The sequence below is a fragment of the Cervus canadensis genome, chromosome Y, assembly GCF_019320065.1.
Source record: "Cervus canadensis isolate Bull #8, Minnesota chromosome Y, ASM1932006v1, whole genome shotgun sequence".
Lineage (NCBI taxonomy): Eukaryota > Metazoa > Chordata > Mammalia > Artiodactyla > Cervidae > Cervus > Cervus canadensis.
In genome coordinates, this window is record NC_057420.1 from 4706876 (window position 1) to 4778964 (window position 72089).

The following is a 72089-nucleotide window of genomic DNA, read 5'->3' on the forward strand; positions in this document are numbered from 1 at the left end:
CGCACACTCCCTGCAAACATACGATTTCTCCTCGGTGTGTGGGCTCCTGTGTGATGACACCTGACTTCTTACTGAAACTTTGCCCACACTCCCCACAAACATGGGGCTTGTCCCATCTGTGTGTCTTCTGGAGTCTGATGAGATTGGACCTCACACAGAACCATCCCCAGACCGCCCAAAGACAGGGCTTCTCCCCTGTGTGTCCTCTGGGCTCTGAGAACTGACGTCTAAGTGAATCATTACGCACACTCCCTGCAAACAGGGTTTCTCCCTGGGGTGTGTCCTCTGCTGTGTGAAAACCTGCCTTCTGACTGAAACTTTGCACACACTCCCCACAAAAATGTGGCTTGTCCCCTCTCTGTGTCTTCTAGAGTCTGATGAGATTGGAACTCACACTGAACCGTCACCCAAACCCCCCACAGACAGGGCTTCTCCCATGTGTGTTCTCTGGCCTCTGAAAACTGAATTCTGACCGAATCTTCACCCACCCTCCCTACAAACGTAGGGCTTCTCCGCTGTGTGTCCTCTCGTCTCTGAGACCTGACTTCTACCTGAAGCTTCACCTACACTCCCTGCAAACATAGTGTTTCTCCCCGGGGTGTGTCCTTCGCTGTGTGAAGACACCTGCCTTCTGACTGAAACTTTGCTCACACTCCCCACAAACATGGGGCTTCTCCCCTGTCTGTGTCTTCTGGAGTCTGATGAGACTGCAGCTCACACTGAAGCTTCACCCACACACCCCAAAACAGGGTGCTCGCCTGTGTTTCCTCTGGCCTGTGAGACCTGCATTCCAACTGATGCTTCACCCACACTCCCTGCAAACATAGCCTTTCCCCTCTCTGTGTGTACTCTAGTGTGTGAGGACACCTGACTTCTGACTGAGACTTCGCCCACACTCTTCACAAACACAGGGCTTTTCCCCTAAGTCTGTCCTTTGTTATTGGATGAGATGGAACTTCTGACTGAAACTTTGCCCACTCTCTCCACAAACATAGGCCTTCTCCCCTGTGTGTGTCTTGCGTTGTCTGATGAGATAGGACTTCTCACTGGAAGTTTGCCCCCACTCCCCACAAACATGGGGCGTCTCCCGTGTGTGTCTTCTGGAGTCTAATGTGACTGCACCTCACACTGAAGCTTCACCCAGACCACTCACAAACAGGGCTTCGCCCCTGTGTGTCCTCTGGTCTCTAATGAGACCTGACTTCTAGCTGAAGCTTCACCCACACTCCCTACAAACATAGGGTTTCTCCCTGGTGTGTGTCCTCTGCTGTGTGAGGACACCTGGCTTCTGACTCAAACTTCGCCCGTTCTCTCCACGAACGTAGGGCTTCTCCCCTGCGTGCGGCTTCCCTGATCAGAGGGGAATTCTGACTGAGACTTTGCCCACACTCCCCACAAACATGGGGCTCCTCCCGTGTGTGTGTCTCCTGGACTCTGATGAGATTGGACGTCACACTGAAGCTTCACCCACACCCTCGACAGACAGGCCTTCTCCCCTGACTGTCGCTGGTCTCTAATGAGAACTGACTTCTAACTGAAGCTTCACCCACAGTCCCTGCAAACAGAGGCTTTCTCCACTCTGTGTGTACTCTGGTGTGTGACGACACCCGACTTCTGAGACATGACCCACCCTCTCCACAAACACAGGGCTTCGTAACTGTGTCTGTCGTCTGTTGTTTGATGAGATGGAACTGCTGACTGAACGTTTGGCTACACTCCCCACAAACATGGGGCTTGTCCCCTGTGTGCTTCTGGATTCTGAGGAGATTGGAACTCACACTGAACCGTCACCCACACCCCACAGCCCCCCGCTTCCGCCCCACCCCCCAGAAAGGGTTTCTCCCCTTTGTGTCCTCTGGCCTCTGAGAACCGATTTCTATCTGAATCTTCACCCAACACCCTACAAACGTAGGGCTCTCCCCCGTGTGTCCTGTGGTCTCTGAGACCTGACTTCTACCTGAAGCTTTGCCTACACTCCCTGCAAACACAGGGTTCTCCCCGGCGGGTGTACTCTGGTCTGTGATGACACCTGACTTCTACCTGAAGCTTCACCCACACTCCCTGCAAACATAGGGCTACTCCCCAGTGTGTCCTCTGATCTCTGAGAACTAACTTCTAACTGAAGCTTCACCCACACTCCCTGCAAACATAGCGTTTCTCCCCTCTGGGTATGCTCTAGTGTGTGAGCACACTTGACTTCTGACTGAGACTTTGCCCACACTCTCCACAAACATAGGGCTTATCCTCTAAGTCTGTCTTTTGTTACTTGATGAGATGGAACTTCTGACTGAAACATTGCCCACTCTCTACACAAACATAGGCCTTCTCCAACGTCTGTGTCTTGCATTGTCCGATGAGATGAGATTTCTCACTGAAACTTTGCGCACACCTTCCACAAACACAGTGCTTATCCCCTGTGTGCGTCTTGTGTTGTCTGGTGAGATGGGACTTCTCACTGAAACATGGGCATACTCCGCACAAACATGAGTTCTCCACCTGTGTGTCTCTTCTGGAGTCTGATGACTTTGGACTTCACACTGAAGCATCACCCACAACCCCCACAAACAGGGCGAATCCCCTGTGTGTCTTCTGGTCTCTAATAAGAACTGACTTCTAACTGAAGCTTCACCACATTCCCTGCAAACATAGGGCTCCTCCCCTGTGTGTCCACTGGTCTCTGAGAACTGACTTCTAACTGAAGCTTCACCCGCACTCCCTGCAAACACAGGGTTCTCCCCGTATGTGGCCTCTGGTATCTGATGACACCTGACTTCTACCTGAATCTTCACCCACACTTCCTGCAAACATAGGTTTTCTCCCCGGTGTGTGTCCTCTGGTATATGAAGACACCTGCCTTCGGACTGAAACTTTGCCCACACTCTGCAAAACATGGGAATTCTCCCGTGTGTGTGTCTTCTGGACTCTGATGAGATTGGAACTCACACTGAAGCTTCACCCACACTCCCCATAACAGGGCTTTCCGCTGTGTGTCCTCTTGTCTCTGAGAACTGACATCTAACTAAAGCTTCACCCACATTCCCTGCAAACATTGCGTTTCTCGCCCTCTGTGTGTACTCTGTTGTGTCAGGGCACCTGACTTCTGAGACTTCTCCCACACTCTCCACAAACACGGGAGTTTCCCCTGTGTGTGTCTTTTGGAATCTGATGAGATTGGACCTCACACCAAACATTCACCACATCCACCCAAAAAAAGGGCTTCTCCCTGTGTGTCTTCTGGTCTTTAATGAGAACTGACTTCTAATCGAAGCTTCACATCACTCCTGGAAAACATACGATTTCTCCCCTGTGTGTGTGCTCGTGTGTGTTGGCACCTGACTTCTTACTGAAACTTTGCCCACACTCCCCACAAACATGGGGCTTGTCCCATCTGTGTGTCTTCTGGAGTCTGATGAGATTGGACCTCACACAGAACCATCCCCAGACCGCCCAAAGACAGGGCTTCTCCCCTGTGTGTCCTCTGGGCTCTGAGAACTGACGTCTAAGTGAATCATTACGCACACTCCCTGCAAACATAGGGTTTCTCCCCGGGGTGTGTCCTCTGCTGTGTGAAAACCTGCCTTCTGACTGAAACTTTGCACACACTCCCCACAAAAATGTGGCTTGTCCCCTCTCTGTGTCTTCTAGAGTCTGATGAGATTGGAACTCACACTGAACCGTCACCCAAACCCCCCACAGACAGGGCTTCTCCCATGTGTGTTCTCTGGCCTCTGAAAACTGAATTCTGACCGAATCTTCACCCACCCTCCCTACAAACGTAGGGCTTCTCCGCTGTGTGTCCTCTCGTCTCTGAGACCTGACTTCTACCTGAAGCTTCACCCACACTCCCTGCAAACATAGTGTTTCTCCCCGGGGTGTGTCCTTCGCTGTGTGAAGACACCTGCCTTCTGACTGAAACTTTGCTCACACTCCCCACAAACATGGGGCTTCTCCCCTGTCTGTGTCTTCTGGAGTCTGATGAGACTGCAGCTCACACTGAAGCTTCACCCACACACCCCAAAACAGGGCGCTCGCCTGTGTTTCCTCTGGCCTGTGAGACCTGCATTCCAACTGATGCTTCACCCACACTCCCTGCAAACATAGCCTTTCCCCTCTCTGTGTGTACTCTAGTGTGTGAGGACACCTGACTTCTGACTGAGACTTCGCCCACACTCTTCACAAACACAGGGCTTTTCCCCTAAGTCTGTCCTTTGTTATTGGATGAGATGGAACTTCTGACTGAAACTTTGCCCACTCTCTCCACAAACATAGGCCTTCTCCCCTGTGTGTGTCTTGCGTTGTCTGATGAGATAGGACTTCTCACTGGAAGTTTGCCCCCACTCCCCACAAACATGGGGCGTCTCCCGTGTGTGTCTTCTGGAGTCTAATGTGACTGCACCTCACACTGAAGCTTCACCCAGACCACTCACAAACAAAAAGGGCTTCGCCCCTGTGTGTCCTCTGGTCTCTAATGAGACCTGACTTCTAGCTGAAGCTTCACCCACACTCCCTACAAACATAGGGTTTCTCCCTGGTGTGTGTCCTCTGCTGTGTGAGGACACCTGGCTTCTGACTCAAACTTCGCCCGTTCTCTCCACGAACGTAGGGCTTCTCCCCTGCGTGCGGCTTCCCTGATCAGAGGGGAATTCTGACTGAGACTTTGCCCACACTCCCCACAAACATGGGGCTCCTCCCGTGTGTGTGTCTCCTGGACTCTGATGAGATTGGACGTCACACTGAAGCTTCACCCACACCCTCGACAGACAGGCCTTCTCCCCTGACTGTCGCTGGTCTCTAATGAGAACTGACTTCTAACTGAAGCTTCACCCACAGTCCCTGCAAACAGAGGCTTTCTCCACTCTGTGTGTACTCTGGTGTGTGACGACACCTGACTTCTGAGACATGACCCACACTCTCCACAAACACAGGGCTTCGTCCCTGTGTCTGTCGTCTGTTGTTTGATGAGATGGAACTGCTGACTGAACGTTTGGCTACACTCCCCACAAACATGGGGCTTGTCCCCTGTGTGCTTCTGGATTCTGAGGAGATTGGAACTCACACTGAACCGTCACCCACACCCCACAGCCCTTCGCCCCCCACCCCCAGACAGGGCTTCTCCCCTTTGTGTCCTCTGGCCTCTGAGAACCGATTTCTATCTGAATCTTCACCCAACACCCTACAAACGTAGGGCTCTCCCCCGTGTGTCCTGTGGTCTCTGAGACCTGACTTCTACCTGAAGCTTTGCCTACACTCCCTGCAAACACAGGGTTCTCCCCGGCGGGTGTACTCTGGTCTGTGATGACACCTGACTTCTACCTGAAGCTTCACCCACACTCCCTGCAAACATAGGGCTACTCCCCAGTGTGTCCTCTGATCTCTGAGAACTAACTTCTAACTGAAGCTTCACCCACACTCCCTGCAAACATAGCGTTTCTCCCCTCTGGGTATGCTCTAGTGTGTGAGCACACTTGACTTCTGACTGAGACTTTGCCCACACTCTCCACAAACATAGGGCTTATCCTCTAAGTCTGTCTTTTGTTACTTGATGAGATGGAACTTCTGACTGAAACATTGCCCACTCTCTACACAAACATAGGCCTTCTCCAACGTCTGTGTCTTGCATTGTCCGATGAGATGAGATTTCTCACTGAAACTTTGCGCACACCTTCCACAAACACAGTGCTTATCCCCTGTGTGTGTCTTGTGTTGTCTGGTGAGATGGGACTTCTCACTGAAACATGGGCATACTCCGCACAAACATGAGTTCTCCACCTGTGTGTCTCTTCTGGAGTCTGATGACTTTGGACTTCACACTGAAGCATCACCCACAACCCCCACAAACAGGGCGAATCCCCTGTGTGTCTTCTGGTCTCTAATAAGAACTGACTTCTAACTGAAGCTTCACCCGCACTCCCTGCAAACATAGGGCTCCTCCCCTGTGTGTCCACTGGTCTCTGAGAACTGACTTCTAACTGAAGCTTCACCCGCACTCCCTGCAAACATAGGGCTCCTCCCCTGTGTGTCCACTGGTCTCTGAGAACTGACTTCTACCTGAATCTTCACCCGCACTCCCTGCAAACACAGGGTTTTCTCCCCGGTGTGTGTCCTCTGGTATATGAAGACACCTGCCTTCGGACTGAAACTTTGCCCACACTCTGCAAAACATGGGAATTCTCCCGTGTGTGTGTCTTCTGGACTCTGATGAGATTGGAACTCACACTGAAGCTTCACCCACACTCCCCATAACAGGGCTTTCCGCTGTGTGTCCTCTTGTCTCTGAGAACTGACATCTAACTAAAGCTTCACCCACATTCCCTGCAAACATTGCGTTTCTCGCCCTCTGTGTGTACTCTGTTGTGTCAGGGCACCTGACTTCTGAGACTTCTCCCACACTCTCCACAAACACGGGAGTTTCCCCTGTGTGTGTCTTTTGGAATCTGATGAGATTGGACCTCACACCAAACATTCACCACATCCACCCAAAAAAAGGGCTTCTCCCTGTGTGTCTTCTGGTCTTTAATGAGAACTGACTTCTAATCGAAGCTTCACATCACTCCTGGAAAACATACGATTTCTCCCCTGTGTGTGTGCTCGTGTGTGTTGGCACCTGACTTCTTACTGAAACTTTGCCCACACTCCCCACAAACATGGGGCTTGTCCCATCTGTGTGTCTTCTGGAGTCTGATGAGATTGGACCTCACACAGAACCATCCCCAGACCGCCCAAAGACAGGGCTTCTCCCCTGTGTGTCCACTGGGCTCTGAGAACTGACGTCTAAGTGAATCATTACGCACACTCCCTGCAAACATAGGGTTTCTCCCGGGGGTGTGTCCTCTGCTGTGTGAAAACCTGCCTTCTGACTGAAACTTTGCACACACTCCCCACAAAAATGTGGCTTGTCCCCTCTCTGTGTCTTCTAGAGTCTGATGAGATTGGAACTCACACTGAACCGTCACCCAAACCCCCCACAGACAGGGCTTCTCCCATGTGTGTTCTCTGGCCTCTGAAAACTGAATTCTGACCGAATCTTCACCCACCCTCCCTACAAACGTAGGGCTTCTCCGCTGTGTGTCCTCTCGTCTCTGAGACCTGACTTCTACCTGAAGCTTCACCCACACTCCCTGCAAACATAGTGTTTCTCCCCGGGGTGTGTCCTTCGCTGTGTGAAGACACCTGCCTTCTGACTGAAACTTTGCTCACACTCCCCACAAACATGGGGCTTCTCCCCTGTCTGTGTCTTCTGGAGTCTGATGAGACTGCAGCTCACACTGAAGCTTCACCCACACACCCCAAAACAGGGCGCTCGCCTGTGTTTCCTCTGGCCTGTGAGACCTGCATTCCAACTGATGCTTCACCCACACTCCCTGCAAACATAGCCTTTCCCCTCTCTGTGTGTACTCTAGTGTGTGAGGACACCTGACTGCTGACTGAGACTTCGCCCACACTCTTCACAAACACAGGGCTTTTCCCCTAAGTCTGTCCTTTGTTACTGGATGAGATGGAACTTCTGACTGAAACTTTGCCCACTCTCTCCACAAACATAGGCCTTCTCCCCTGTGTGTGTCTTGCGTTGTCTGATGAGATAGGACTTCTCACTGGAAGTTTGCCCCCACTCCCCACAAACATGGGGCGTCTCCCGTGTGTGTCTTCTGGAGTCTAATGTGACTGCACCTCACACTGAAGCTTCACCCAGACCACTCACAAACAGGGCTTCGCCCCTGTGTGTCCTCTGGTCTCTAATGAGACCTGACTTCTAGCTGAAGCTTCACCCACACTCCCTACAAACATAGGGTTTCTCCCTGGTGTGTGTCCTCTGCTGTGTGAGGACACCTGGCTTCTGACTCAAACTTCGCCCGTTCTCTCCATGAACGTAGGGCTTCTCCCCTGCGTGCGGCTTCCCTGATCAGAGGGGAATTCTGACTGAGACTTTGCCCACACTCCCCACAAACATGGGGCTCCTCCCGTGTGTGTGTCTCCTGGACTCTGATGAGATTGGACGTCACACTGAAGCTTCACCCACACCCTCGACAGACAGGCCTTCTCCCCTGACTGTCGCTGGTCTCTAATGAGAACTGACTTCTAACTGAAGCTTCACCCACAGTCCCTGCAAACAGAGGCTTTCTCCACTCTGTGTGTACTCTGGTGTGTGACGACACCCGACTTCTGAGACATGACCCACCCTCTCCACAAACACAGGGCTTCGTAACTGTGTCTGTCGTCTGTTGTTTGATGAGATGGAACTGCTGACTGAACGTTTGGCTACACTCCCCACAAACATGGGGCTTGTCCCCTGTGTGCTTCTGGATTCTGAGGAGATTGGAACTCACACTGAACCGTCACCCACACCCCACAGCCCCCCGCTTCCGCCCCACCCCCCAGAAAGGGTTTCTCCCCTTTGTGTCCTCTGGCCTCTGAGAACCGATTTCTATCTGAATCTTCACCCAACACCCTACAAACGTAGGGCTCTCCCCCGTGTGTCCTGTGGTCTCTGAGACCTGACTTCTACCTGAAGCTTTGCCTACACTCCCTGCAAACACAGGGTTCTCCCCGGCGGGTGTACTCTGGTCTGTGATGACACCTGACTTCTACCTGAAGCTTCACCCACACTCCCTGCAAACATAGGGCTACTCCCCAGTGTGTCCTCTGATCTCTGAGAACTAACTTCTAACTGAAGCTTCACCCACACTCCCTGCAAACATAGCGTTTCTCCCCTCTGGGTATGCTCTAGTGTGTGAGCACACTTGACTTCTGACTGAGACTTTGCCCACACTCTCCACAAACATAGGGCTTATCCTCTAAGTCTGTCTTTTGTTACTTGATGAGATGGAACTTCTGACTGAAACATTGCCCACTCTCTACACAAACATAGGCCTTCTCCAACGTCTGTGTCTTGCATTGTCCGATGAGATGAGATTTCTCACTGAAACTTTGCGCACACCTTCCACAAACACAGTGCTTATCCCCTGTGTGCGTCTTGTGTTGTCTGGTGAGATGGGACTTCTCACTGAAACATGGGCATACTCCGCACAAACATGAGTTCTCCACCTGTGTGTCTCTTCTGGAGTCTGATGACTTTGGACTTCACACTGAAGCATCACCCACAACCCCCACAAACAGGGCGAATCCCCTGTGTGTCTTCTGGTCTCTAATAAGAACTGACTTCTAACTGAAGCTTCACCACATTCCCTGCAAACATAGGGCTCCTCCCCTGTGTGTCCACTGGTCTCTGAGAACTGACTTCTAACTGAAGCTTCACCCGCACTCCCTGCAAACACAGGGTTCTCCCCGTATGTGGCCTCTGGTATCTGATGACACCTGACTTCTACCTGAATCTTCACCCACACTTCCTGCAAACATAGGTTTTCTCCCCGGTGTGTGTCCTCTGGTATATGAAGACACCTGCCTTCGGACTGAAACTTTGCCCACACTCTGCAAAACATGGGAATTCTCCCGTGTGTGTGTCTTCTGGACTCTGATGAGATTGGAACTCACACTGAAGCTTCACCCACACTCCCCATAACAGGGCTTTCCGCTGTGTGTCCTCTTGTCTCCGAGAACTGGCATCTAACTAAAGCTTCACCCACATTCCCTGCAAACATTGCGTTTCTCGCCCTCTGTGTGTACTCTGTTGTGTCAGGGCACCTGACTTCTGAGACTTCTCCCACACTCTCCACAAACACGGGAGTTTCCCCTGTGTGTGTCTTTTGGAATCTGATGAGATTGGACCTCACACCAAACATTCACCACATCCACCCAAAAAAGGGCTTCTCCCTGTGTGTCTTCTGGTCTTTAATGAGAACTGACTTCTAATCGAAGCTTCACATCACTCCTGGAAAACATACGATTTCTCCCCTGTGTGTGTGCTCGTGTGTGTTGGCACCTGACTTCTTACTGAAACTTTGCCCACACTCCCCACAAACATGGGGCTTGTCCCATCTGTGTGTCTTCTGGAGTCTGATGAGATTGGACCTCACACAGAACCATCCCCAGACCGCCCAAAGACAGGGCTTCTCCCCTGTGTGTCCTCTGGGCTCTGAGAACTGACGTCTAAGTGAATCATTACGCACACTCCCTGCAAACATAGGGTTTCTCCCCGGGGTGTGTCCTCTGCTGTGTGAAAACCTGCCTTCTGACTGAAACTTTGCACACACTCCCCACAAACATAGGGCTTCTCCCCTGTCTGTGTCTTCTGGAGTCTGATGAGACTGCAGCTCACACTGAAGCTTCACCCACACACCCCATACAGGGCGCTCGCCTGTGTTTCCTCTGGTCTGCGAGACCTGCATTCCAACTGATGCTTCACCCACACTCCCTGCAAACATAGCCTTTCTCCCCCTCTGTGTGTACTCTGTTGTGTGAGCACACCTGACTTCTGAGACTTCGCCCACCCTCTCCACACACACGGCGCTTCTCCCCTGTGTGTCTTCTTTCTCATGAGACTAGACCTCACACTGAAGCTTCACCCACACTCCCTACAAACATAGGGTTTCTGCCTGGTGTGTGTCCTCTGCTCTGTGAGGACACCTGGCTTATGACTGAAACTTCGCCCACTCTCTCCACAAACATAGGGTTTTTCCCTGCATGTGGCTTCCCTGATTAGAGGGGAATTCTGACTGAGACTTTGCCCACACTCCCCACAAACATGGGGCTTCTTCCGTGTGTGTGTCTCCTGGACTCTGATGAGATTGGACCTCACACTGAACCTTCACCCACACTCTCGACAGACAGGCCTTCTCACCTGACTCTCACTAGTCTCTAAAGAGAACTGACTTCTAACTGAAGCTTCACCCACAGTCCCTGCAAACATAGGGCTTCTTCCCTCTCTGTGTCGTCTGTTGTTTCCTGAGATGGAACTGCTGACTGAAAGTTTGGCTACACTCCCCACAAACATGGGGCTTGTCCCCTGTGTCTTCTGGAGTCTGATGAGATTGGAACTCACACTGGAACGTCACCCACACCCCACACCCACCCGCCCCCAGACACGGCTTCTCCCCTTTCTGTCCTCTGAGAACTGATTTCTATCTGAATCTTCACCCACACTCCCTACAAACGTAGGGCTCTCCCACGTGTGTCCTGTGGTCTCTGAGACCTGAATTCTACCTGAAGCTTTGCCCACACTCCCTGCAAACACAGGGTTCTCCCCGGTGGGTGTAGTCTGGTCTGTGATGACACCTGACTTCTACCTGAAGCTTCACCCACACTCCCTGCAAACATAGGGTTTCTCCCTGGTGTGTGTCCTCTGCTGTGTGAGGACACCTGGCTTCTGACTGAAACTTCGCCCACTCTCTCCACAAAAGTACGGCTTCTCCCCTGCGTGTGGCTTCCCTGATCAGAGGGGAATTCTGACTGAGACTTTGCCCACACTCCCCACAAACATGGGACCGCTCCCCTGTGTGTGTCTTCTGGAGTCTGATGAGATTGGAACTCACACTGAAGCTTCACCCACACACTCCACACACAGGCCTTCTCCCCTGACTGTCGCTGGTCTCTAATGAGAACTGACTTCTAACTAAAGCTTCACCCACAGTCCCTGCAAACAGAGGGTTTCGTTCTCCCCTCCCCTCTGTGTGTACTCTGGTGTGTGAGGACACCTGACTTCTGAGACTTGGCCCACACTCTCCACATACGGCTTCTTCCCTGTGTGTGTCGTCTGTTGTTTGTTGAGATGCAACTGCTGACTGAACCTTTGCCTACACTCCCCACACACATGGGGCTTGTCCCCTATGTGTCTTCTGGGGTCTGATGAGACTGGAACTCACACTGAACCGTCACCCACACCTCCCACAGACAGGGCTTCTCCCCTCTTTCCTCTGGCCTCTGAGAACTGATTTCTAACTGAATCTTCACCCACACTGCCTACAAACGTAGAGTCCTCCCTGTGGGTCCTCTCGTCTCTGAAACCTGATTTATACCTGAAACTTCACTCACACTCCCTGCAAACACATGGTTCTCCCTGGTGTGTGTACTCTGGTCTGTGATGACACCTGACTTCTACCTGAAGCTTCACCCACATTTCCTCAAACCTAGCGTTTCTCCCCAGTGTGTGTCCTCTGCTGTATGAGGATACCTGTCTTCTGACTGAAACGTTACCCACACTCCCCACAAACGAGGCTTCTCCCATGTGTGTGTCTTCTGGAGTCTGATGAGATTAGAACTCACACTGAAGCTTCACCCACACCCCCCACAAACAGGGGTTTCCCCTGTTTCCTCTGGTCTCTGAGAACTGACTTCCAACTGAAGCTTCACCCACACTCCCTTGTAAACACAGCGTTTCTCCCCCTGTGTGTACTTTGCTGTGTGAGGACACCTGACTTCTGAGACTTCGCCCACTCTCTCTCCACACATGCGGCTCCTCCCCTGTGTGTGTCTTCTTGAATCTGATGACTTTGGACCTCACACAGAAGCTTCACCCTCGCACCCCACCAACAGGGCTTCTCCTCTGTGTTTCCTCTGGTCTCTAATTACAACTGACTTCTAATTGATGCTTCACCCACACTCCCTGCAAACATATGCTTTCGACCCGGTGTATGTCCCCTGCTGCGTGACGACACCTGACTTCTGACTGAAACTTCGCCCACACTCTCCTCAAACATAGGGTTTCTCTCCTGTGTGTGTCTTCTGTTGTCTGATGAGATGGGACTTCTGACTGAAGCTTTGTCCACACTCTCTGCAAACATAGGGCTTCTCCCATGTGTGTGTCCTCCGGTTGTGATGAGAGTTTAACCTGTCCTTGGAGACTTACCCGCACTCTCCATACTTGACTCTTATAATCCCCGAGACCCCTGCCCCCATGAGTAATTTGCCTGTTTCTTCTGCATTCAGTTTCTGGCTTGTGCTGGGCTCTTATGTCTTTCTCTCATGCACCTCAGAACCCCCCATTTGTCTTTTGGGTGAGTAGGAAGAGGCCATTGAAATCCTCTTCAGCCTTATGCAAAATGTGGGGCCTTTCATCAAAGGATGGGGACTTTTCTTGCCCTCTCGTTGCTCCAGTTCATCACTCAGGCTATGTGGATCAGAATATCACAGCTGCTGATTTTGATTGCCCGGGCAGGGATCCTCTGGTTGGAGGTGGTCTCTTGCAGATGGTCTCAGGAGGATCTGAGAGGAATTTTTGACTTGAGAAGTCCAAAGAGTCGGATACACAGGGTAGATCTTAGGCTTTCTTTCTGGTGAAAGAGGAAGCTTTTAGTCAGATAGCTGGTTTGCCATGGTACGGCCTGCCCCACTGATCATCTTAGTGTTGACAGTGCACGATTTGTCTCCCATCAAGTGTGCCTTTACAGTCCTCTTTTCCATTCCATTCTTATTCTCTACAACTACAGAAATCCAGGAAGCCTGTGTTAATGGCCTTTTCTACATATTACCCAGACTAGGGACCTTGCAGTAGCATCAGAGGCAGTGTCTCTCCTGATAGAGGTGGATCTGCAAGGACCTTTCCCTGTGTGTATCTGAAAAGTGATGTCACAGTGGCCACAGGTATTTTACCCTACTAAGAGATAAGACTCTTGGTGACTTAGGTGGAATCTCCCTGAAGGGCTCCCTGTGAGGGGAAAGAGTCTGTTAAGTTAGGAATGCCTGGCCTGGAGCTCACTGCATATGGGAGGCAGCACAGGGGATGATTAGGGGATGATTAGAGCAGGTGTGAGTAAAACTGAATTTGAGACTCCTTGTTCAAAGAGTAGTCTTTGTGTTGATCTCTGCAGGAAGTGGGTTTCAGACTAGATGAGACCAAGAGGCCCAGGTCTCTGACTCCTGCTACCCCAATTGTTTCATAAATTGCTCCTCTCTCTGTTTTCCGTAAATCATAAAATAAAGCAAGCCTCACCAGTACTCACCCCTCATTTATTTCACTCAGTTTTAGTCCTCTTAACATGCACTAGGAAGCCCTGGTTAAAAATACATCTCCCATCAGACTCCTCACACCCTCACTCCCATGCATCTTCAGTCAGCCCACTCTTCCCTCATATCTGGCAAGGAACTGACCTCTGAGGGTACTCCCTGCTGCTGTCTCTTCCCAAAAATGAGCTGCAGCATTGTCTTAGCACAGAAACCATGCCACTTGCAGCTGAAAGCTGCACGGTTGCTCTATGTCTCCAGGAAGACCCCTGGGGGCCTGCACATGGACACGGACGCCGAGGCTTTGGTGTTCCATCCAGCCTCCTTCCTCTCTCTCTGTGCTTGCTCCTGCTATCACTGGCATGACTTCTCTTCCCGGCCCTGTGGCTGCGGCACTGGTTGCTCCGCTGCCGGGAATCCTTACCCAGAAGTGTCATCTCTGCAGAGACCCTGCCCCACCATCCTCCACCACACCCCACCCTCTGCTCATACTGACCCAAGGCACTTTTCCTGCACTGGTGTTCCTCAGAGCACCAGCCCCTGTCTGGTATGAAGCCAATGCTGCCCCAAGGGAGTGGTTCTGTCTGTTTCAGTGCGTGGAGCCCTGTCTGGCACAGAGTATGAACTCACTTGACAACAAACTGAAACAGTAACTGAATGCAAATCACTGTATGCATGTCACTCAAATATGTGTAGGAAATGAGGAAGAAACAGGTAAATGTGAGAGGGCTGGTATGTGCTAGAAAACTTGCTTTTCACTTACACGCCTTTCAGCAGAAAGTGTATTACACATTTTTTGCATGAAATATTGAACATTAGAACTAACATTTTTAATATAAATATTTTCCTAACAGTCATATGAAATAAAGCAAATTCTGAGGCATTTTAGTTGCAACTTGACTGACTCTAGACTGGATGGTACTCTGCTTCAGAATTGGACCAAGGAGGCTCCCCAGGACATGATGGAGGCACTGGAAGAGGGGTGGCACTCACCTTTCCCAGCCACGAGCTCGCTCTTTTCCCTGCTGTCCTGCTTCATGCCAAGTTCCTTGCCACACTCGTCTGCACATCAGACCTTAAGTTCACAGCCCGGCCTGACCACCTGGCAGATTTGGTAGAAGATCGGCCATACTGCAAGGCCATCAGGTTCTGCTCCTCGTCGTCCCAGGCACAGTTCACATACCTGGGGTATAGGCCAGGAAGGGGAAAGAAACCACAGGAGACGAGTCCCCTCCACTGTCAGACCATGCCCAGCTCCTTGCCTTCAGACTCTGAGGCCACCATGGCTACCACCACCCCTCATAGGGGCCTTCTGTTCACACCTTCGACCAGGCCATGTGAATTCCCATTTCCAGATCCTGTTTCTGGCCCTGTTCCTGGTTGGAATGCTTTTCTCTCCTTACCGAATTAGCCATTGTCCAGGGCCCAGTTCCAGACTTGTCTCCACCTGGACTGTCCGTAAGACTGGTGATCTCCAGCTCCTCTAAACTCTAAACTAAGTTCTCTTTCATTCCACAGGACTTGGTGCTCCTAAGCTAGCATGCACCCCTCAGCACTCTGCCCAGCCTACCTTCTTTCCCAAGGCTTTTCTCCAATCTCCCCACATGTATCCAGGGTCCTATTCACTTGCCCACCCCCTCCCATGGACACTTGGAGAGTGCTCTGACGTAGTTTGAGACACACAACAGTAAGAGTTTGTTCACTTTCTGCCTGCCCTGATGAAAGGAGAGGCCCTCAAAAAATGGCCATGCTCATGGACATCTTGCCCTCCGCTATTGCTTCCCAGGCCTCAGGGCCCAGTTCTCACTGGAACAGAGCCTAGAGAGGTTGTTGCCCACATGGACTCAACATCTCCCATGTTAGATTACCCTGGTGCTCTGGAGTTATTAAAAAATATAAAAATTAAGGTTACTACCCCTAAAACCAATTGGCTGAAGTCTGTCTGCAGTATGTTCTCCAAAAGGACACGGGTTGTGTGATCTGCTTCAGTAATGAAGTTCACTGTCTAAACTGGGACACAGAGTGCTTGTTAAGTGTCAATTAAGTGAGTTAAAGTATCCCTGGTGAATCTAAACTCCTCAAGTTGTTTTCAAGTACCTCAGTTTTGTTGAGAATATAGACATTTTGAGAGCACAAGCTATATTTTTCTTTCTAAAGTCTTTTGAAATTAAAGAGCATGATATGGAGGTAAAAAAGGAAAGAAGATGTGAAAGCTAGTGAGGAAGATGGGTTGAGAAGGAAAGGGGTGTGGGCTTGAGGGAGGAACGTCCTCTACAAACTGCAGACTCACTGCACTCACCTCATCCAGTTGACCAAAGGTGTGTCCTTTCCACCCACATACTCATAGTGGTTTCTCCCTTTGGTAAGCTGAGTGTCAGAAAAGAGATACAAGCTTTCTTCTCTCTTTGATTTTTTTTTTGGCAGCAAATAATAGAAGAGGTATTTCCCTCTGCTGTCACTGATGCTCTTCAGCCTGCATGGATTCAACCGTCAGTCGAACCATATGGTAAGCTCTTTAATCATCATTTCAAGTCTGAGTCTACTGAGATTGAAGGCAAGGGCTCCACAAGTGAGGAGTCACTTCTGTATTCCTGTACAACTGTCTCCCACCTCTCCTCTGATCTTTAGATAGAAGCCCTCTGTGCCTATACACTGATAGACATCCTATGTGCCTGTACCGCTGTCTCCCACCTTCTTCTGATCTTTAAATAGAAGTCCTGTGTTCATAACCAGTGCACACAGTACACAGGGCTGACTGTGTCATTGATGACCGTGTCATCAACATTTGCACCCTTGCATGTAGATATGAAGTACCCCCACTACCACACACAAGCGATTAGAGGCCAGAGGACAGGGAAGCAGGGTTATTTCTCACCAGCCAGGAGCATCCACTGTTAGCGGCCTCTTCATCGTCTGGCCCTCTTAGGGGTCAAAGTGCAGGCCCAAAGACAGATCAGATGCTTCGCTCCACGCTCCAAGCCCAGCCGCAGGGATGCCTGATGGTCTGATACTTAACCCAGGGGGCAGAGTGAGGGCTGAGCATTTTGCGTGCACATTTTCCACTGCAGAGTCCTTTACAAAGGTCGGGGGCCTGAGGGCAGCACAGCTGTCAATCAAGAAGTTCTGACACTCCTCACAATCTGGAGAAGAGAGCAATAGGGATGAGGGGAGGTATAGTTATGCTGCTGGTTGTAAAGACTTTCAGAAAGAACTGGGGCACTCATACCATTTGGCCTCGATCCTGTACCCCAAGTCATAGAGGAAGGGTACGACTGGGGTACAAATGGTGAGGTGAGGCTACTGTACCAAGGCCTTATAACCCCTTCTCTGTGAGTGGGCCAGCGGGGTCGTCATCCTGGAGCCCTCTGACCTCTTAGTACACATGGCCCTTTCTTTCTCATAGACTATACCTCTTCACTTCAGTCTCCTTTCTTCTGAGTTCTAAGATGGAGAACAGAAGTGAAGCAAGGCTGGTGGGGCCTGGAGAGTTAGCCCTTGTTTTATCAGAAAGTGTGAGATCTCCTACTTGTCCATCTACACACTTTGCCAAAACTTTTTTTTAATATTTATTTTTCAAACTTTTACTTTTATATTTTTAAGTTTCAGTGTTACATTATTTATTTATTGGCCACGCTGCATGGCTTGTGGGATTTTAGCTCCCCGACCAAGAATGGAACCCACACCTCCTGCAGGGGAAGCATGGAGTCTTAACCACTTGACCATCAGGAAGCCCATTCTCCCTTTTAACTATGGTTCAGGAGACTGACGTGCCACACTGAACACAGATGCCCAGTTCAGTGTTAGCTTCCTGTGCTTCCCATTTGTAGGTTTAACTTCCCAACCTTCTTCCATAGGAAATAGTTCACCGACACATTTACTCAGAAAATACATGTGAAGGGCACATGACACATAAGGCAATGAGCAGAGATCTGGGCATAAACACTAACAAAGCAGGGTCCCTATTATCACAGCTGGATTTATTGGACTACGTGTAGTGTCAGCAGTTTTGCATTTAATGGAATGCTTTCAAACACTGTATGAGTTATGTATTCTCACCTTCACTTCACAGATGTGCAACCAGGACCTCAGAAAATGTATAAGATTTTCCAAAGGCCACCTTAAACCAACACCTACCCAAAGTCCACACCACACCCCCAGGCCATACTTATTAGCTTTTCTACAGGGATAAGAGGAACTAACTAGAGGAACTCCCCAAATTTTCTCTTGCCAAATGTTGTCTGGGGTGCTGTCCAGGGGTCCTTGATTCTCTGGGAGGGGGCACTGGTTTCTAAGCCTGCTTGGAGCCATTTGTATTCAGCAGTTTTGCTGCTCATAGCAATTTCTTCAAACTAGATACCTTAATCAATGGTCACCTGGACATTCCCTTCCACGTGAGTAAAAGACAACAAGCATTTCTTTAGTTCTTTAGGATATTATGAAGTGTTTCACATGCATAACTTGCAGCAGAGTTCAGTCGCTTAGTCATGTCCAACTCTTTGTAATCGCATGAATTGCAGCACTCCAGGCCTCCCTGGCATCCATCACCATCTCCCGGAGTTTGCTCAAACTCATGTCCATCGAGTTGGTAATGCCATTCAGCCATATCATCCTCGGTCGTCCCTTTTTCCTCCCAGCATCAGGGTCTTTTCCAGTGAGTACTCTTCGCATGAGGTGCCCAAAGTCTTGGGAGTTTCAGCTTCAGAAGCACTCCTTCCAATGAACACCCAGGACTAATCTCCTTTAGGATGGACTGATTGGATCTCCTTGCAGTCCAAGGGACTCTCAAGGGTCTTCTCCAATACCACAGTTCAAAGGCATCAATTTTTCAGCACTCGGCTATCTTCACAACCAACTCTCACATCAATACATGACCCCTGGAAAAACCATAACCTTGGCTAGACGGACTTTTGTTGGCAAAGTAATGTCTCTGCTTTTTAATATGATATCTAGGTTGGTCATAACGTGCCCTCTAAGGAGTAAGCATCTTTTAATTTCATAGCTGCCATTACCATCTGCAGTGATTTTGCAGCCCCCCACCCCCGCCCCCAAAAAATAAAGTCTGACACTGTTTCCACTGTTGCCCATAAATTTACCATGAAGTGATGGGACCAGATGCCCTGATCTTAGTTTTCTGAATGTTGAGCTTTAAGCCAACTGTTTCACTCTCCCCTTTCACCTTCATCAAGAGGGTTTTTGGTTCCTCTTCACTCTCTGCCATAAGGGTGGTGTTATCTGCATATCTGAGGTTATTGATATTTCTCCTGGCAATCCTGATTCCAGTTTGTGCTTCTTCCAGCCCAGCGTTTCTCATCATGTACTCTGCATATGTTAAATAAGCAGGGTGACAACATACAGCCTTGACCTATTCCTTTTCCTATTTGGAACCAGTCTGTTTTTCCATGTCCAGTTCTCACTGTTGCGTCCTTACATGCATATAAGTTTCCCAAGAGGCATGTTAGGTGGTATGGTATTCCCATCTCTTTCAGAACTTTCCACAGTTTACTGTGATCCATACAGTCGAAGGCTTTGGCATAACCGCTAAAGCATAAATCGTTTTGTTTTTTTTTTTTTTTTCCCTAGAACTCTCTTGCTGTTTCCACGATCCAGCGGATGTTGCCAATTTGATCTCTGGTTCCTCTGTCTTTTCGAAAACCTGCTTGAACATCTGGACATTCATGGTTCATGTATTGCTGAAGCCTGGCTTGGAGAATTTTGAGCATTACTTTACTAGCGTGTGAGATGAGTGCAATCGTGCGACAGTTTGAGCATTCTTTGGCATTGCCTTTTTTTTTTTTTTTTCCATTTATTTTTATTAGTTGGAGGCTAATTACTTTACAATATTGTAGTGGGTTTTGTCATACATTGACATGAAACAGCCATGGATTTACATGTATTCCCCATCCGGATCCCTCCTCCCACCTCCCTCTCTACCCAATCCCTCTGGGTCTTCCCAGTGCACCAGGCCAGAGCACTTGTCTCATGCATCCAACCTGGGCTGGTGATCTGTTTCATCCTAGATAATATACATGATTCAATGCTGTTCTCTCAAAACATCCCACCCTTGCCTTCTCCCAAAGAGTCCAAAAGTCTGTTTTGTACATCTGTGTCTCGTTTTCTGTTTTGCATATAGGGTTATCGTTACCATCTTTCTAAATTTCATATATATGTGTTAGTATACTGTATTGGTCTTTATCTTTCTGGCTTACTTCACTCTGTATAATGGGCTTCGGTTTCATCCATCTCATTAGAACTAATTCAAATGAATTCTTTTTAATTGCTGAGTAATATTCCATGGTGTATATGTACCACAGCTTCCTTCCCCATTCATCTGCTGATGGGCATCTAGGTTGCTTCCATGTCCTGGCTATTATAAACAGTGCTGCGATGAACACTGAGGTGCACGTGTCTCTTTCAGATCTGGTTTCCTCGGTGTGTATGCCCAGAAGGGGCATTGCTGGGTCATATGACAGTTTGTATGGAAATACAAAAAACCTCGAATAGCGTAATCTTGACAAAGAAGACTAGAACTGGAGGAATCAACCTGCTTGACTTCAGGCTCTACTACAAAGCCAAAGTCATCACGACAGTATGGTACTGGCACAAACACAGAAATATAGATCAATGGAACAGAATAGAAAGCCCAGAAATAAATCCATGAACCTATGGACACCTTATCTTCAACAAAGGAGGCAAGGATATACAATGGAAAAAAGACAACCTCTTTAACAAGTGGTGCTGGGAAAACTGGTCAACCACTTGTAAAAGAATGAAACTAGAACACTTTCTAACACCATACACAAAAATAAACTCAAAATGGATTAAAGATCTAAATGTAAGACCAGAAACTATAAAACTCCTAGAGGAGAACATAGGCAGAACACTCTCCGACACAAATCACAGCAGGATCCTCTATGACCCATCTCCCAGAATACTGGAAATAAAAGCAAAAATAAACAAATGGGACCTAATGAAACTTAAAAAGCTTTTGCACAACAAAGGAAACTATAAGCAGGGTCAAAAGACAGCCCTCAGATTGGGAGAAAATAATAGCAAATGAAGCAACAGACAAAGGATTAATCTCAAACAAGCAACTCCTGTGGCTTTTTTATTCCAGAAAAATAAATGACCCAATCAAAAAATGAGCCAAAGAACTAAACAGACATTTCTCCAAAGAAGACATGCAGATGGCTAACAAACACATGAAAAGATGCTCAACATCACTCATTATCAGAGAAATGGAAATCAAAACCACAATGAGGTACCATTACACACCAGTCAGGATGGTTGCTATTCAAAGTCTACAAGCAATAAATGCTGGAGAGGGTGTGGAGAAAAGGGAACCCTCTTACACTGTTGGTGGTAATGCAAACTAGTTCAGTCACTATGGAGAACAGTGTGGAGATTTCTTAAAAAACTGGAAATAGAAATATATATTATTTTCTTTGTTTCATTTAACTAATGTGTTTTCATTCCAGGTTACTTACTTTACAATTTTGTCGTTTTTGCTCTTTGGGTGGTGGTGGTGTTGTTTTGCCATACATTGATATGAATCAGCCCTGGGTGTGTATGTGTGTCCCACCCCCGCCCCCCAAACCCAATCGCACCTTCTTCCTCACCCCATTCCTCTGCACTTTCCCAGTAAACCAGCTTTGAATGCCCTGCTTCATGTAATGAATTTGCACTGGTCATCTATTCGACATATGGTAATAAACATGTTAAACTGCAGTTCCCTCATATTGTCCCACCTTCAGCTTCTCCCTCATAGTCCAAAAAACAATTTTACATCTCTGTCTCTTTTGTTCTCTTGCATAAAGACTCATCCTTACCGCATTCCAAATTCCATATATATGTGCTAATATACTATATGGGCACTTCTGTTTCTGGTTTACTTCAATCTATATAACAGGCTCCAATTTCATCCACCTCATTAGAACTGACTCAAATATGTTCTTTTTTATAGCTGAGTAACAATTCATTGTGTACATTTACTACAACTTTCTTATCCATTTGCAAACTGATGAACATCTAGAGTGCTTCCACTTCCTGAATATTGTAAACATTTTTCCACTGAACATTGGAGTACATATCTCTCTTTCAATTCTGTTTTCCCTGGTGTGTATGCCCAGATGTGGGGTTGCTGGGTAATATGCTAGTCCTATTACAAGTGTTTTAAGGAATCTCCACACTGTTCTCCATAATGGCCAAAGTACCTTGCAGTCCTACCAACAGTATAAGAGGATCCCTGTTTCTGCACACCTTCTCCAGCATTTATTACTTATAGATTTTTTGATGGCAGCCATTCTGACCAGTGTTAAATGGCACCATATTGTGGCTTTGATTTGTATTTCTCTGTTCATGAGTGATGTTGAGCATCTTCTCATGTGTTTGTCAGCCATCTTTATTTCTTCTTTGGGGAAATGTCTGTTTCGCCATTTTTTTTTTTTTTTTTAATGGTCATTTATTTTTCTGGTGTTGAGCTGCATGAACTGCTTGCTCATTTTGGAGATTAATTATTTGTCTGTTGCTTCATTTGTTATTGTTTTCTTTTATTCACAAGGGTGCCTTTTCACCTTCCTTATAGTTTCTCTGGTGAGCAAACGCTTTTTAAGTTTAAAAGAACAAGATAGGGGAGTAATAGGTGAACATGGAATGTATCTCTCTCCATGGATATGTCAGGAATAAACCTTCAGACACAGACATGCATGAAGAACACCAGCTGAGAATGGACAGGAGGAGCTGACCAGAGGACAACAAGATATAGAATCATGTAAATTTATCAAGATGAAGGAACTAGGAGGAAAACCAGGAGTGTTAGTAGTACATGACCTGCTCAAGGTGGATGGGGGAACTGAAGCAAGGGTCCAATCCCCACATCAGGGTAATTGTCTGAATCAGAGAGGAAACATTTAAGACTGCCACTGAAACAGCTGTACTGTGGCAGCCTAAACAGAATGAGAATCAGACAGTCCTTGCCACAGCCATACACACCCTGGACAACAAAATGGGTCCCCTGGACCCATGCCTGGGACCTGGAGTTTGGGGACTGTGAAGGAATCACAGGATGAGGGCCTATATTGACTGTGGAGAGACAAAGAGAGGGGATGTAAGGGAGGAGCCTGTGGTGGGAAATGCTTGTGTAGGAAAGCCTGGCAACCATGGAAGCAAGGCGAATACTGCTGAGTCACGTGTAGGGGGTGAAGGCATCACTATAGATTCTCTCTCCCCACACAGCATCATTGGCAACTGAACAATAGAGAAGCTGGCACATCAAGAGCCTGACACACTAAACTACAGATAGGACCCCACCAAGGGTGTCCTTTTATGTGTCTGATGCACAGATCTACTGAATAGTATCCCAGGCAGAAGGCCCCTGTATGTGCCTAACCACATGGAGCGACAGAGAAGGAACCCAGGCAAGGGAGCCCTCTACTTGCCTCAGTGGGCAGAATCCCAGAAAATGACTGGTCAAAGAGGCCGTCTGATCGCCAGCTACAAGAGGCTCAAAGAAAGACTTGATAGGGCCATAAATCCTGTGGTGGAGGCAGTCCGTGTCCCTCCAACACTTGGAACCACCAGAGTGTCCTCAAGCCAATCAGCTATGCCACCTTCATTCTCAATACTCACTAGGTCAAAGCTGCCACGGGCAACACATATCTTGCGTCTATGCACTCAGGATCATTCGGGCAGTTTCCCACTCTTCTAGGCCCAGTAGACTGTGCCCTGTCAGGCTTTTTCTGTCAGATGGGGGAGTGGTCTCCAGGCAAGAATACTGGAGCATATTTATCAATAATGGTTGCCATACCTTTCTAGAGCACTATATTTCCTTCTGCCATAACTGATAACTCCCCCCTGAGTAGCTGGTGCTGCCAGGATCCCTGGGACTCGAGCAGCTGCACCACCTCCACACCTGGCCCTAATGGGACAAACACAAGTCCTCCAGGTCAGCCCCAGAAGCAAACCCTAATGGCCAACCCGCATGCTGAGTTGGAAATAAAATCACAATTGAAACCCATGGCAAGAGGCTATGGAAGAATAGACAAAAACCTCCCACCAGCTGTACAAGCTGCAGATTAAATCCACATGATCAACTAGTCAGACTCTGTGTCTAAGGGATATATAAAAGGTAACTGATAGCTCCCACAAAAGAAACCATACTGGTTCTGATGGCTTTGGGCATTTGAGCCAAGAACACACAGGAGTAGGTCCACATTGGAATCTGAGCTGCCTCCACAGCAGATCCAGAGATCAGCAGAGTGTTGGAGGGCATCCTAGGGAGGGGAGGTGAACTGTGACTCCCAGTGAGGGAAAGGACTCTGACAGCATTCACTCAAGAGAAACATTTCTCTTTCTTACATTTTGACTTCTTCTGTAGATCTTTCAGAATTTCTTTCTTTCTTTCTTCTCCCCCGGCCCCACTGCACCCCCTGTGCTGTAGCTGTTACTTTTTTTGGCAATACGGAATCTAATTAAGCTTTTGAGCTTTTCTTTTTTTTCCAGTCACTCTTTGTTGTTGTTGTTGTTATATACCTCTTCCTCTACGTTGGCCTTTGTAGTTTTGTCGAGTTTGCCTCTCTCTCCCTTTAAATTTTAATTTTTAACCATATTATTATTTTCTACATTTATTCCTTTACTTACTTTTCCTACTGTTCTTTCCCCCTTGCAGTTATCTTTAATGTGTATAAATCTTCCTTATCAGCCTCTATTTAACTTGGCAAAACTATTCTTTCATTCTTTACTTCCCTTTCCTCTCAATGTGTATGTTAGGCTCATTTTCATGGCTTTATTCCTCAATTGGCCCTTTGCTTTAGCTTTGTTTTCCAGTCCGTGTTGTATTTGGTTAATTTTGTACCGGTGTATATATTTTTTCTTTCCTTTTATTTTTGTTGGAATGTTTTGATTTTGCTTAGGTGTCAATATGTACATGTATATATTTAGTCACATTTTTTATTGTTACTATAAACCTCTGCCTCTACATTGGGCTTTTGCAGTTCTGTGGAGTTTTCCTCTTTTCTTTCATCTTCTTCTTCTATTGTTCTCATTTTTTCTTATTAAAATTTTAATTTTTTAAAACCTATCATATCTTCTCACATTGATTCATTTTTCTTTTCTATAGCTCTTTGCCCCATGCATTTAACCTTCAATGTATATAAAATTTCTTCATCTAATGCTATATACCTTCGCCTTTATATATTTTTCTTTCTTCGCTTTTTTTTTCTTTCCTCTAAACATATGTAAAATTTTATTTCATTGCTTTATACCCACTCAACACTTTGCTTTAGTTTGTTTTCCAGTTTGGCTTTATTTAGTTTTCTTCTTAACATTTTAACATAACTTTTGTTTTACAGTTTTACCAGCTCAATCTACTGTACTTTATTTTTTTGAACTGTTCTGACTTTGCTTATAGGTGCATAAGTAAATGTGTATATTCCATTTTATTTAATTATTATGTGTCTTATCTTAAAACTGCCTTTTTCTGGGATTCATCTTTGGTTTCTCATTTTTGGACACTTGTTTGATCTCACATAATGTCCTAACAAACCACTGGTGGAATCTTTATTTCTGACCAGAGATCAAGCCCTGAGCCATTGGAATGGGAGCACTGATTCCAAAACCCTATATGGTCAGATAATTCACCTTACTGAGTATTAAATAGAGAGAACTTACATAAACTAAACCACCTGAATACAAGACCCAGCATCACCCAAGAACAACCAGTGGTAGCACCCTGTGCAGGACTCATGTAAACAACAAAAAAACAAAAAACAAAAATACAAACCCAATCATCATCAGACAGGATTACTAACTCATTTAAGCTAGCCCTTAAGAGGAAAAACAAACAAACAAACAAAAATTCAACACAAATCCCACCCTATAGGAAGCTCACAGAATCCACTAAAACAGCCTTCAGAGGGCAGAAACCAAACAAAAGAAAGAATTCAAACTTGAAGCCTAGGCAAAGGAGAACTCAGACACAGAAAGTTTACTTAAAAAAAGGTAAGAAAGAAAATGCAGAGAAGTACTCCACAAATGGAGGAACAAACTATAAACACAGGAGTTCAAATAAATGAAGTGGAAATAGGCAAATAAATGACCTGAAAAAAAAGTAAAGAAAAATAATAGTAAAGATGATCAGAAACCTTGTAAACAAAATAGAGAACATGCAAAGATCAATTAACAAAGACCAATAAGAATTAAAGAATAAACATACAGCCACAAACAACACAATTACTGAAATTAAGAATACTCTAGAAAGAATCAACGACAGCATACCTGAAACAAACGAAGGCATCAATGAGCTGGAATGTAAAACTGTGGAAGTAACCTCTGAAGAGCAGAATAAAGTAAAAAGGATGAAAAGAACTGGGGATAATCTCAGCAGCCTCAGTGACAATAGGAAACTCACCAGCATTTGAATTATACAGGTCCCACAGAACAAGACAGAAAGAAAGTGTATGAGAATATTTTTCAAAGGATTATTGTTGGAAATTTCCTTTTCCTTTGCTCAAGTTCAACCTCCACAAAAAGGTCTCCCCTGCCCATCCTGTTTTAATAACAATACCTCTACTTCTTCACCCTGCACTTTATTTTTCCTCACAGTACTCGTCACTAATTACCAGTATATTACATATTTATCTGTTTATTATTGCTCCATGGCAGCAGGGATTCTCTCTTCTCCGTGTGTACCTCCCACATCTAGAACAGTGCCTGGAATATAAAAGACCTTTTATTTCATCCCCACTCTCCAATACCATGATTCACCTCCAACAAGGTAATAAGTTCTTTCACCATATCTGCCTTTGCATAAAGTTCCTTCCAGTCTGAAATACCCTTTAAAGGCAATTCTGATAACAATTCAGGAATTTTTTTTTCCACAATTCATAAGTGTATTCACACCTTCTCCAGTAAAGGTTACTGACCATTACTTCTTCCTGCTATGTTATCAGTTCAATGGAAAAATTCTTTGACTAGGAAACAGAATCTAGACTCTGGTTTTAGCTTTGTCATGAAGTACTGCATCTGTCCTCTAAGCTCCTATGACACTTTGGAACTATTAATGCCAGTTTTTAAAATCCAACCAATCTTCCACAGTCCACCTCAACTCTCAGTTACTCCAGCCTAAAGAGACTTCTTTTTTTTTTTTTTTTAACTTCTAAACATTCTTCACCATGGATAATCTACAGCAGTGGTTTAACTTTTTTAGGCTGGGAAGAATCTAAAGTCACAGTGCTTTCTGACACCTAAAACTCAAATTATAAACACATGTAAATAAAATGTCATTGTGTATTAGAACTAGAACAAAGTGATTTTAAGTGTCAAAGATTAAACACACACACACACTATTCTCAACACATAGTAGAGAAAGCTGAAGCTGAGAAAATTATAATTAGTTTCTTTCTTACACGTAGAGGGAAAACAGTGAGAGATTTTACTGTTGGGACAATTAATCTATTCTACCAAACATACTGTATGAAAACCACTAGTCTATACCACATAATTCAAAATTATATCATATACTCTTGTTCACAAGACTCAGCTACTTGACTTCAAATGTATCACCAAGAGATTACTCCATAAATATGTTGACAATATTAAAAGTGATAAACATCCATGTCAGTTGACAGTACTATGTTAAACACTTTCATGCAAAGTGGTAAAACCTATTTCAAGTAATTAAGTCTACCACACATCATATGCAAGCTCCCATATGCTAAACAAACAAAAAAACCCAGCAAGCTGAAAATGTACCTATTTACAAAATTCTTCATCAAGCTTCATATTCTTTCACTGACCCTCTGAACTCTGAGTAGCAATTAAATTAAAATTATGACAATGCTAGAGAAACTGTATTATACATTCTAAACACCAGAAACTCTAGAAATTAATCATTTGAAAGGATTTAAGTGAAAATATTCCCTTTGTTATAAACTCAAGTTATATGTTAACTCTTTATATGTTATATGTTAACTATTTGTTAACTATTTATGAAGTCATGATGATTTTGGAATGCAAAAACATGCTTGGTATATCAGCTGAATAAATGAAAAATTTACGGATTAAATTTCAAAGCTATAAAATAAGGCATGTTTTCTAAAATCACTAATTTATACACTAAAAATATATCACCAAGTATAAGATACTGCCCTTCAACAAGATTAAAATGCAATCAACCAGCACAGTGTGTCATAAATGATAACACTGCTTTATTTGCATTATACATCAAAAAATTATCCTGACAAATCAGTAATAGTGAATTCTACTTAGTAGAAAGGAAGTTGCTACTAAGAGTTAATTTTGTTATATTTATTTTTGAATGCTCACACACACAGACATGATTAAAAGATGAAAGATAAATGCCCTTAAATAAACTTGCTGCAATCATCTCTTATTCAGATCACTCTATGAGCAAGAAATGGTTCCTCTAAAACTGTTTCAGAAAAATATCTTTGTACTGATACATGAAAAGTGAAAGATTACTTGTCCAAACATACAATAAAATGATAGGAAAGAGATGAAAATTTAATGTTTACAAAGATCAAAACAAGCTTTTCCAAGACTAAGCTGGCATATAAAGCAAAATACACAAAGTGACAAAAGATTTAACCTTTATCTTACAAATTATTAACGTAACAGCACAGAAAATTTGAAACAGAAAGTATGGGACACATAACATTATTAATCTCACACCCTACCAAAACCATAATTAGTTTTTGCACTAGCAAAGGCAAAGGGGAAGAAGAACCCTGAGATAAAGGTGGTACCAGAACCAAAGGGTCCTGCCAATCATACTGTGACCAGATCCATTACTTTAAAAATCTACATGAACATTATGCAGATGAAGAGTTGGAATGTGAAGAATGAGACGAAGAAGAACAAGTAACAAGACCATGGAAGCTGAGCCCAGGATGATGTACCAGCTGTGACAAGAGGCTAAAGTAGTAGCTGAAAACGGATGACCATGCAAAGCATCTAGCCTTGCAAAGGATAAAGCAAGACACAGTAATTTAAAACAATAGATCATAAACCTGGCAAAGAAACAGAATCCTACAGAGATTAAGAGATTTCAATCAAGAGGATAAGATAAGACAGACTGGAAGAAAATACTTACAAAAGACACATACACCTGATAAAGGACTGCTATCCAAAATACACAAAGACTTTATAAAACTCATCAATAAATTTTAAAACTGGCAAGACCAGGACACCTCACCAAAAGGATATTCAGATAGCAAATAGGCATATAAAAAGATGTTCAGTCTGAATTAAAATAACAATGGGATGCCACCACACATCTATTAGAATGGCCAAAATCCAAAACAAGGACAACACCAAATTTGGTGAGGATGCAGAGCAAGAGGAACACTCAATCACTGCTGGGAGGGATTCAAAATGATACGGCCACTTGGGAAGACAGTGGCAGTTTCTTACAAAACTAGACATATTCTTACTATGGGATCCAGAAAATTACGCTCCCCAGAATAAATACCAAAGGAGTTGACAACTTACGTCGCCATAAAATCCCCCACACTAATGTTTACAGCAGCTTTACTCGTAACTGACAAAACTCATAAGCAAACAAGATGCCCTTCAGTAGGTGAATAAACAAACTGCGGTACATCCAGACAATCGAGTATCACTCAGCACTAGAAAGAAATGAGCTATCAAGCCCATGAGAAAAAAAAACCAAAAAGATGCAGAGGAACCTTAAGTACATACTACAACGTGAAAGAAGTCAATCTGAAAAGGCTACGTACGATATGATTCCAACCACATGACCTTCTGGAAAAAGCATAACTAAAGAGACTGAAAAAAAGATCTGTGGCTGCCAGGGCTTAGGGTGAAAGGAAAAATGAATATGCAGAGTATAGAGGATTTTCAGGGCAGTGAAAATATTCTGTATGCTATTGTAATGGTATTTCATTACACAGTTGCCAAAACATATAGAATAAACACCACCAAGAATAAACATCATGTAAATGATGGACTGCGGGTGATAATGATAAGTCAGTTTAAGTTCAACATTGTAACAATCATCAATACTGTAACAATCACACCACTCTGGCAGGGATGCTTGTGGTAGGGGAAACTGTACATGTGTCAGTGGGCATACAGGAAATCTCTGTACCTTTTGCTCAATTTTGTGTGAATCAAAAACTGCTGTAAAAAATAAACTCTATCTTAAAAAGCTTCTCTGGTAGCTCAGATGGTAAAGAATCCACCTGCAGTGCAGCAGACCTGGGTCAGGAATATCCCCGTAAGGAAATAGCAACCCACTCCAGTATTCCCGTCTGGAGAACTCCACACACACAGAGGAGCCTGGCTGGCCACAGTTTCATGGGGCCGCAGAGTTGCACACAACTGAGAGACTAACACACACACAAAAAGTCAAGGGCCCACACAGGATCTAAGAGAAAGAGAACCTGGGTATTTTTGTTTTTAAAGAGCTACCCAGGTGATTCTGATGTAACAGCCAGGATTAGGGGACCACTGACTTAAAGAGCCACACCAGCCATTTCTGTTCCTTCCCTGTGCAAAAGTTCCTCAACATGAATGTTTTTATATAGTTATAATAATAATAATCATACTATATGTGGCTCTAAGTGCGGATCTTCTTAAGCCATCGTTAACATTCAACATTAACTTTCACTTTAGGAGACAAATTTCCTGCTGTATCATTTCATTTCCAAAGCACCACAATAATTAAAGAAAAAGGGTATAGCAGAATGAAAAAAAAAGTCATCTGAGATTTAAACAACTTTCAACCTAACACCAAAAGCATGAGCCATAAAAGAAAAAAATGATAAAATGGACTCCATCAAAATTGAAATCTTTTGTTCTACAAGTACTGTTAGAACAATTAAAAAGACAAACTACTGACACGGAGGAAGTATCAAATGACTTGTACCAAGAATAAAAACAAAAAACCCCAAACTCTTACAACTCAAGAAAGCAAGCAAACAGAACTTTTAAATGGTGGAAAGACTTGAACAGACACTCAACCAAGTAAGATATAAAAAGGCAATTTGGCACATGAAAAGATGTTCACCAACCTTAGGCAGGAAGGAAAGGCAAATTAAAAGCATGATAAGATATCACTACACACACCCATTAGAATGGCTACAATACTGACAGTGTCAAGTCCTGACACAGATTCTGAACAGCTAAAACTTTCATACATTGCTAGTGTGGATACAAATGGCACAGTCCCACAAGAAAGCAGTCTGGCAGTATCTTATGAAGTTAAACACACACTCACCACATGACCCAGCAATCCCCCATTCCTAGGGATTTATCCTAGAGAAACGAAAACCTGTATCCACACAAAAACTTACACAAAAATGTTCACAGCAACTCTATCACAACCAGAAGCAACTATACAACCCAAATGTCTTGCAATAAGCAGGTAAATGGATAAGCAAACCGATACACTGATAACAAGAGAGTATCACCCAGCAGTAACAAGGAACAAACTACTGATATACACAACAGACTGGCTCAATTACAAAATAATTATGTGAATGAAAGAAGTTAGTCTCAAAGGCTACGAACTGTATGATTCCATTTATATAACATTATTGACAAAACAAAACTACACTGACAGATCAGTGGTTGCCAAGTATTAAGGGTGGAAGAAGGATGTGACTACAAAGGAAAAACAAATTTTCTGGGGCTGAAGGATATTCCATACTAACTGTGATAGCAATTACATAAACCTATAAATGGGCTAAAATTCACAGAACCGTACATGAAATTAAAAGGCTCATTTTATTGTATATTGATTTTTTAAAATTTGCAATGTTTATGTTCTCAAATTGGGTCCTGTTTCATTATTGTATTATTTACATAAGCAATGATGCCACAATCATTATTCAAAAAAGCAACCTGAATGCCAAACAATGAAGAATCATTATTTTTGAGCACACCAACCTTTACTGAGGCCTCTGCAATAATTCAAATGGACATACTACATCCTCCATTTCTGTGAACACAGCTTTCCCTGTCCTTTTTATTACACCCTTAGCAAAGATTAAAGTGGATTAGTAAATCGAAACAAAACCTATATTTTTCAATGCCATAATAACATAAGTTTGCTGTGTTCAATGATAAACTGATATCCAAGTTGTAAGAAATACATCTTCAAATCAATCAAATTACTGGCGAAGGGAAGAAGGTGGAAAGGGTATGACAGGAGAGGCTAGCAGGTAGGAGCATGAGTGGGAGCTGAAAGGACTGACAAGGTCCTGACTGACCCAAGGTCCAGGAGCTCATGGCTAGGGAGCCAAAGGATATTAATAATCTATACATTAACCCCCCACCCTCTAACACACACACATTTATTTTTAATCATTAATTAAAACTTTTTCACCCTCTAAGTTTAAATGCCTGGGGCAAATCCCAGCAAGCCAATCCTAATGTTTAGGTAACACCAAGAAATTTTATCAACTAAAAGTAATAATTCAGATTTTAATTCTCAACTTTACTGAAACCAGAACTGAGCCATATAATTAATAATGATATGGACTACTGAAAAGGACTTTCTTCTTTAAAAAATCTTCAAACTCAGGACAAAACTTAATTCCAATATAGATAAACCTCTGAAAAATACAGACATTTGTATTTGGCACTATTTTGCACTGAAATATACACCATGTATTAAAAACATCAAATGGTACATGATACGGTGCATGTGCTAAAAAGAAAAAAAAAAAAAAAGAAAACATTTAAGGCTACCACAGACACACTATCATGTTAAGAGGTGTGTGTGACTTCTTAGAAATCTGAAGCATTTCAGTGTTCACCCAGGAGCTTAACAATCAAATTTGTATTTGCAGACAGTTACCCAGGGCAGTTACAAAACTTTGACTAAGTTACTTAACCTATACATTCTGTAGTTCCTCTTCCTGTAATATGACAGGTTGATCAGATCAATGGCACTCATGCAATGCCTAAGAACCATTCCAGGGTGGGCTGTTTCCCCTAATTGGTATGATTTATACTGGCTTTGTGTGATTTTAAAAGTAGGGTTTTCCACTGTTTTAAAAATATAGGCATACCTTGAAGATACCATGGTTCTGATTCCAAACCACTGCAATAAACCAAGCATTGAAATAAAGCAAGTCACACAAATTTTTTTGTTAAAGCGAGTCTCATGAATTTTTTGGTTTCCTAGTGCAAATAAAACTTACGTTTACATTATATAGGCTATTAAGTGGGTAATAGCATTATGTCTAAATAAACAATGCACATCTTAATTTTAAAATACCTTGTTGCAAATAAACACTAACCATCATCTGAGTCTTCAAAGTGTTATAATCTTGTTGCTGGTGAAGATCTTGCCAAGGTGTTGATGGCTGCTAACTGATCAGGGGTGGCTGGTGAATGCTGGGATGGCTGTGGCAATTTCTTCAAATAAGGTAACAATGAAATGTGCCACATGAATAAACTCTTCCTTTCAACAATGATTTCTCTGTAGCATGCAACGCTGTTTCACGGCATTTTACCAACAGTAAGAAGTGGAGTCAGTCCTTTCAAACTTGCTTCATCAACTAAGTTTATGTAACAAATCCTTCGTTGTCATGTCAACAGCCTTCACAATATCTGTACCAGAAGTACATTTCATCTTAAGAAACCATTTTCCACAAAAAAAAAAAAAAAAGAAAGAAACCATTTTCCTTGTTCACCTATAGGCTTCCCTGGTAGCTCGGCCAATAAAGAATCTGCCTGTGATGCTGGGTCAGGAAGATTCCCCTGGAGAAGGGAATGACAACCCACTCCAGTATTCTTGCCTGGAGAACACCATGGACAAAGAAGCTTGGCGGGTTCCAGTCCTTGGGGTCACAAAGAGTTGGACATAACTGAACGACTAACACACTTTAAGGTTCCAATACTAATTCTAGTTTTTCTGCTACTCGCACCACATCTAAAGTTACTTCTTCCACCCTGTGAGCCCTTCAAAGTCATCCAAGAGGGTTGGAATTAACTTCTACCAAACTTGTGTCAATAGTGGTATTTTGACCTCTTCCCACCTATCAGGAATGTTCATCAGAAACACACTGAAAAGGGTTGCCATAAACCTTCAATTTGTTTAAAAAAAAAAAAAAAATGCAGTTATCTGCTAAGTGCAGTAAAGCAAAAGCACAGTAAAACAAGGTGTGCCTGAGACTGCCAGAGCCACTTGATACTAAGTTATCTTTTCCTTGGCTTTAAATTCCAAAACATACTGCTTGTTTTACCTGATGAAACCAAGTATTCACAAAAATAGGCAACATTTTCCATGATCAAAAAATAGCATTGAAGTTCTCACAACATTTGAATTTTTCAGAGCCCTACATATATAATAATGGGAACTTATCATTTTACAAATTTTACCAGTTACATAAATCCTGTTTTTCCTAAAAATGGGCTACCCTAGTGGCTCTACTGAGCCTACTGGTGAAGAATTCGCCTGCAGTGCAGGAGTCACAGGATACGCAGGTTCGATCGCTGAGTCGGGAATATTCCCTGGAGAAGGAAATGGAAACCCACTCCAGTATTCCTGCCTGGAGAACTCCACGGACGGAGGAGCCTGGTGGGCTACAGTCCAAAGGGTCACAGTCGGACACAACTAAGCAAGCAGGCAGGGATTTCCTAAAATTGCCATTAAAAAATAATTCCTGAAGATCTCAAAATACGAAGTGATGTGCTATAAACCTATCAATAAACGTGGCTTAATATATAGGTGAATCTCAACAGAAGCCAAGCCATGAAGTGTAGAAGGTATCTCTCCTAATCAAGACTACCCCCAAGAAAAAGAAAGGCAAAATGGTTGTCTAAGGAGGCCTTACAAATAGCCAACCAAAGATGAAAAGCAAAAGGCAAAGAGAAAAGGAAAGATATATATACCCATCTGAATGCAGAGTTCCAAAGAACAGCAAGGAGAGATAAGAAAGCCTTCCTCAGTGATCAATATAAAGAAATGGAGGAAAACAATAGAATGGGAAAGACTAGAGATCTCTTCAAGAAAATTCCGATACCAAGAAAACATTTCATACAAAGATGGGCACAATAAAGGACAGAAACAGTACGGACCTACAAGAAGTAGAAGATACTAAGAAGAGATGGCAAGAACACACAAAAGAACTATACAAAAAAGATCTTCATGACCCAGATAACCACGATGGTGTGATCACTCACCTTGAGCCAGACATCCTGGAGTGCCAAGTCAAGTGGGCCTTACGATGCATAACTACAAACAAAGCTAGTGGAGGTGATGGAATTCCAGCTGAGCTCTTTCAAATCCTAAAAGGTGATGCTGTGAAAATGCTGCACTCAATATGCCAGCAAATTTTGAAAATGCAGCAGTGTCCCTGGTGGCTCAGACGGTAAAGCGTCTACCTGCAATGCGGGAGACGTGGGTTCTATCCCTGGGTTGGGAAGATCCCCTGGAGAAGGAAATGGCAATCCACTCCAGTACTCTTGCCTAGAAAATTCCATGGATGGAGAAGTCTGGTGGGCTACAGTCCACGGGGTCGCAAAGAGTCAGACACAACTGAGTAACTTCACAGCAGTGGCCACAGGACTGGAAAAGGTCAGTTTTCATTCCAATCCCAAAGAAAGGCAATGCCTAAGAATGCTCAAACTACTGCACAATTCCACTCATCTCACACACTAGCAAAGTGATACTCAAGCGAGACTTGTAGACAACTGTAGACAATTACTTGGAGACAAGTAATTCTCCAAGCGAGACTTCAACAGTACATAAACCAAGAACTTCCAGATGTTCAGGCTGGATTTAGAAAAGGCAGAGGAACCAGAGATCAAATTGCCAGCACCTGCTAGATCATGATACGAGCAAGAAAGTTCCAGAAAAACATCTACTTCTGCTTTAATAACTAGGCCAAAGCCTTTGACTGTGTGGATCACAACAAACTGTGGAAAATTCTGAAAGAGATGGGAATACCAGACCACCTGACCTGCCTCCCGAGAAACCTGTATGCAAGGCAAGAAGCAACAGTAAGAACCAGACATGGGGAAAAGAAAAAAGAAAAAAAAAAAAAAGAATCAGACATGGAACAACTGACTGGTTCCAAATCAGGAAAGGAATATGTCAAGGTGGTATATTGTTGCCCTGTTTTTTCAACCTGCGAAATGCCAGCTGGATGAAGCTCAAGCTGGAATCAAGATTGCCAGAGAAGTATCAATAACCTCAGATATGCAAATACCACCACCCTTATGGCAGAAAGTGAAGAAGAACTAAAGAGTTTCTTGATGAAAGTTAAAGAGGAGAATGGAAAAGTTGGCTTAAAACTCAACATTCAAAAAACTAAGACCATGGCATCTGGTCCCATCACTTCATGGCAAATAGATGGGAAACCAATGGAAAGAGTGACATACTTTATTTTCTTGGGCTCCAAAATCACTGCAAATGGTGACTGCAGCCGTGAAACTAAAAGACACTTGGCTCCTTGGAAGAAAAGCTATGACCAATCTAGACAGCATATTGAAAAGCAGAGACATAACTTTGCCAACAAAGGTCCATCTAGTCAAAGCTATTATTTTTCCAGCAGTCACGCATGGATGTGAGAGTTGGACTACAGAGAAAGCTGAGTGCTGAAGAATTGATACTTCTGAACCGTGGTGTTGGAGAAAACCGTTAACAGTCCCTTGAACTGCACGGAGATCAAACCGTCCCTCCTAAAGGAAATCGGTCCTGAATGGTCACTGGAAGGAATGATGCTGAAGCTCCAATGCTTTGGCCACCTGATACAAAGAAATGCCTCGATGGAAAAGACCCTGATGCCGGGAAAGACTGAAGGCAGGAGGAGAAGGGGATGACAGAGGATGAGATGGTTGGATGGCATTACCGACTTCATGGACATGAGTTTGAGCAAGCTCTGCAAGTTGATGATGGACCTCCTGTCCATCCTGGACAGCCTGGCATGCTGCAGTCCGTGGCATCACAAACAGTCAGACACAACTGATCACCTGAACTGATCTTCAGAATGCACCCAAAACTAAGTCCTCACTTCTTCCTCTGTTACTAATCTAGTCCAAACCACCATTATCTCTCAGATTACTACCACAGTCTCCTAATTGGTCTATTTCTGCTCTTGGCCCACTATCATAAAGCAATCCGAGTGACCCTTCTGAAAACAAGCCAAATCATGTCACTTGGTTGCTCACAACCCTCGGTGGGTGACTTCTCTTGGAGTTAAAGTCAGAGTCCTAAGCACTATCCTACCAACTCTTAATTGACCCGATAATCTCTGTTGACTTCATCTATCCTTCTTCCTTGCTCTCTCTATTCCAGCCCTACCAGCATCCTTGTTATTCCTTGGAACATGATAACAAGTTCACTTCAAGGTGGTTTTTGCTATTCTCTCTGTCTGGAAATGGCCTTCCCCCAGATATCTGCACGGCTCATGCCCTTATCAAACACTAACGCTGCTCAACCTTTAATGAAGTCACCTTAAAATGAAGTTTTAACTATCTACTCTATTTAAAGCAGCAGCCTCCTCCTACTTGCTGCTGTCGTCTCCCACTCTCTGCAACCCCATGGACAGTAGTCCACCATGATCCTCTGTCCATGGGGTTTCCCAGGCAAGAATACTGGAGTGGGTTGCCATTTCCTTCTCCAGGGGATCCTTCCTGACCCAGGGATGGAACCCATGTCTCCTGCATTGATTGGCAGGCAGATTCTTTACCACTGAGCCACCAGGGAAGCCCGTCCCTCCTACTAGTGACGATCAAATTCCAACCTCACATTATTTCTTTTCCTGGCCCCTCTCTTCCAGTCAAATATCAGTTCCATGAAAGCAGGGATTTTCCTCACTACTGAATAAACTCAGCCATTAAAATAATACCTGGCATTTAACAAACACTTGTTGATAAATTTTCTACTTATCTCTCAGTAAGCAGCCACATAAAACCTACAAGTTCTCTGTTCACAACCAGGGAAACACTACATCAATTACTCACCTGATTCATGTCTACTTCTGACTTGAAATGGATAAGATACTTAACTAATAAAATCCTCTCCGAAGAGGGCTGGAAGAAAATTTGGAGGTGATGGATATATTTATTGCATATATTGCAATCTCTTCACAAATGAATACTTACCTCCAAGCTCATCAAGTTGCATACGTTTAATAGGTACAGCTTATCTCAATAAAGAAAGAGATTTTTTTTAAGACATTAAAAAAAAAAGAAAAAAGAATCCTCTTCAAGTCCTGTCCAAAGGGTATGAATGTGAAAAGAGGAAGGAGTAGGTAGGCAAAAACAGTTTTTTCAGTCAAACAAGTTCAACTCCCGGTCAAAAGGATTCTTAGGCAGATGACTCAAACTAAGTCTTATTATTCTAATCTTTTCTGGAGAGCTTTAAAATGAATTCTTTAGAAAACAACAACTATCTTGTTTCTCAAACTTAATTCAAATCCAGGTCTATCAGAGACTGCTCTGAAACAGCCTTAAGAGACTTTACTGTTATATCTAAGCTACAACCTATTTGATACCCTCATACAGAGGATGCCATCCATATAAAATATAAATAAGATGTGGCTTTTTACAACTTTGCACAAATAAAGGCCACAAGACAATGTGATAATGATGGTCTCGAACAGTCCATACGTGTGAAATGTGTTTTTTTTTAACAGTTTGCTGACAGTATATATAGAGGTTACAATAAGGCAGACTAAGACACCATTCCTGAGGTTAAATACTGAACATATAAAGAAGAATGTTCGAAACAAAGAAGAGCAGTTACTGTGGACTGAAAATGCCAGAGATAATTATACTGCTAAATAAAACTTCAGCAAAACCTTAAATGATCTTTTCAGGCTCTGTAACAAAGATCCCATGGAAACTAAAAATAACATACAGGAGGGTCTCTACTCAGCATGAATTACTAAATTTTCTATTAGAAAGTAAAGTATTTTTAAGATACTTTTAGTATAAAATATAGAAGTTACTAAGATAAACTAATAAGTTTCAAGTACTGTACAAATGCTCTTACATTATAATGAAAGAATCATTTCTCACATATACAAATTATTTTAAAATCCAAGAAGTTTATGTATATTTTCCTCAGTATTTGTGCATTATAGGTAGAGGTGAAGACACAGGACAAAATGTTTCTTCTCATGATTGCTGAAGCATAAAAATGCTCAAAGACAAAAATAGACCCAGAGAAGTTAAATGACTTACCCCAAAATCAGAGAGCTGGAGTCGGAATCCATATTTTCAAATCACTGGACTCACCTCCCATCCCTCTGTGCTAACTGGGTAAAGCAGTACTATCAGTAATCACTGACAATCTTGGTAAACACAGTACAGTTTATTATTAATAGTAGAGAACATAGATTTTGCTGCCCACCATGCATAGATTTGTCATGGCTTTGCTAAATGCACAAGCCATGCAACCCTGGGCAAAATTACTTAACTTCTCTAAATCTTTATTGAGGTTTCCCTAGTGGCTCACTGGTAAGGAATCCGCCTGCCAATGCACGACATGTGGGCTTGATCCATGGGTTGGGAAGATCCCCTGGAGGAAGAAATGGCAATCCAGTATTGCAGAATCCTTTAGACAGAGGAGCCTGACGGGCTACAGTACACGGGGTAGCAGAAGAGTGGAATGTGACTAACAAACAACAAACCTTTATTTCCTCACTTTAAAATGGGTTCAATTTAATAACAACATCTATCTCAAAAGACTATCACGAGGATTAAATGCAAATATTGGTAAATTCAGCCCAGGCCAGGGCACCATATAGCCAGCCCTCCATATCTATGGAACTCACAGATACAGAGCAGACTGTACTCTGGCATCATATACAAGGGACTTGAGCACCTTCAAGGGCTTCCCTGACAGCTCAGCTGGTAATGCAGGAGACCCCGGTTTGATCCCTAGGTCGGTGAGATCTGCTGCAGAAGGGATAGGCTACCTACTCCAGTATTCTTGGGCTTCCCTGGTGGTTCAGCTGGCAAAGAATGCAATGCAGGAGACCTGGGTTCAATCCCTGGGTTGGGAAGATCACCTGGAGAAAGGAAAGGCTACCCACTCCAGTATTTCAGTCTGGAGAATTCCACGGACTGTATAGTATAATCCATGGGGTTGCAAAGAGTCGGACATAACTGAGCGACTTTCACTTCACTGAGCACCCTCAGATCCTGGTATCTGCAGGGGTCCTATAACCAGTCCCCCACGGACACTGTGGGACTACTATATAATCCCTCACATGCTGACCAACAGTGACAGGATCTCTTAAACTCTCATCTACGGAAATCAAATGTCAGGGAAAAAACATAGTTTTTCAAGCTTAGCAAATAAACAGCTAAAACAAAAGTACCTTAAGAACACAACTGTGATTCTGAAGCCAAAGAAGATGAAGTCTGCCACTGTTTCCAGTGGAGCCTAGAAGTCAGACACAACTTAAGGGACTGAACAAGAGCACAACTATGCTAAATCCAAGTCAATAAAATGTAGCCTTCTTTCAAAAACAGTATCCTCCTACTTCATATCGCCTATTCTTCCAGTGTCATTTACATGATTTTAATCCCTGAGCTCTGTCCTTGGTTCTTCTATTCACTCTGCACTGGATCCGCATGCATTTCCATTCATCATAATGGTCACAACTACTATGAACACTCCCAGGATTCTAAAGTGTACAAAGTTTTAGACTGGCAATGGATTCTGGGGTCCCCTAAAACTGCATAGAAAATTTTGCAAAATTTTGTGTGTGCACTTCTTTTCTGGATGGTGGGTCAGTAGCTCTTACCAGATTTCTGAAGAAGTTTGGTCCATATCTCAAAGAAGATAAATTAGTGGCTAACGTGTTAATTACTCCCAAATCTATACTGCCAGCCCAGCCGTAACCCCAAAGTCTAAACTATGGTATGCTGGACATGCCCAACAAAATCCTCCAGACACAAATCAATTTATCATGTCCAAACTTTCTGGTAAACTCACTCTTCAAACCCACCCAAATCTTTCTGTATTCTCTAGTTCAGTAGTGGCCAACACAAAGCACCTAGTTATACAAGCTGAAAGCATAAGCCTTAACTTTTCTTCTTTCCTCTCTCTCATCCAATCATCAAGGGCTACCAACATCAGGCTCAAGAGATTTCTCAAACATGCTTCCAATCTTTCATCCTGAATACTGCTGCCCTAAAACTTTCTTCTAGATGACTGCAACAGTCTTCCAGGCATCATGAACTGAACTCTTTTAGAAACTATTTTCCTCAAAATCCACCCTTTAAAATAAAACACATGAGCATCACAGCCCTGTTCAAAACCCAGCTCCTATTAGCATGGGTGGGAGGAGGCAGTGGCCCTTTAAAAAGCAAACACAACACTTGATGATCCATCCAGTCTATGCCTACTTCATCTGTCACTCACTGCAACCTATCTTACATTCACTTCCTGCACTGTCACACACCACCCTCTCATGTCTTCTTTATACGCCCCTCTTCTGCCTCTTGATATCTTACACAGCTTCTGAACACAGTTCAAGTGTCACATCCTCCAAAAATCCCTCCCTGAAATCCTCAAGCAAAGCTAACAACTCTTTCTCAACTTTTTCATGACACTCAGGTTATATCTATCACTACACTCACATGCTGCTGCTGCTAAGTCACGTCAGTCGTGTCCAACTCTGTGTGATCCCATAGACGGCAGCCCACCAGACTCCCGTCCCTGGGGTTCTCCAGGCAAGAATACTTGAGTGGGCTGCCATTTCCTTCTCCAGTGCATGAAAGTGAAAAGTGAAAGTGAAGTCTGTCAGTCGTGTCTGACTCTTCACGACCCCATGGACTGTAGCCTACCAGGCTCCTCCCTCCATGGGATTTCCCAAGCAAGACTACCGGAGTGGGGTGCCATTGCCTTCTCCCTACACTCACATACTACTCCATAATTATCCATTTACAAATCTTTTTCCTCCATTAGACTATGAGATACTTAAGGGACTGTGCATTTTTCTTCAATGTCACTTAGAAGGCCATAAACAAATGTCTGGGGAATGCTGTTTTACCTATGTTATACCAATGCAATTTTGAAAACACAAACATTTGAGTTTACTAAGCACAATGAAACAGAAATATTTTAATGTGCTTATGTAATAGTGTAATTTTAATCTTAAAATAATCAACTACCTTTTCCAAATAATGTACAAGCAAAGGATTCTCAAATTTCATATATCAAGTATTTTCAGATTTTCCCATTCACCTAATTAAATGACTCAGAAGGATGTTTAATCATTAATTTTATTAGTTAATGTTAACTAGGAGAAAAATAGTGGATAAAAAAGCTCTTCAGGAGGAGCCCACAACTACAATCTTTCCCTAAATCAAGTAAATCCAGGAAATACACTTCAAGTGCAGGTTCCTACATGCTTTGGTCTTGGCACCAGTGAACATGTCAACAACAGTGGCCAGATAACTACACTGGTGATGAATTGATGCCATGAATGTCTCACCCATCTTTGATAGAGAACACAACTTTAACTGTCAGTGAAAGTTAAAAGGACTAAATGTTAAACTCTGAAGTCATCAATGTCAACCATTAAAAAACACGAGTCATTTAAAAGCCCTAACACTTTAAAGTAGCTTTCCAAATTATTTGAGTAGAATTTTAATCGCATTGGAGAAACCGACTTACTCAAGTTGCAGTAACTGCAAATACACTCAGCAATGTGCTAACAATGCTTCAGCAAAAGAATAAAATGCACACACATACACATCTATATACACATTTAATGTTTGCTAATTTCAGGTATGGAGCTTCTCAGGTGGCTCAGTGGTAAAGAACCTGCCTGCCAATGGAAGAGACACGGGTTCAATCCCTGTGTTGGGAAGATCCCCTGGAGTAGGAAGTCCAACCCACTCCAGTATTCCTGCCTGGAGAATGCCATGAACAGAGTAGCCTGACAGGCTACAGTCCATGGGGTCACAGAGTTAGACACAATTAAGCACACACAATTTTAGGAACATACTGCACGCTTCCCCAACAAGTTCAAGTTACACAGTGTTCAGCAAAATAAATTCATTTAGCAAGAAAAGAAAGGTTTAGTGAGACCTCTTAGAAACCAAATTAACACTATTTTTTAAAACTGACCTTCAAACAAATAAAATAAAATATTAAAAAAAAAAAAAAAGGGACTTCCTTGATTGTCCAGTGCTTAAGACTCAAGCTCCCAATGCACAGGGCATGGCTTCGATCCCTTGTTGGGGAACTAAGATTTCACATGCCGTGTGGCCATAAATAAACTAATTTTTTTTAAGTGACCTTCAAAGAGTAATAAAAAGAGAAAAAAAAAAACAGTGACCTTTACTCCCTTACCTATACCCAATCCAGGATTATAATGTCCCTGCTAGTAAGTATAAATAAGAAAAAATAACACTAACAATCTCTTTTCTTTCACAAACATCTGTCTTTTCATCTACATTAAAAGATATAAAAACATAACCTTCAAAATGCTACACTTAAAAGGATGTCAGTCTATTATATACTTACACATCTTGAAAGTTCTGTAATTACTGAGAGCTGGAGAACCGCAGCATGAGCCAATTAAAACTAAAATGAAGAAAACTGTCTTCTTCACATTCACTACACATAGAGGACAAGAAGTCTTTAGTCCCCTGTGAGTAATTTTCAACAAGAAATTTAGAACAGGGTGGGTGGGGGGAAAAGGGTGAGAATTCCCCTCTTCGAAATTCCAGGCAATTCAGAATGACACAGCTAGAAAAAAATAAACAAGGAAAAATGCTTGATCTTAATTTTGAGCTTCAGCTTCAAAAAAAAAAAAAAAGTTGCTTTGGTACAAGTATCTGTGGAATGGCAATATTCTAGACAAATATAACTAAAACCATAAATTCTGTAAGGACACTCCCTCCCAGATTATAAGCATCTCAAAGTAATATCAAGTCTGTTCTCTTATTTTACCATATCCTTTTTAATACATGTCATGATGCCTAGATAATGTGAAGGCATTCCCGTTAAGAGTTAGTAATAATGATGAATTTTATTTGATGACCCACAGCTACACAGTGACTTACGATGTCTACAATAATCCCATTTGCTCATCACTTAATCTTTAAGTATCCTCAACCACCAAAAAGATAGTCACAGATCCAAGCTTTGAGGAAAACAGCGCAGTGGGACACACTCAGACTTTGGGCAAGTTATTTAAACTTTCCAACTTCACTTTCCTCATCTGCTTGTAAGAAGAGAAATGGGAGAAGATGGTATACTGTGTAGCAATTAAGAAAGTTTGTGAAAGCATCTGACATATAACCCTTACTCAATAAATTTCTTTCTTTCCTACAAAGAAGAAACACACAGCCTTCTGTGCTGGAATTGTGCTGCCAAAAGTAACGACTGATGTCAAGGAAGGAAAGAAAGAGTATCAAAAGAAAAGCACAGTAGCCTGAAACAATACTATGAAATTACAAATTAAGTCTGATCTACACTCAACTGGCATCTAACATCACTAAATTACACAACAGTAACATTTATAAAGAGAAAGCTAAATCACCAACAGAAGGTTCAATTATTATAATCCGCATTTCAGTTCTCGACATGAGTGCTGTTCAAAAATCAATTTAAAATTTTGAAATAATTTCTTTCAAAAATGTAGGTTAAGTTTTCAGATTAGCCTGTAAAGTCAAGTCACAACTGACAACAAGTATGAACAATATTCTTTCAACTGTTATCTCTGTGAGTGATTTTACGTGAAAAAATGTATAACATTTCATAGTCTGATAAGGACCACAACAAGTAAGATGCAATTGTTACATATTTTCATTGAGTCAAGAAGGCTATCACTATCCTATTGGTGCTACTTCTCTGATAAAGACATGTTACTCGGCATCCTCAAACACCTTTTATCCAGAGAATACAACATTTATATTCACTGGAACTCTTCAAAGACTCTCCTTGTTGAGAAAATTAGTTATTACACCTATAAGATCAACAATTTAAAATAAAAACATTTCCTATTTTCTTAATATACCATTAAATCCCAAACATTAACAATAAGAGGTCATGAGTATAAACCAACTCTTTAAACATCTACCTGGAAAACAAAAATAATAGAAAAGCAAGAATCATATATTTTGGATGGAATCCCAAAGTAGTAATAGCAATGCTTCAGACAGAAATACTTCATGTCTAAATGCATGTCTGAGTTTCATATTTCTATCCTACAATCTAAAACTATGACTTTCAATTAAAAAATGACAATCCTTTCTTCTCTGTAGCTTCATCTCTATGTGGGTAAACCCAGTTTTTCTAAAACTATGATAATGTGTGGGCTTCCCTTTGTGGCTCAGCTGGTGAAGAATCCACCTGCAATGCCGGAGACCTGGGTTCGTTCCCTGGGTTGGGAAATAATGTGTACAGCTGTATAAACTGTTTACACCATTAAATTAAATAAATTAATTAAATTTAATTAAATAAATTAGTTTACACCAGAATAAGCTACACATAATCCAAAGGGGGGGTGGGGGGAGTATAACAGTATAAGCTGCCACAGTTGCTTAGTTTTGTCTTTGAATGACTCTAACTATAAACCAAATGTGATAATGCAGCAAAAGGCCTAGCTCATAAAATTAATACAAAAATCTGACAACACATCTCAAAATTGCTCTAAAACTACCAACTTACACAAAAAGAAGTATGTAAGAACATAATCAACTTATCCGCTCCTTCGTATTAGCATTTAATCATCATCTAATCATTTAATCATCATCACTGAAACATACCATTCTTATTCTAAAGAAATTCTAAAGCTGAAAAGACAGGTGACATTTGCAACATCACAGAATGTTCTAAGGCACAGGAGAACACACCAGCATTCAGTTTCTAGACTGAAATTTTAAGAACAGAAATGAGCCTAAGGAAACCCCAATTTAAAACCTCTTAATTTTACAAACGAAGAAACTGAAGCTAGAGAGTTTATCCAAAATTATTCAGTTAGTTAAAGCAATGAAGGAATCCATGTGTGCTGAGCTAAGGAACCTTCTGTTAAACCATGTTAACTCAAATCACCTGAGTGTCTGATACTACAAAATCAATTAATAATTCATAGGCTAATATTAACACCAAATTACCAAGGCTATATGCTTTTCTTTAGTTTGGCCTAGAGAAAAGAGTTTTTAACCAGAAACCAGGCTTTTAAGTCATGGTTCTTCCGTAAATTCAAGTCATGAGAATCCTCTGGGTAAATCCTCTCCAGTTCTCCGCTTCCCCGTCTATTACATAAGATTTAGAACAGATTCTCTCTAGTCTTTTTAGCTTTTAACAATTAAAATATGAAAACAAACAGGAGCAAATACATTACTAGAGATTTTTTCAAGAAACCTGGAGATATCAAGGGAATATTTTATACAAACACAGGCACAATAAAGGACAGAAACGGCAAGGATCTAACAGAGGCAGAAGAGATCTGCTTCCAAGAGGTGGCAAGAATACTCAGAGGACCTGTACAAAAAAGGTCTTAAGGACTCGGATAACCACAATGGTGCCGTCATGCACGAGAGCCAGACATCTTGGAACGTGAAGTCAAAAGGGTCTTAGGAAGCATTACTACAAACAAAGCTAGTGGAGGTGATGGAATTCCAGTTGAGCTATTTCAAATCCTAAAAGATGCTGCTGTTAAAGCGCTGCTGCACTCAATATGCCAGCAAATATGGAAAACTCAGCAGTGGCCACAGGACTGGAAAAGGTCAGTTTTCATTCCAATCCCAAAGAAAGGCCAATTCCAAAAAATGTTCAAACTCTCATTTCACATGATAGCAAGGTAATGCTTAAAATCCTTCAAGCTAGGCTTCAACAGCATGAACCAAGATGACAACAAACTTAAAAATTCTTCAAGAGATGGGACTATCAGACCACCTAACCTGCCTCCTGAGAAACCTGGTCAAGAAGCCACAATTAGAACCGATCATGGAACAATGGACTAGTTCAAAATTGGAAAAGGAGTACATCAAGGCTGTATACCGTCACGTTGCTTATTTATCTGCAGAGTACACCATGTGAAATGCTGGACTGGATGAATCCCAAACTGGAATCAAGATTGCCAGGAGAAATCTCAACAACCTCAGATATGCAGATAATACCATTCTAATGGCAGAAACTGAAGAGGAACTAAAGAGTCTCTTGATGAGGGTCAAAGAGTGAAAAGGCTGGCTTAAAATTTAACATTCAAAAAACTAAGATCATGGCATCCAGTCCCATCACTTCAAGGCAAACAGATGGGCAAAAAGTGGAAACAATGACGGATTTCATTTTCTTGGGCTCCAAAATCACCACAGACAGTGACTGCAGCCATAAAATTAAAAGACGCTTGCTCCTGGGAAGAAAAGCTATGACAAACGACACATACTAAAAAAAAAGCAGACATCTCTTTGCTGACAGAGGTTCATCGAGTCAAAGCTGTGGTTTCTCCAGAAGTCATTCATGGATGTGAGAGCTGGACCATAAAGAAGACTGAGAGTCCAAGAATTGATGTTTTCAAATGGTGGTGCTGAAGACAACCCTTGAGAGTCTCCTGAAGCTGTCAAACCTAAAGGAAATCAGTCCTGAATAGTCACTGGAAGGACTGAGGCTGAAGCTCCAATACTGTGGCCACTGGATGCCAAGAGGCAGCTCATTGGAAAAGACCTTGATTCTGGAAAAGACTGAGGGAAGGAGAAGAGGCAACAAAGGATGAGATGGTTGAATAGCATCACCCACACAATGGATATGAGTTTGAGCAAACTCTGAGAAATAGCGAAGGACAGGGAAACCATGTCCTCTACAAAGAGGTGGACATGACTTAGTGACTGAACAACGCTCATCAAAATAATACACTTCTTTCATATCTCATTTGCATATACCATGAAGAAAAGCAAACTATTTTAAAGTATCCGATCCTTGTACTCCAAGATTCATACACTGTTTAACCTACACTTCTTAGTATATTCTGAGACACAAAAAATTATATATAAAAGTATTTAAACACACTAACTTCAAGGAATCACTTTTTTAAAATATTTAACAAGATAAATTTCTAATAAATGAAAAAAGTTTAAAAATGTGTACTATGAATCTTCTATGAACCTTCAACTTAAAAAGCAAAGTGTTAACTTAGAAATACATTAACTAATGTATCTTTCTTATAGGCTATGATTTTGACCACTTTATTAAAGTCAATACACACTAGGACCCCCTTAAGCAATATATATAGTCAAATTTTACTGAACAACATAGGATTTCATTGAGTTAAAGTTCTTATAACTTGCACGCGAGAGGTACACACACTTTGAGGTTTAAACTTGCAGAAGCTCCTTCCAAGACTTGAAAACTAATTTTAAGTTCTTTTTATAAAGAGAGCACTGACGTGTATAAGTTTCAGGGGCCGTGGATCCACCCCTGGGTAATCATTTAAAGGGCAAGCTTAGAATTAACTTCCCAATATATTTCTATTAGGAAAGTAAATATTTCAGAAACTAGTAAATTCTGTTTTTAAACCAGTACTTTTATTATATTTTGCAAGGCAGTTTAGTCGCTAAGTTGTGTTCTGACTCCATGCGACCCCATGGAGTGTAGCCCGCCAGGTTCCTCTGTCCATGGGATTTACCAGGCAAGCATACTGGAGTGGGCTGCCATTTCCTTCTTCAGAATCTAGCAAGTTTTTGACTGAATATAATTAAGGCAGTGTGATGTAATGGAAAGAACATGAATTTCTGAGTCAGATACACCTGGGATCTGAATCCCAGCTCTGCCCTTCCGTAGGTGTATATGCAATACACATTACTTTACTAGAAATGGCAACCCAGTCCAGTATTCTTGCCTGAAGAATCCCATGGACAGAGAAGCCTGGTGGGCTACAGTCCATGGGGTCGCAAAGAGTCAGACACAGTGGAGTGACTTTCACTTCACTCTGAGCCACAGGACAGATTTAAAACAGTTCAGTTCAGTTGCTCAGTCAGGTCAGACTCTTTGCGACCCCATGGACCGCAGCACATCAGGCCTCCCTGTACATCACCAACTCCCGGAGTTCACCCAAACTCACATCCATTGAGTTGGTGATGCCATCCAACCATCTCATCCTCTGTCGTCCCCTCCTCCTCCTGCCCTCAATCCTTCCCAGTATCAGGGTCTTTTCAAATGAGTCAGCTCTTCACATCAGGTGGCCAAAGTACTGGAGTTTCAGCTTCAACATCAGTCCCTCAGAAGTAACATCTAAAGACTGTTGTGAAAATTTGAGATAATTATAGTTCACAGAGCCTAAATCAGAGCCAAGCACAAAGTAGACATTCAACATGATGCAGTTATTAACCTCATAAATCAACTTCTCATACTATTAAATTGAAAAGGAAAGGGGGAAGAGTTTTTCATTATTACTTTCAAGAGGATGGGGAGAAGAGAAGACTTGCTAAGTATTGCTCAGTTAAGAGCTGCTTTAGATAAGAATGACTTGCAATCAGTATGTTAAAGCATTCCTCTTAGAAATGATGGCTTGCTTTAACAGAAGAGCATCTCTAAGGAATCTTGTATTTTCTTAAACTAGGTAAAAGGTATCTCTTTGAAGTCTTTATTCATTTGCTTAGCCAGAACCTTTCTCATCTAAAGAGCAAACTCAGGTCCATACCCTACCCAAAGTTCACTTAAATAAATGGAAGTCAAATTAAGAAATTTTAGTTACATTTTCAACTTTAAAAACAGAAAGAAGGAATGTTTTCTTGTAGCAAAAGGCTCTGGATTAGTGGTTAAAGCAACTTCAGAATCTGTTCTCAATTTCTCATTAATGGCATCAACTTGGGAAAGTAGGACTCTCAACTTTAAAAATGCTGGATTGTTCACTGATTTTAAAGCAACAGAACTTTTTAAAATGAAATCTTCTATACAAAGAACAATATAAAAATGGCTCTAAATGGCTAGAGAGGGAGATTTCTGAAGATACCTACTCCACCACTCTTAGGCTTCCCAGGTGGCTCGGATGGTAAAGAATCAGCCTGCAATGCAGGAGACCTGGGTTTGATCCCTCAGCAGGGAAGATCCCCTGGAGAAGGGAATGGCAATCCACTCCAGTCTCCTTGCCTGGAGAATCCCCATGGACAGAGGAGCCTGGCGGGCTACTGTCCATGGGGTCGCAGAGTTGGACATGACTGAGCGACTAAGCACAGAGACCCTATAAGAGTTTGACAATACCTGTTCTACATGAACACACTACGTTTATGCTTGGAAATACTAACTTTATGATTAGAAAATGATTTTAGCAGCCTCAGTGATCTTACTGTTTATTAGCAAGCACTTTCTAATATTTCTTTTATTCCTCACAGTTAATCTGTGAGAAAGATTGCTATAGTGCCCATCTAAAGGATGAGAAAACAAACTATAAAGAGTCTGTCAGCTCATTCACTCAACATTGTTGGATGCTACTGCAAAGCACTGACAAAGATCAATACCAAGAGACCTGCTGCCTTCTCTAAAGAAAATCATATTCTAATAAAGGAGATACTGACTATTCTCTGAAGATGGGGCTATCAAAGGAGATGGGATGGTAGTTACCATGGTAGAGAAGACAGAAAAAGGAACATCTTACTTCTCTGAGTCCCAAGGGAAGGAGCTGACAATAAGTAAAGATACAGGTTAATGAATGAAACTGAAAAAGATCAAAGCTAAATGTACTTACACAAGATAACGTTGGTAGTTAAGTTTCCTGAAGAAGAGAGATAAGAGAATTCTCAATAAAGAGCTTGAGGACGACGACAGAAATAGTTCAAGCAGCAAAAAGTGAGCCGGAGCTTACAGGGACACAACAAATTGCCCAGAGGCACTGAAAGTCCAGCAAGGTTAGAGACCACAATCTCGGAATTTTCTCCAGGAGTGCCCCATAGTCTTAAAAAATATGAGCAGTGAAGACAGATGAATGGAATGGTTCAAGATGCTTTTTGCTTGTATTTCCGACCTTGGCCTGGGAGACAACAGGAAAAGTGGCAACTGGTAACAGGCCCCAGAGCCTGGGAGAATGAAGTCTGGGTCTTCTTGAGATCCCAGAGCACATTTAATGTGAGAAGAAAACAAGCAACACGTAGGATAGAATAATTCAATAATAACAGGTTGCATTTATTTATAGTGTTTATTATGTGACACTTGTAAGAACTTTACATGTTATCGACTCTATCCTTACAACCACCTTATGAGGTAGGTACTGTTGTTTTCTTCTCTTTTACAAAAGAGAAAACAGGCAGAGGTTAAGTGGTTCGCTTAAGTCTTACATCTAATAAATGAAGGGACTAGAACAGAATGTGGTATGAAGTTTTAACATTTCTAAAGTAGCTGGAAAACAAGTTTCAAGACAGAGAGTGAAGACCACAGTAATAGAGACGAGGCCAGATCTATCCCCATTACTATTTAGTGCCAGTAGGAACACATAATAAACATACATTAAAATGAATAAATGAAGGTCTGCCCACACGCACTGGATAAAGTTACAATTTAAACTAGAGAGAATATCTGTGAAGAATGCATGCAAGTCTTCAATGACTGAGGGAACATGTGTAAGAAGTTAGGAGACAGTCAAAGGAATCACTCAAAGAACAGTACAGAAGGGCCCAAGCCACAAGAGTGATAGATGCGGCAATCATTAGCATCTGGGCCCAAAGATTCATGGACCATAAGGAAATGGTGGTGGTGTAGTCGCTAAGTCATGTCCGACTCTTGTGACCCCATGGACTGCCAGGTTCCTCTGTCCATGAGATTTTCCAGGCAAGAATACTGGAGTGGTTTGCCATTTCCTTCTCCATGGGATCTTCCCGACTCAGGAATCGAACCCGGGTCTCCTGCATTGCAGGCAGATTCCTTCCCAACAGAGCTACAAGGGAATAGGACACCTCAATTCAAGAAGATAAGCCTGTATCCTCAGGTCAAAGGTAAATTTCAGATGAAAAGAGGGTGACAAATTCCCAGAACGGGTAGAGGTGACAGATGGTAGTCAATCTGCCGTGAAAGAAGGGCCTTGCCAGGTATGGTTAACTGGCTGGGAGGAAGGCGTCACAGTGGAGCGAGTGAAATGTAGAGAAAGCTAGTAAACAGAAAAGACTAGACTAGCAAGTAGGTCTTCTGACATGCAATCCAAAGTAACTGCCAACACACACCTACATCTTTACTTTCAAGTCATTGTTTTTAGGAGACTAGCCTAACTAACCTTTAAGGAAAACTGCCACACGATCATTAATGACCTACAAATTAAGGCTTCACTTACAGCTGCAAGAGTTCAAATATTTTGGAATACTCCCAGAATCGACTTAGCTAAGTCATCGATCACCGTGGTTTGGCTTCAAGGACTAGTTGCTCATTTAATCAATCATTCACTACTCATCCACACTGTGTCTAATACTTCAGGATTGAAAAGGGGACCTGGTATAAACTTCAGGCAGGGACCACAACCTAGTTCATGAGTGAAACCAAAAAACAAACAAAAAAAAAAGAGGGCGGAAGAAAAGGAAGGAAGGAAATAAAAACAAAATGTACTTTTAGATAAACACTTAATGTACTTATCTGGAGTAGGATATGGCAGCCCGCTTGCCTGGAGAATCCCACGGACAGAGGAGCCTGGCGGGCTACAGTCAAAGGGGCCGCAAAGAGTTGAGACATGACTGAGCGACTAACACTTACTTTAATGTACATATTAGAAGTGAGTATTTACTCCTTCAATAAAGTTATCCCAGAAAGGTTATACACTTACTCCAATGACTAAGTAACTATCACTACTGTATTTTCTCTTTTGAATCTACCCCTACCCGGCAAGAGCCAGTGGCATTCTTTTGAAACACCCCAGCAGTGCCAAACCCATATTTACTTTGAGACTGATTTCTTAACGTGGTCCACAAATTGAATCTGTAAGCTTCTTAAAAAATAACTGTATAGTAAATAAAATTACGTGCAAAAATAACCTTCAATTTTAACATATAAATTGTGACATGTGTGCTCAGTCACTTAGTTGTGTCCAACCCTGGCGATCCCATGAACTGTAAGCCCACCAGGCTCCTCTGTGGAATTTTGCATGGAATTTTCCAGGTAAGAATACCGAAGTGGGGTGCCATTCCCTTCTCCAAAATTGTGGCAGAATCATGACTAAATATTGGTACAACAATTGCTCACTGTTTGTTAGATCCTGTTCTAATGCTTGACTCTCTATCTCACAACGGCCATGTAAGACAGGTCCTACAATCTCATTTTACAGAGGAGAAAACTGAGGTTAGAAGTGGTGAAGTAACTTGTTAAAGATAACACAACTAGAAAGAGGTAGAGCTGACATTCAAACTCTGATAGTGTATGAGCCCACACTCTTAACTATTATGCTCTCTAGTCTCTTTACTTTTTAGTCAGGTTTCTAAAACCTATGCTGAATACTCTAATGTAAAACTAAATGAAAATTCCCTACAGACTATCCATAGTTTTACTCTTATAAGTAGGCGAAGAAATACACATTAAAACATTCAAGTACTATTTTTTCACCTATGAAATTAAAGATATCTAAGACACTGTGATACAGTAGAAGTAAAACTGATACAACCTTGAGATGTAATTAATTCCTAAAGCATTCACTTTAGAGTCAGAATGCCTAGGTTAAAAAGAACCTTAGGTTCTGCTACTTCCAAGCAAAGTGACCTTAAGCAAATCTTAATGTCTCAAGACTTCTTTTGTAAAAAAGATAACAGAATCCTAGAGTTATGCAAATTAAATTAGTTTACACATGCAAAGCACAGACAGCAGCGTGTGGCACATTATAAGCATTCAGCAAGTGCAACTATTATTATTCCTACCTTTCTAGAGGTCAAAGTGGTTGGTCAATGTATTAGTTATGTTGAGTCCAGTAATTCCATAATCATAAGTGAAAAAGTGGAACTATTTAGTCCCTCAGTCACGTCCAACTCTTTGCAACCCCATGGACTGTATAACCTGCCAGGCTCCTTTGTGCATGCAATTCTCCAGACTAGGAATACTGCAGTAGAAAACCATTCCCTTCTCCAGGGATCTTCCCTATCCAGGGATTCAACCCAGGTCTCCTGCATTGCAGGCAGATTCTTCACTGTCTGAGCCACCAGGGAAGCTCCTAAATAACCACAGTTGCATTCTTTGTAATACAGAAAGCACGTATTCACTGGCATCAATCACACCCGTCAGCAAGGAAATGGATAAGTCAAAATACTGCAGAGTATTAGGTAGTGATTCAAAATCATGTTTTTGATATATTTAACATGGAAATAAATGTATAGTAAGATACTGTATTTTTTAAAAAGCAGTAAATAAAAAGATGGTACCTCAAATTTACTGTGTGCTTACACATATATGTAAGATCATAAGGAAACACATCAAAATGTTAATACAGCTTACTTCCAAGTGGCAGGGTTACAGGTGATTATTTATTAGCTTACTTAGATGTTCAGACACTTATTAAGTTTTCTATCATGAATATGCATCACTTTTATAACTAGAAAAGCTACTAAAATGAATTCATAGCTTTGCTAGACTACAAATGAATAATTTTCACAATATACTTATAGACACATTAACTGTAATTCATGTTTTAGCTCAGCGATTTCTTACTAGTGGCACCTTTTTTGTTGACTTTATAATGATAAACAAGAACTATTATGAAAGTTCCGTTATTTAAAGCTACAAATTGTCCAATAATTTTTTATACAACTCTAGCAAAACTGCTAACACCAAGATTAACAGCAAAATTTTTTTTGCTGTTAAGATTAACAGATAATTTTTTTCAAATAACAGCAAAAATTATCTCTGAGGTCTCCCAATTTATATCACAAAGGGAAGACACACTATTTTCTCTAGCCTTAATTATATAATCTTGTTGCAACAGAGAAGACACTGTTATTACCTAGCTACATTTAATGAATGAAACTTTCTCTACTTTGTTTCAACGAACTTGCCCTGTGACTACTGCATTATTTAACAAGTCAAATTCTCACATTATATTCTATACTATTAAAACTGTTTCAAATTTGATAACTTTAGCACTAATAATTTGGTAGCAATAATTTTCTTGGCCCCTCAGAACTGCTTTCTAAGACACTTTATAACTACTGTATCTTTTTATTTTTAAGCTTCTAAAGCCTGTGAGGTACTAACTATAACACAGCTGGCTAAAACCAGCTGTTTTAGCTGCCTAAAACCATTAAATAGAAAAAAAGTCAGTCTAAGTGAAAGCAATACTTAAATGAATGCTAGATCTCCATAACATCCCTGTAAGAAAATATTAAAGAATAAAAACCAAACCAAACTTAAAGGTTAATTCCACACCCTGTGTGATTGGCACAACTCATTCAATCTTTCTGTATGTACAGTCCAGGTAGTTTAGGCAACAGCTACTTATTCTAAATAAGAGAAACCTATTTTGAACATCAAAGCTGTTCCCTTAAATCTAACAAATGTCACTACAGCTAAGAGAAACAAAAACATTAACTTTCCCTCTTGTCCTTAAATTCTTGTGCTCTTAAGTATTTAAGAACATAACAAATGAGTATCAGTCATTCTGTGGGTTCCATCTAACAATAACTTCTCTACCATTAATTGTCCATACCACACAGGTGGAATTATTGCATGCACATCACAGCCAGAGATTCCTTATCATGACTGAGGATGCTTCTATCAACCAATAAGGGAAACCATTTTCAGATCACATTCTAATGATAATCACTTTCACCACGTGTCTCCGAAACTCTGAGGTCTAAGTCAAAAAAGGCAAATCAGAGGAGAGACCAGTATTCCCATTCAACCATGTCCCCTCCAATACAACCAAGCTTTTCAAGCCCATGTGGACAAACCACCCAACTACAGTACGGACAGTGAGGAATGACTATTACAAAGATAAGAACAAAAAGTTCACCTGACAGCAACTAATCCTACAGAGTGAAACAAAAGCGCAGGAGTGAGACACATGGCAACAGCAAGGAAATAAGGGCAGGAACTTCTTGGGACAGCGTTCTTGGGTGCAAAGCCACAGAGTTTCCAGGAGTTTCACAACTACAGCTTCCTTTCTTTAAAAAGTTTTGTGTCCCTTGCTGTCACTTTGGGTACCAAAAAACCCCAAAAGATATGAGATGCTATATATTTTATCCACTGCAGCAAAGTTTACAAACTGAAATATTTCCTCCATCGTCAATCTGTTACATACAGAAAGTCCTTCATTGTTTTCCGTCTTAAAAAGAACCAACTTCTCAGAACCTGATTTTACTGATGAGACTGCAACTGTTGTAGGTTTACACATTTACAAAATATCCTGTACCATCACTTACTAATTTGTAAAGATAACAAAACAATCTTCAAACATGTTTTTATACTTTTTCACACATCAGCTTTATAAAACACACTCTGAAAGGAGTATTTGAAGCCTCTGCTTACACTACAATTTCCCTTAGAGTAGTTGTTTATCTCAAATGGTAAAATACAGTAGTTTTAGGTGTGCACACATGAATACACAAAAAGTATTTTCTTTATGGAATAAGATGCATTTATTACTTCTGACTTGCAATCCATGCAGACTACAGTTGTGTAAATGACTACTAACCTGGAAGGAAAAAAAAATTCTGAAATTCTCTAAGTGTTTATTTACCAAATAAATCAGTGAAATATCACACCACTGAGGTTTTATGTAGCCATCCTTATGAAAGTTCAAAGAAGTGTGATTTTTAAATGTATATATTAAAAAATTCAATGGTTCTTTTCAGTAAGAACTACTTATGAGTGATGTTAATACCCATGAGAAAATTTATAACTGTTAGACACTTTTAAATATTAGCAGAAACTAAGTACTGAATATCAAACACTAGCCACTTGCAAACTTCATTTAAGGATTTTAGAGAAACTTAAGAGGGCAACAAGTTACAGATAAGAAAAGGCCTCAATTAGCTCATGACCATAATACTCCTGAAAAAAAAAGTCAGTTTCAGTGCTGTGTGGTAACCTGTCACATACTCTGATACTCTTCAGCTAAAACAAGAACAAAATTCTCTCCCACAGCTTCTTCCCAACAATACAAGATTCAGAAAGGAGGGATACTGGTCTCTGAAGCTGTACTGATACATCCCAAGACCCCAGAACAGTGTAAGGCTGCCAGGGCTAACGCCATGACAGGCAGCCTAGATTAGGAGTAGGCCTGGTTTTCCGGGGTAACAAGATTATCAGGCCACCTGGAGCCAGCCAATCAACATGCGCCTAGTAAGAAAGAGGGAACCTATCAGGGGAAAGCTGAAAAGCCCGTGAACGCCCAAGTTTGAAAAAAAGCACGCCAAGGTTTGGGCCAATAAGATTGCTTTGCAAACATGTACCAATCCGTTTAAGCCATCTACCAACTGCTTATGCACACCCTATAAATTTGGATAACAGCGTGGGCTCAGGGCTCTCTGACTCCGCGCCACTATGCGGCAGGAGCCCTGACTCCAGTCAGCAATAAACTTCCCTTTTTGCGAACTGCATTGTCTTGAAAGCCTTCTCTCTTCCCAGTCGGGGATTCGGACATCGGGCATAACACAGTACCTGGCACACAGTCCTCTCAGTATTTCCTAAATGAATGAAGGAGTGGAAGAACAGGTAGGGACAGGCACAACAAGAGATCAGAGAGTTGATTACACATAGATAAAGGTAGAGCTGATTAATCAGAATATCCACAACAGTGAGTTGATGTCAAATGTGAGCTATTCCACCTTTTAACAATAATTTTGTATTAGAAAAAGACAAGACTTCAAGAACAGCAAACTTTTCTTTAAAATTTATAAAATTATTTGAAATTCTGAATAATTCTAGATTCTGCTCATTTAGTAGGAACTGATTCAGTAAGAAAACTATCACTACTCACAAATTCATAAACCCAGTTCACTGTTTATCATTATAAAGGAAAACGTGCAAGTGAGCTTGATTAGAGCTCTTCTGTCAACATTTGTTACTTTCTTTGTACTTTCTCACGATTACTTAGGGAAAAAACTTCAGATATTCAAAATCCCTTTAATGTGCATTAAAACATCTAATTCTCCTGATTATATCCTACCTTTATTCACATAAAGTCTGAAGAGTCTTCACATAGGCATTAACATTTTTCTTATTACCATCTGGGAATTCTGCATCAGGTCTATTTTTTCCTTCTAAATTTTCAGAATCCAAGGAGGTCCTCAAGTTCTCTAGGTCGGTTTCTTACTCAACTAAGACAATTACATTAATCTTTCCTCTGAAGTGAAAACTACACTTTAGAAAAAGCATGCTTTAAGAAGTGAATACAAACCCTCTCTTCACCGCCCCCCACCACACAATATAACGTGCTTGTGATTCTAAGACAGGAAACCACAGCTTCTTCTCTAGTTGTCCCGGTTTAAAATCTTCTATTCAATTGCTAGTCTGTCCACCTAGACGTCTACCTGTTACACAAGCGACATGAGCAAGTATGCCCAGTTTCTGTCCCAAGACTACACTCTAATTGCTTGCCATGGGCTATCTGATTCAGATTTGACATCCAAAGTTATTCCCTATAATACTTAACACCAAAGGGGTATGACTTAATTTAAGGCCAAAAAAGTTTCTAAACAAAAATACTTTTGCTGTCACTAAAACCTAGAGTAAAGCAACTCACGGTGGTGATTACTTCTTCTTTTGGGCTTCTATGGCTAGGAAATGAAGAACCAACCGACCCATTCGTTTTCTCTTGAGTGGCTAGGCCATTCCTGCACAGGAGGTTGTAAAGTGCACTGGAAGGTTGCGGATGAAAGATTCTGTAAACACACCGGCGTTGTTGGTGTATTAATACAGAGCACTGCGCGGAACTTCTGTCACCGCGTCGAGGGTAGGTGGACGGCAGAGCTCTTCCCGCGGAGGGGAAGAGCGGGAGAGGTCCGTCCCCGGCATCCTTTGGCAGGCCATCCTTTAGGCACGGTGATTTTTTTCAACTGCTGCGAAACCTCACGTGAAAAGTTACACACACACCCCACACCGGGAGAACGTAGACGGTCCCCGTCCTCGCAGGGCTGGGAGCCCCGGGGACCGAGCAGGAGCGAGGAGCGGGGTGCAAGGGGTTGGGCCTACACCCCAGGAGCGCGGCGAGGTGCCGGGACCGGCTGAGGGGCCCCGGCCGCAGCCGACGCCCGCGGGGCGACCGAAGGCGCAGCTCTGGGTGGGGGGCGCGGCGCCGGCCTCGGACGCCGGGGGCGCGGGGAACGGCCCGGGAGGGCGGCCGCGCCGGGGTCCCGCGCCGCCCGGTTGCCGGGAAAGCTCGCGCCCCGCGACCGGCGGCGTGGGGGATGGGAGGCCGGGCCTGGGGTCTGTTTGGTGGGGGTGGGGGGGGTCAGCCCAGGCCTCGCGTTCATCTGTCGGCCGGGTCCCCCGACCCGGGGTCCCAGGCGCCGAGAAGAGACTCACCGGAAAGGCCCGGATCCGCATCTTGGTGTCCTTCCGGCTCCCCGTGCCTTTGCTTAGATTCAACATGGTGCTCGTCCCCTCCCCGGTGGCGGTTTCGGGTCGCACTCCGAGGCGCCGGTGTCACATTTAAGGCGGGCAGGCAGGCGAGGGGAGACGCTGGGGGAGGCGGCGGCGCGGCCCCCGGCCTGGGCTGGGGAGCTGGCCGGCTCCTGGGCGGCCGCAGCAGCGGCTCGGTCTCCGGCGGCTCGGGTTCGGCTGGGGGACTGCGCTGGCGCGGCGGCTCCGCGGGGTCCACCCTCACGCCCGGCTCGGCTCCCTTTATCGCGCTCCTCCGCGATGGCGGCGGCGGCGGCGACGTACAAACATCTCACTGCGCAGGTCGAACGTCCTCCTCCTCCTCCTTCTCTTCCTCCTCCGCCTCAGCGAGACGAGATCCGGCCCAAAGGCTGGAGGCGGGGAGGAGGTGGGGAGGAGAGCCTGAGAGTAGAGAGATTGGGCGGAGGGGCGGTGGGAGGACCGGAGGGAGAGGCGGGCGGCCGCGGCAGGAGGAGGGGGACGCTCAAATCTCGCGAGAAGAGAGCGAGCGCGCTTTCCCGGGTGGGGCGGGGCGAAGCCTGAGGGAGGGAGCGGGCAACGGGAGAGGAGGAAGGGAACGGGGATTTGGGGAGGTGGGAGGGGCCAGCGGGGCGGAGAGGTAGGAAAGGGGCGGGACTGAGGTGGGAGGAGTAAGCTGACTTTTTGAAAGCGGAGCGTTGGCCTGGTTAAGGGGGCTGCTGATTGGTGCAGCGCCGGTGAGGGGGCGGGGTCCTGCCACGTGGACGGAGTGGGCGGGGGAAGTTCCGAGAGCCGGAGCCGGACTGTAGCAGGCAGTGTTCGGCTCCGCTTGGCTGGGCCGACCTCGCTGGGCTGGGCTAGAGCGGGAGGAGGGTAGTCTCGGGGTGGAGCGTAGGGTACTAGGTGGGTAACCATGTCCTGAAACTGGTTCCTGTGTTTTTCTAGAGCATGTGGACTAGGGATGGGTACTTGACCAGAAGCCAGAATATATGCAGTGTCGGAAAGTAGAGTCCTGTATGCCTAACAAGGTATTCGGATTGGATGTGCACACTCCAGCTGTCGGGATTGAGGGATGGAAATCCATAAAATTTCCTTAAACTGCATAAGCTCTTGATTCACTATTGTCTGAGAGACCTAGAACTTACTAGTATTAAAATTTGTATTTCGTTGCCATTGAAATAACAACTCCCTTAACGCAGTGCAATATTTTGGCTAATGGTGTTAAATAGAAAATAGAATGATAGAAACCTAACCTTAACCTGCCAAATCATTTTTTCCATTACAAGAGTATGATACATTTTGAAAGCAAAAATTTTTGTCTTTCATTTCAGTTTGCTGATAATTTGGGGAAAGAAAAGTTTGACATTGCGTTCAAAAAGTCTAGTTTGATCAGTTTTGCTTTTCATTTATTATGGATTTTGCATCCTAATTGACCTCTTTGTATTGTTATATTTGGATTTCTGACTGCAGAGGAATATGTGATTTCCCACTAACGTTTGCGATATCATTTTAAGTAAGAACCTGTTGGGATGAATATTAATAGAAGATTAATACTTTCTAAATTTATTTTAATGCCTTTTTTTAAGCTGAAGTTTAATTCTTTTTAAGCATTTGGAAGATGGGGGTTTTATTTTATTTTTTTAATAAATGAACTGGGATGTAACTTTTGGATTTGTTCGCTGTAAGGTTGGATTTTCCCTAAATTTACTTAATCCTGATAACTAGATTCACCAGTGTTGTGCTTTCACCCCTTACTTGGTTGAAATGCCCCACTGAAAACATTTTCTTGTTCTGTTTTCTGTTACTTGTTAATAAAACAGAGCTTAAGAAACAAGGAAATGGCAACCCACTCCAGTACTCTTGCCTAGAAAATCCCATGGATGGAGGAGTTTGGTGCAGACTACTGTCCATGGGGTCGCAAAGAGTCGGGCACAACTGAACGACTTAGCAATTTGGGTGTTGCTTGAAGCAATACCTATGTAAATACTGAAGCTAAAAATAGGTCAAGAATTTTGTTGATAAATTAACAATGGGAGGGACTCTGATTTAAATGTAAATTACTAGGAGTCTTGGATAGGAGATTATAATCTGCATGCTGATTGAAACTTCATTTCCGTAATCATTAGAAGATATTAACAAGCAATGTTTTTGTATTGGTTGCCGTGTCAGGTGGCTCAATTTCTTTGTAATGTAAGCACCGCTCTGTCCAAGGGATTCTCCAGGCGAAAACACTGGAGTAGGTTGCCATTCCTTCCTCCAGGGGATCTTTCTGACCCAGGGATCAAACCCACATCTCCTGCATTGCAGGAGGATTCTTTATGCACTGAATCACCTGGGAAGCCCTTCTACTCTTTTACTGGATATAGTTTGTGTCTTTGGGGGCAAGGGCTAGGCTGTTTGTCTAGAGTCCCTTATCTGTGAAATGGAGACAAAAATAATGTTTCTTCCTTGGGCTACTCTGAAATTTAGATGATAAATACATTTTTAAAAACCCTGAAAGCAGTGCTCAACACAGAGTAGTCACTCAAAACCTGTCGGCTGCTATTGTCTTCAGTAATTAAGGCCCAGCTTATACTGTCTTCCTTTATTCAATAAGTAGGTTTCTTTAAGAATGCTTTATGCTTTTACAAAATGAATCTTACTTGGATTTCAGAAACCAATTAAGTAGTTTTTTAAAACACTAGAGAACCAGTGTAGGGTTGTCAACTTTATTTGGCAAGTAAGAGCATTAGAGGGCTTCCCAGGTGGCTCAGTGGTAAAGAATCCCCCTGCCAATGCAGGAGTCACAGGAGATGCCAGTTTGATCCTTGGCCTGGGGAAATCCCCCAGAGAAGACAGTGGCAACCAACTTCAGTATTCTTGCCCAGGAAATCCCAAGAACAGAGGAGCCTGGCAGGCTACAATCCACGGTGTCACAAAAGAGTTGAGCACGACTTAGCCAGTAAAACAGCAACGACAAAGAGCATTGAAAGAAAATAAATAACCGGAAGTATAGACTAGCTTCATTATTTTATTTTGCTTTTTTAAGTATTTTAACCACAGAAATGGAGGAAGGTCAGTTTGTGAATGAAGAACAGTTCTTTAGAAAAATGCATTGAGCTGATTTTTCTTCTTTCAGTGTGAACCTGAGAAAACACCAGCATTAAACACCACACTAAAAGCCAGCATTTAGGAACCCCCCCTTCATTAAAGCATATGTCCATGTAATTGTGAAGCGTATAATCTCCTTTTGTTTTGTGAACTCAGATTTTCATTTATGGTTTTACTTAAGCAAAATTTAGCAGCATTTTAAAGAATCACTCTCTACTGTCTCCCTTTAGGTTGTTAACCACAAAGACCCAGAAAAATTCTTCAAAATGAATTTGTCTGCCACTGCCATAAAAAATTCTCCTGCTCATTTATTTATTCATTTACTTAAGAAATATTTAGTTAATGGCTGCCATATATCAGGTGGTAAGGTAAATAAGACAGATGAGACCTACCATCACAATACATAGCCCTTCCTCCCTCCCCCATCCCCAAAATTTGGAAACCGACAGGTCCATGCTGGATTTGGCAATAACTTTTTTGTACACTGTAGTCCAGAAATCAGAGCTTTTCCTTCCTAAAAAATCAGCATCCTCAAAATGCCTATGAAATATCCTCTAAAGCAGCAGTAGACCATTCTCCTAGTCCAGTCGTGTTCCCTGACCTGCAAATAGCAAATGAACTTTCAGGATATTCCTTTTTCTCTCAAGTGCCGCCTGATCCAGCAGAGAAAGGAGCGTGGGACTAGGAACCCACTAGATGTTACATGCCTATCAGTTGGTATTCCCACTTATGCTGACCGTGTCCTGACACAGGAGAATTGTGGCCCCATTTCCATTTATTTGCAGGGAGCACGTGCAGTCAGAGAAGCCAGGAAGCTGAGTGGACCAGCCTCTTTTCTACATCCCAGTCTAGAGATGGGCAGTACAGACTGAGAAGCCAGTGAAAGGCAATAGCTGCTTCTTGGCCGTGAATTTCCAGGTATCCAGGATACCGAGCCACATTAATCACTGCATCATACCTAGTGATTTGATTCTGCAGATATTGCTTATTAAAACAGCTGACTGCCTACCAATTTATTTGGAAAGATCTGCTCATTGGCTTTAAACAGCAAAGGCTGTGTTAGGGGAAGATGCACGTTCTTCAAATTGGAAGGGAAAGATTCGTAGATATTATCACTTCCTTGAAAAGAAGGGCTCAATCTACTTTCTTCCTTGTCTCCAGCAGGCAACTAGTAAGTATTGTAGGCCGTTAAATTTGTACATGTTTAGAGCAGTAGCATTCATGTTTGCTTTATGAGATGACAGGTTATAGGAGTATTGGATTGACAACATAATCACAGAAAAACTGTAGATCTTTTCTACTTTTTACTGTTTTTTATATGTATATCGTCTACACAAGAGCATGTAAGACCTATGAGCATAGGAAACAAGTTACATCTTGAATTAAAATCTTAAATGCCCATTGTATCATAAAAGCCCATCTCAATTGTTTATCACATGTCATGCTAAACAAAATCATCTCACTGGCAGCTCTGGAAATCTTCTCACTGGCCTGGACATGTTCTGTTTACTCCACATTTATCCAGTAAATTAATATTTTGAAAATAAAAATGTCTATATATACAACCGACAAACCTAATTTAACAGAATACATATTCTCAATTAAAAATTACAGGCATCGTGTCAATGTAATTTTATTTTGAAGACAAATAATTTCCTCTTACTGATAACAGTAACTATATAAAGAAACCTCTGGGGGGCAATTATGGATATGTATTGCGCTCTCTTTCATGATGAGTAAAACGCATGTTCAAATTTATAAGTCTTCAGCTCTGTCTTTGTGAAGTAAGTTAATTTTGAAGATGAGATAAAATGCGGTTCCAGAGGGCTATAAATGTAAATAGTCTAAATTTTATGCTAGATTTGGTAATTGTGTGAACTATAAATGCAACAGTCAACAAATGTAATAAAATAGTATTATCTTTCAACTTCTTCAATAAGCTGTTTGTTTTGAGTTCACAGTAAAACCTATATTCTTTATTGTTACATTTTCAATAGTGATGATAGAAATGAAGAATTAACTTTAAGAAACTTACAGATTTTTTTTTTTTAATTGTTGGGGCCGATTTCTAGCCCCAAGTTGATATGATCAATTTATTCCTAGCAATAAGTTGATTTGAAGTTACTGGTATCTGAACCTCCTGGTTCTTGAATGGCTGGTTTTTGGGCAGACAATCCACTGAAAGGATGGTTCTAAGAAAGGGGCAATGTGGACACCTTGTTAAGACGTAACAGGCAACTTTATATCTCGCCAAGGTTAAAACCTTGTAAAGATTTTTCATGTATAAGAACTTTAGGTATGGTCCTTCTCTGCTGAGGCACTTTGTTGAGAAGTGCCTACCTCTGCATGAAGCTTCATCTTTTGGGATAAGTTGCTTTAGATGCTCATATTGTCAAGGCAGTTTCACACTATTTTATTTTTATAGTTATGTTTGTCCTTGTTTGGGGAGTGGTACTTGTTATTAACATCTCCTGATTCCTTGTTTTAAAGGATTCAACTGTTGGGTGTGGTCTTGGTGGGTAGTGGAGTCCATTTCCTATCACAATAGCCAAAGGGGCCTGATGCCCACTCTCCACTGCCCAGCTCAACGTGGGGATGTGTCATGTAGACTCAGGCAAGCGGGCCTTCTCCTTGAGTTGGGGGCTGAAGGACACAGGGGCATTTGGTGGGCATACAAGCAGTGGCAGTGGGTGGCCTAGGCTCCTCCCACTGAATGACTTCAGTGTCATTTCTGCTCTTCAGCTTTCCAGAGGTCCCTGGGTTCCTGCTTTTTCTCCAACCCTGATCTTCCCACCTCCACGCCTTTCTGTGACTCCTAACATGCTTTCCCCAATTTCTATTTTCACTTAAAATAGTCAAAGTTTGTTTCCACTGTGTAACAGTCAGAGTCCTGGCAAGAAACAGATGGCTCACTCATACAGGGAAATTGAGGCGAGTTTAATTCAGGGACTATTTACAGAAGTGTGGGCAGAGTTAGGGAGTGACCACGGAATGATGAAGCATCTGAAGACTTAACAACAGAAGGGAACTTTGCATCCCTTCCAGGCTAGAAGGGCTACAAGAAGTGGCCACCAGGACCTGGAGACAGAATTCTCTCTGAAGCTATGGAACCAAAAGCTGTCTGAGAAGCTGAGACCTTAGGAGAGGACCCAAGCTTCTGGCTCAATAGGGAGGCAGACAGGGTAGAAAATATCCCAGCCTCACTCTTCTCCTTCCTCCAGACTTCTGGCTGGTAACCTCCCATTGGATGAAGCTAACTGGAAGCCAGAAGGCAAGGAAGCCCATTAATGGGGCCCATAAAGGTCAGCCTTCCTGAGCACAGAGCAGAATGGAGAAGGGAACAGGGAATATCTGTGCAGAGTGCTTGTGAATAAGATTCAACTGATAAAAATAAAATACACATTTTTTTAAACCCCTTCATGTAGTTGTAAAGTCTGTGTGCAATAAGATGCCTCGCTGAGGAGGTCAGTAGAACTGATATCCAAAGCAGGTGCACTTGCAAGGGCTGTCATTACTTAAAGGAAGGAAACCTATTTCCTTGATCAGAGGTGCCAATTGCCCTCTAAACTTCAGCTGTGAGTCTGTGTTTCCCTCGGTGGTGGGCAGGGCCCTTTGGTCTTTTCTAATTTGTATTAAAACTATCATATAGGGTTTCCCTGGTGCCTCGGTGTTAAAGAATCCACCTTCCAAAGCAGGAGATGCAGGTTTGATTGCTGGTCCGGGAAGATCCCATGTGCCACAGAGAAATGAAGTCCATGTGCCGCAACTATTGAGCTTGTGCTCTAGAGCCCGGGAACCTGTACTCTGAAACAAGAGGAGCCACCGCAGTGAGAAACCCACGCAGCACAACTAAATAAAATTATTTTGAAAACCTACCATGTAGACAAACAGTGATTGCATTACCCATACACTAAAATTTTAAACTATGAAAGAATATAGCACCATGGTTAAGCATGCCCGCCCCGAAATCAGACCACCTGGATTCTAAACCAAATTCTGCAAGGTATCAGTTTTTGTTGTTGTTCAGTCACTTAGCTGTGTCTGACTCTTCAACACCCCATGGACTGCCGCACGCCAGGCTTCTTTGTCCCTCACCATCTGCTAGAGTGTGCCCAAGTTCATGTCCATTGTATCAATAATTGTACCATTTATTTTCATCAGTGAAATTAAGTTAATGATAACACCAGTTTCGCAAGGCTAACATGAGGATTAAGAGAAACAGTGGAGGTAAAGTATTTGGCACAACACCGACAGGCAGTGTGAACTCAAAGAACATGAACAATTGTTCCATGGTTGATTTCTAACCCTGCGTTTTGACTTTCATTCCTGCAGCCACCATCATATCCTGTTTGCTTGAGCTCGTCCCCGGTGGCACCAGTACCATCACCACTTACACAGTAGCCTTTCTGTCATCTGTATCTGGTACCTAACACTACCATCATCCTCTCAGTTATGTCACTTTCCAATCAGCTTTCATTTTCCCTGCAACTTTTGCTTCTCTAGGCCTATTTCCTAGCTGTCCCTTAACCTATGAAGGTTGCTCCCAAGGTATCTGTCTTCCCAGGGAGACTCAGGAGCAGCAAGTCTTCTAAAAACAACCGAAAAGGAGACACAATGATGGGAATTTTGCTTTGACTTTCCAGCCATGTCAAAATCTTCAATAACTTTTATACTATTAAGATATCCTTTCTGTACTTTAAGATTTGATTTTACCACAATTCTAGAATTAAAATTGTAAATCTGCTATGCTTATTTTAAGGGCCGACAATGGACTTGAAAAAATAAACACACAAAGCAGTGTAAGCCGACTGTCCCTTCTCATGATCTGTCTTCTGCTGTGTTCTTACCTTCCAAGGCACACAAAGCACAAACCTTGGATATGTAAATTACATGTGGCGCAATTCATCATCATTTGCACTTCCACTTTTCTCTCTCCACTGCCATGTCACTTTTGTTGTGCACAAGAGAGCAGCAAGGCTCCAACTGACATCATGACAACTGAAAACTTATGTCTCATGTCAGTGTTAAGTACATGACAAATTAAATTCATCCTTAAGCTTTCTGTGTTCTCATCATTTTTCACCTGTATTATATTTCAGCACATGTTTTTAATTTTTCATTTAATCCTAATACTTGGCAATAATATCAACAGAATGCAAAATTAAAAGGCGTGCATGCTTAGTCGCTCAGTGGTGTCCAACTCTGCAACTGTATGTACTGTAGCCTGCCAGGCTCCTCTATCCATGGGATTTCCCAGGTAAGAATATTAGGGTGGGTTGTTATTTTCTTCTCCAGGGGGTCTTCCCAGCACAGGGCTCAAACCCACATCTCCTGCATTGGCAGGAGGATTTTTTACTACTGAGCCACCTGGGAAGCCTCAGTTTGAAACTAGTGGATAGCAAACTCCTCTTGACACTCTTGCATTGATTTAATCTCAGATAATAACTTCATCCTTATGGTTTTGATTGAAAGTATGATGCTATATTAAAATCTAAAGTATTTTTATATCTATTGATAAGTAGGCAGTTCTTTCCATAATTGTGTCCAGACTCTTAGAAGTAATAGAAATGGTCCACAAGACTCCTGTTTGATCAACTCATTTACCATCAGTTTTTGGTGCATTTGCACATCTACCATTTGATGTTATACTAACTAATGTGGTAACAAGTGTCCATGGGTAGGAATGGAGAAGGATTATGAATGAACTGATTATGAGAAACATCACTTTTTAAAACAAGTCAGCACACTCTCCTTTATATAAATACCTGGCATATGGTCTAAACTCAAGGAATATTGGCAGTTATCAAGTGGTTATACCAAAGCCACAGAACAGCTATGGTTGTCCATAAAAATAGCACACTTGAGGAGTTCCCTGGTGGTAATGTGGATAAGAATCTGCATACCAATGCAGGGGACACAGATTTAATCCCTGGTCCAGGAAGAGTCCACTTGCCGTGAAGCAATTAAGCTCATGTGTCACAACTACTAGTCTGTGAGCCACAACTACTGAAGCCTGCATGTTCTATGACCCATGAGCCACAGCTAATGAGCCCCTGCACCGCACTACTGAAGCCCATGTTCCTAGAGCCTGTGCTCTGCAATAAGAGAAGCCATAGCAGTGAGAAGCCCGCTCACCACAGCTAGAGAATGCCTGCATGCAACAACAAAAACCCAGCGCAGGCAAAAACAAATAATATATGAAATTTTAAAAAGCAGTGCATCTGAATCAGCCAAATTAATTTTTGTTGCAAGTAATAGAAAACTCAACTCAGATAGGCATATGCAACAATCAAATCTGCTGTCTCACATAGTAATTCCAAAGTTAGTGTGGGTTCTAGGTATGGTACATCAAGGCTCCAGCCCAGCCTTGTGACAATAATCCTGGCCCTGGTCTTGGGCTGATGGAGAGGTGGCTGCAGTCACCTCTGTGTCTGTGTCTGTATCACCTACAGACACAACAAAATCAACAGTGCAGGAAGGAGAGAATTGTCTCTCTGTGTAATGAGCCAGAAAGCTGTTCCCAGAAGCAGGAGACTCTCTTGTGGCTCATTGGCCACGACTAGATTACATGTATATTTTAACCCACTCAGTAGCAAGGAGAGTGACCTTAGTTTATACTAATCATTGGGGTAAAATGGATTTTGGGAGTCAACTCCCAAATCCCAAATTAGTACAGAACACATTTATTTATCTGTGAAGAGACTCTACATGGAGATTAAGTTTAGGGAAAGGGAAGTGTGTGTGTGTGTGTGTGTGTGTGTGTGTGTGTGTGAATAAAGGGGCATGATATCAGGCCTCAACCTACACTGAAATGAAAGGATAGCTCTCAAACTCAGAAAAGGAAATCAAAGAGAAGTGTATCATAGCCAGGGATCCACAGGAAGATGCAGCTTGTTTCAAATACATGCCACGGGCGTGCACATGTACGCACACACTTGCAGACTTCTCTCAGGGATCACAGGCTTCTCTCTCAGAGGTACTGAAGAAAGCTTATTCTCTGCTGCCTGCTTTAATGGGATCTGTAGATCAGGATCGCCACAGGCAAATGCGCACAAGATGGGTGCCCACACAAAACAACATGACAGGTCATGAAGAGGCCTCTCCACCCGCCAAAATGCTGCCCTCAAAAACAAAGGAAATGAAATGCACAAAAACACAGAGAAATCAAACTAGCCATCTGCTTGGATGGACAAGATAACTAGCTAGCCAGCCATGGAATATGGAGTGAGTTTCTGTGCTGTCTCTCCCCCCCCATGGCACCCCATTCTCAGCCCAAAGACATCAGTTCCACTACTAGATAAAGCATGCCTAAAGTTTTTTTTCAAAAGTAATGCTTTTCCTAGATTCCACATATATGCATTAATATATGATATTTGTTTTTGTCTTTCTGACCTGCTTCACTCTGTATCACAGACACTAGGTCCATCTATGTCTCTACAAATAACCCTATTTCATTTCTTTTAGTGGCTGGGTTAATATTCCACTGTAAAACATGTACCACATCTTCTTTATCCGTTCATCTGTTGTTGAACATTTAGATTGTTTCCATATCCTGGCTAATGTAAATAGTGTTGCAATAAACATTGTGGAATCTAGAAAAATGATACTGATGAATATAGTTCCAGGGCAGGAATGGAGATGCAGACTTAGAGAATGGACTTGTGGACACAGGCAGGGAAGGGGAGGTGGGGATGGCCTGGGACATTGGGATTGACATATATACACCACCATGTATAAAACAGCAAGTGGGAACCTGCTGTAAAGCACAGGAAGCTCAACTTGGTGCTCTGTGATGACCTGTGATGACCTAGAAGGGTGGGAAGAGTTGAGGGGGGAGGGAGGGAACATATGTATACATACAGCTGATTCGCTTCATTGTACAGCAGACACACATCATTGTAAAGCAATTATATTCCAATAAAAAAAACTAAAACAAAAAAATTATATGCTTATGGGAAGTAGACTACGTTAAGCTACCAACACCTTGGCGTTAATTGTTACATCCCAGAAACTAAGTGTGCCTGAAAACAAGCAAATTTCCTAGATGGATAGCATTTTTAAAAAGGGACATGCAACTGCTCTGTCAGTTTGCTTAGATTTCCAGTAAGACAAGCGTGTCTATGTAAAACACACGGGAAAATAATGTGATGATGATATTCAAACATGTGTCCTACTTGAACCAATATATGAGGAAAAAACCAGGAACTAAGCCTCCCAGGAGAGGGCTGGTGGCCCTCTGGGATCTCCTCTTTCCCTGGCTTGTCTTCCAAGGGGAATCCTGGGATTGTGTTCCTCACCCCACTTCCTGCTTATCAGTGAGAGATTGGCTCCTCTCCACATTATAATGGAAATTAATCAAGACATCTCCCAAGAATCAAGTATGACTTTGGGATCATTTTAGATCCTCCTAAAGGAGTGACTGGGCTTTTCTGATGGCTCAGTGGTAAGCAATCTGCCTGCCAACGCAGGAGACATGGGTACGACCCCTGGGTTGGGAAGATCCCTTGGAGAAGGAAATGGCAACCCACTACAGTATTCTTAGGTGATGCTAGAGGTAAAGAACCCACCTGCCAAAGCAGGAGCCTCAAGAGGTGAGGGCTCAATCCCTAGGTCAGGAAGATCCCTTGAAGTAGGAAATGACAATCCACTCCAGTATTCTTGCCTGGGAAATCCCATGGACAGGGGAACCTGGCAGGCTACAGTCTATGGGACTGCAAAAGAGTCAGGCATGACTTAACGACTGAACAACAACAAGGGAATGAATAGGAATGTGAGAACTTTGTATCGGGATATTTAGCTCAGAAATGTTTGTACTTCATTGATGTCAAAAGGTTTTTTAATCATTCTGGAGCCCTTCTGGCTCTTGATCCTGTCTTTACTATTTGATAGCAAAGGTGTGTGTCCCCCAAAGATGTAAAGAGCCGGTGTAACAAGGAAGCTTTCCTTTGGGAATAGAAGTTTGTATTTTATGTTTAGGTCAGATGGATTCTTGATCTATTGTTGTTTTGTTTGCTTGATTCACTAACTCCCTAAGAGTGAGAAACTATCTAACCTTTAGAAATTGTGAATTACTATATTGTACACCTGTAACATATAATATTGTACATAAATTATACTTTGATATAAATAGATAAAAAAATATCTAAAGTATAGGTTCTGGGTGTTCTTATTTAGATTGCAAAGGAGGGGAGGTTACTGTTGATTGAACATCTACTACCTGTCTTTCATGGCTCAGTTTTGCTCACTTCTCTTGAAAGCAACCCTGTGCAATTCAGTTCTACTAGGATAAGATGATGACGAGCTCTAGGTTCAAGCCTAGGTACTGCCCTCAAGCTGAACGACCTAGGCTCTCCTACAGAAAAAGATGATAGTAACAACACCTACCTTATGCGATTGTTGTAAAAATTAAAATCAGTGAAGGAAACTTCAAAGCTCTTAGTTCAAGTTCAGTACTGTGCAAATAATAAGAACTTAATAGAAATCTGCTGTTGTTTTATTGTTTTTCTTACTTTACCTATCAGAAAGTCGTATCTCAAAGAGACTAAGTAACTTGTCATATCTGAGAGAGGTTATTTGCCTAAGGTCACTGCATTAATAAATCATGAGAGACGGATTCAAACACTTTTTTCTAATTTCAGGTTTATCCATTTCTAGAGTCTGCATGTTTCACAGATAGTTAATATTCCTGCTGAATCATCTATTTCACTACTCTGTTCCACACGGGATAATA

General features: G+C 42.6%; 1 protein-coding gene and 2 long non-coding RNA genes across 4 annotated transcripts in view; all 3 read right to left on the bottom strand.

Annotated features, from left to right (window-relative positions):
- Positions 1–4426, bottom strand: part of LOC122436467 — a 12947-nt gene extending 8521 nt beyond the window's left edge. The window contains exons 1-3 of one of the 2 annotated variants that reach the window (XR_006268016.1): positions 2041–4426; positions 807–1208; positions 1–563 (exon numbers count right to left, since the gene is read on the bottom strand). The exon at positions 1–563 is cut by the window's left edge and continues 743 nt beyond it. This is a non-coding gene — a long non-coding RNA (uncharacterized LOC122436467). Of the gene's footprint in view, positions 1209–2040 lie in introns of both variants that reach the window. The other variant, XR_006268015.1, reaches the window with a different exon arrangement.
- A 2068-nt stretch (positions 4427–6494) lies between these two features.
- On the bottom strand, positions 6495–10178 carry LOC122436470. The gene is made up of 2 exons (XR_006268020.1): positions 8587–10178; positions 6495–7754 (listed from the first exon to the last, which is right to left on the bottom strand). It is a non-coding gene; the product is annotated as an uncharacterized LOC122436470 (long non-coding RNA).
- Positions 10179–14826: 4648 nt separating this feature from the next.
- On the bottom strand, positions 14827–60184 carry LOC122436394 (formin-like protein 3). The gene is made up of 5 exons (XM_043460206.1): positions 59951–60184; positions 59733–59829; positions 59216–59581; positions 16709–16973; positions 14827–15016 (listed from the first exon to the last, which is right to left on the bottom strand). Exons 1-4 carry the CDS (start codon positions 60182–60184, stop codon positions 16756–16758), a joined length of 915 nt encoding a protein of 304 aa, XP_043316141.1. The 3' UTR covers positions 14827–15016; positions 16709–16755.
- Positions 60185–72089: the final 11905 nt, after the last annotated feature.

Bases quoted from the DNA above. Each gene is read 5' to 3' on its own strand.
- LOC122436394 (XM_043460206.1), bottom strand. From the start codon at position 60,184: ATGGTTACCCACCTAGTACCCTACGCTCCACCCCGAGACTACCCTCCT. The intron at 59,830-59,950 runs GTCAGCTTACTC...TCCCTCCCTCAG, and splicing joins CAACGCTCCGCTTTCAAAAA to GCTTCGCCCCGCCCCACCCG. The intron at 59,582-59,732 runs GTCCTCCCACCG...CTGCGCAGTGAG, and splicing joins GCCGCCCGCCTCTCCCTCCG to ATGTTTGTACGTCGCCGCCG.